The following is a 70,849-nucleotide window of genomic DNA, read 5'->3' on the forward strand; positions in this document are numbered from 1 at the left end:
ATTTCCTTACAATACAAAATACAAATCGTGTTGGACTTTCAGCTTGTCTGAGGAGAATTTTGTAGACAACGATTTGTTTGGTACTTTTTGTACTATGAACTTAAAGTAGAGGTATGCGAAGTAAAGTTCTGAATTTGAAATTCATGGCATTTGAAAAACTAAAGTAGTATTCACATGAGCGCGACTAACGAACGACGAATGAATTACAAAATGTGAGTTTATATACGTTTGAGGACATATTTCCACACAAATTCGTAACAAAACGAAGGCAATATAGTTTCTATTTGATTTACGATACATACTTTTACTTTTCAATATAATATATTAATAAATTTAAGAAAACAAATTTATTCGTCCCGAAAAAAATTATAGTTGATACGAACTGTCAAACTTTATTCGCGTTCCACATCATCCACACCCGCAACGAATAAAATAATCGCGCGAACTTAAAGGTGGCCATAGACGACGAACATGCTCGCCGAACATGCTCGTTTGCATTTCCCCCTACACGGCGAACACTGTTCGCGAACATTCATTTCGTTCCGATTCTTCAAAGAGTAAACATCATTGAATTCGATGAATTCTTCAATAAAATCGTGGCTGGCTGTGGCCATGTGTTTATTTTTTGATGTGCACTCAACGAAGTTTACAGCAAAAATGAGGTTTGCTCGCGAACATGGCCATACACGGCGAACATTGAAACCAACGAACACGAGAAAATCGAAATGTTTCGCCAACAACGAGCCGTTCGCGAACTAGCCCATACACGACGAATATCTGGCGAGCACGAGCATGTTCGGCGAGCATGTTCGTCGTCTATGGCCACCTTAACCTTAAAAATCGTTCTTGTTTTGGTTTCGGTGGTGAATGGTGTTCGGCTGTGGCTTTATTCGCGACGAATTAAAAAAACTCTCATGTGAAAGAAACGTCAAAATCGACGAATATTCGTTCATTCGTTGGTCGTTGGTCGTGCTCATGTGAATAGTGCTTAACTAGTTGGTCAAAATTTATTTTTAGAGAGTGAAGTTGACTGCAAATGAAGTCTCTTATGTTGTTTGTCTGAACCTGCCCATTGCTCCGATTTCGAAAATTTCGACGTTTGGAGTACGTTCGTACGTCCCTATGTCCGTACGTTTGCGACGATTTTTTTTTCGTCCATAGCTCAAGAACCAGAAGAAATATCGACTTCAAATAAATTTTATTTACAGATAATAATGCAGAAAGATAAAGAAAGGACTCTCATGAAAATTCCGTTGGTATTTTTTTTTACCATAGCAGTTTAAAAAAAAGGTTACAATTTTGGCTAACCCTACATATCTCACGAATCAATGACGATAGAAACTTGAATTTAATTTTATATTATATATTGTAACGTGATACCAAACCAATATATTTTTGGAAAAAAATCCAATTAACCGCAAAAACTTTTTTTCAGTTTTTTGTCACCTCGAAAATTCTTCGAATAAAAATGATTTCATCTCCAAACCAATTTGTGCAACGAAAAATAACGTTTTTAACATTTGGTAAATTTTTGAGAAAAATCGAATTGACAGTTTTTTTTATAAAAAATAACCTAAAAAAAAAACATTACTCAAAGTTGGTAAAAATTGAATTTCGACTCAAATATCTTTTCAAAACTTTGAGATTACGGCTTTCAACTAATTTTATCTTTTAAGAAATATTGTTGTCAACATTCAGTAAAATTTTGAGAAAAATCTTATCGACAGTTTTCTTACAAAAAATAAAAACCTAAAAAAAAAACAGTGCTAAAATTTGGTAAAAATTAACTTTCGACTCAAATACATAGTTTTCCAAAAATTAAAAATATTGTCTTCAAACTTTTTTTTCACAGCAAATATTGTTTTCGATCCAACAGTCCGACTTTTTCATAAAAAAAATTAAATCTACAAAAAATAGTATGCAAATTTAGTTAAAATTGATGTTCGGTTCTTGATATCACTCCAATTAATTTCATTCATCCAATTTATAAAAATATAAGAAATGCTTCTAAGATTGGTAAAAATTCATTTTTGACTAAAAATCTATTTAACAAAACTAGATTTTCAAATTAAACTGTTTCTTGATATGAAAATTATTGTTGGTTATTTTAAAATTTGTATGAATAATTGAACAACTTTTTTAACCCAACCACGAAAACTTGCAAACTCTTAAGCAAGCCAAATCCGAAGACGGGATGGGAAGTTATCAGTGTGGGTCGCAACCCAGCCTCTTTTTATAATTTTATACATCCAATTTGAGGAACGACATACAGCGCAAAATAACAAGTTTGAAAATATAACAGTATTTTGTTTGCTTTGGCCCGTCATTTGAAGTATAATTGTAGTAGAATACAACCTTAACCTGTGGTTTTACTTAACACAGCTGGAAAATTGACTATTAAAAAGAGTTGTGTTTATTTAACCAACTCTACAGATCAAGAAATTACGACTTTAGTAATTCTCTATGAATATGCCCCTGTTATTAATATTTTCCTAAATTTTAAGAAAAAAATTGACAGATGGGCACGGATGGGAAGTTACCAGTATTCAAAAGAAGTTTTGGCCGAAATGAAACACCCACAGCATCTGCTGTCTCAATTTCGTGTGCAAAGTTCGTGAGACTGTTATGCTAGAAGTCAACACTCACTGCCAACACATATGAGAATGTTGATTTTTTAGCCAGAAGTGTGAGACTCAATTCACGAAGATCTATGCCTCCTAGCCACCTTTTGATCACACAAATTTTATATCGTGTTAACAGCAGTCTTGGCAATGTTAAACGCCGCCTAGAGAATATTTTCGTATAAAACAGCGAAGAAAATGCTGGAAACCATGAACAAGGGAAATTGACGTTTAAAAATGTACAACTAAAGCCAACCAAAAGCACGAGGATGTGTTCCACAATCAATAGAATAATGTTTGCATTTACTATTAAAGCAATTATAAGTAAACGAATTTTAAATTTGATTAATGAAACAAATATTTTTAAATAGAAAATTGTATGTGACACACCCTATATTTCAGCAATTCAGGATTTAATGAATTTATGACAAATATTTTATTTATTTTTCATCAAAACTGAAATGATAAACTTCATGTGGCAGTTTTTTACAAAAAATATCATGCGTAACTTAAAAGAATTGTTGATTTGAACATAAAAGACATTATTTAAGAAAAACAAATTTCGTTTCTGAGTATTTAATATTCAATAATCGTATTCATTACCATAAAAATGTGCCAAAGTATGATATTTCACAAAACTTTTGTAGATATCAAAAATATCTATCTATGTAGGTATAGTATATACGGGTAGCTAAATAATGAAGTCAATGAACAATAATGAAAAATTCAATTCATTTGTGAAGTTTGATGCAATCAAAATCACTGACCTTCACAATCTATTAAGAAAATGTATATATACGTTTGATTTTCCGTGTTATTTCATAAGATATATATTTACCTATCAAACCTTACCCATATTTGGGATAAATTTAAAACAACTCAAATATCTACGAACTGAACAATCTTCAAAGATTTTATGATTGAATTACTTCTACTTTATTGTGTTTCTAAAAAAACAAAAAAAAAAAACGATGATATCTTGAAACAAAGACATCAGAGAGTAAAGATTTTTAACTTTTATACCTTTTGCGGAGTAAAATATTTGTACCTATCTGTTTAAAATTGATTTGAACTTGAGAATACAAATTTAAGAAAACCATTCAATAGGAAAAACGGTTATTATGTCTGGCAATTTTTAGAAAAATGTCTCATAATGCTCCTTCCCATTTATGCATTTCTAACTTTCTTGTTGAAGAAAGATGACGAACACAAATTTATTTTAGATGTTGAAATACAAAACAAATCGTTTATTTCAAAATAAGAATATAAAATTATTTTCTATCAGATTTTATTATCAAATCTTTGGAATATTCGTTTTATTTACGGTATGTTTCTTTACATTGGATTTTTGTTATTTTTTGTGCTTTGACCAAAGTCCTGTCAATTTCATGCCCAAGAAATTTTAACTTACATATCTTAGGTTCAAAATTCGAAGAAAATCCCAGTTCAACAGAAATTCAGAGAAGGAGAACAGACTAATTATTTCAATCTTATTTAAAAGTTACTTATTTTAAGTTACGTTTTTTAAAAGTTACTTATTTGAAAAGAAAAGCTTATAACCCATTGATTGTCTAGGAATTAAAAAAAAAATGTTTTAAAAATTTAATTTTCCTTGATTTTTAATAATAATAACACACTCAAGAAACTTGTAAGACTGAGAAATACGAACTCTTAAAATTTGTCTTCACTTTTTTAGTGAATTTTAACAATTTCATTGCATTATAGAGGCGTGTTGGAGTAACTGTGTAGTTTTTACTTGACAAATGTCAAAAAATTACAGCTTCAAAAGAGACAACTACCAAATAGTGGGCTATTGAAAATCAAGCTTTCTCTTGGTAAACCCTATTTTTTTTAATGTATGAATTACATAGATATACATACAGTGTTGGACACGATTTTAGCACATTGAAAGGAGTACAAGTATTTTTCTACTTTCAATTCTTTATTACTTGCAAGTAACGGTTCATTTTTATGTTGTTACTATGACTACTTTATATGGTAATAAAAATGTGCAAACGATTGAAAAGTAAAATATCGTTTTGGGAAAAATCAAGATTGTTTGCGATTTGCGTTGTTTTTAGCAAAGAGTGTATTTTCAATTTCCGTGAAAATTTGCTGTATACGCAGGCAGTCTAAACTCTATTCTTTTCGATATAGGTATAGTGGAGTTCCACAGGGATCAGTGCTGGGACCCAAACTTTTCAACGTTTATGTGTCCGACCAGCCATCTTTGGATGCAAACACTAAATTTGATATGTTTGCTGACGACACAGCACTTTTTTCGTCTAGCCTATTGCCTCAATGTGCTCTCAATAGTCTACAATGCTAACTTAATACCCTACAAAACTATTTTCATAAGTGGAAAATCAAGGTCAATGCTCAAAAATCGCAAGCTATATGGTTTTCTCGGCGAAGATAATCAGATTTTTTGCCACAAACTTCGTTACAGCTAAACTCCGTCGATATCACTTGGTCTGAAAATACCTAGGGGTAACACTTGACAAGAAACTGACTTCTGACAAACATATCGCCAACACAATTAACAAAATTAATCTTTTAATACTAATTTTATACCCGTCATAAACCGCAAATCAGGTCTTGCATAATAAAATTTTGATATTCAAAACTATTTTCCAGCCTATACTTACTTATGGTGCTCCAGTGTGGTTTGACTGCGCTAAAAAAGCTTCAAAGTGCAAACCAAAATATTAAAATTAATGCCTAATTTGCCAAGGCATTATTCTACAGTCAGGCTCCATGATAAGGCTAATGTTAAACAACTGAAGCTTGTAATTTATAATTTGCAAGACAATTTTTATAGAAGATGTTCTTATTCTGATAATGAACTACGAGTAATTCTTGATCTCTTAAATTAGATATTTTATTTATATCGCCTTTGGGCTTATGTGTAATTTTTAGTTTTTAAGTATTATATAAGGGTTTTTTCTTGTAGGTTTTCCCTTAAGAATAGTTGTTTCTCACTTAAATTATTTTTATATAAGTATTGAGTATCTATATTGAAACTGTTAAGAATTTAATTTTCTATATCTCTTAAGTATATATGCAAATTTAAAATATTATCCAACTACAATAATAAATAACTAAATAAATAAATATTAAAAAAAATAATTAGTCATGGTGCTCAAAGGAAAAAAGATTTCTCAAGGAAGCTGAGTGATTGAAAACGTTAAACGAAACCCCCTGGCCAAAAAGACAACTACAAATGAAGATAGAATTATTTATAGGTTATCGAACAAGGATTCGTTTAAGACCTCCAGTGCCATTCGGAGCGAACTTTCAACGAACTATATAGTAAATGTTTCCTCAAGGAACATAAGACGCCGATTAAATGAAAACCGTCTACTTGGGTGCGTTGCTCAGAGAAAACCGCTTTAATAAACAAAAAAATTGAAATCTAGGTTACAGGTTGCCAAAGCTCACCTAGACAAACCCATTAGTTTTGAGAAAAACGTGTTTTGGAGCGATGAATCCAAATTCTGCAGGTTCGGATCCGATGGGAAGAAATATATATGGTTTCCAAAAAACAGGGAATATGATTCAAGGTATACAATTAAGACGGTGAAACACGGTGGAGGCAACGTTATGGTCTGGGCTAGTTTTTTATGGCACGGCGGCGTTGGCCACATCGTAAAAATTGACACCAAAATGGATCAGAACGTGTAGAGAGATATCCTGTTGGATCATATGATACCCTACGCAGAAGACAATTTGCTGTTATTTTGGCGCTTCATGCACGACAACGACCCTAAGCACTCTTCAAAGTTAGTAAAGTGTGCCTTAGAGGTGAATAAAATCGACGTTTTGAAGTGGCCAGCACAATCACCCGATCATAACCCGATCGAGAATTTGTGGAATGATGTTGAACATCACATTGAGCAACAAAAAACAACCAATTTAACACAATTGTGGCAGGAGATTCAAAATGCTTGGTATGCATTTCCAAAGTCACGATGTGAGGCTTTAATTGAAAGTTTGCCAAGAAGAATTGCTTCTGTACCTACTGCTAAATAAAGGGTTCCCTACCAAATAATAAGAAAAACTTAGAATTGCTAACGGTAAGTAAAATTTCATCAAGAAACTGTTGAATGTGCTAAATTCGTGTCCAGGCAAAAATTTTGATGTTTCTACATTCCATACTTTTTTGATAAAGTACTATGAAAACATAATGCTATGTACATATATATGTAATGTAAGTGAAATATAACTAATTTTATAATAAGAAAACAAATTGAAAATTAAATGGTTTTTACTTTTTTTAGCAAGCGTGCTAAATTCTTGTGTACCACTGTAAGTACATACATAAATGTGTAATAATACAGTAGGGTCTGCATATCGTTTTTAGTTCAAGCCTTTTAGCGCATACTATCGCGTATCCCAATTTTTGTTTAAAGTTATTCATGTTTCAATCCAGAAGGTTCTAGAGTTTAAAGTCACATAGTCATCATTTCTTCTTTGTGACTGACTTAGGATACCTTCTGCAGCATTTTTTGTTAAACTTTATTTTTTTGGGGTTTTAAAATGAATATTTTGAATATGTAGCGGATCTAGGCACTTTTATACTTGTTTGTAAGTAAGTAAGTAAGTAATTCATTTATTAACAATTTTTTAAAATAAATACATAAATATTTGTTTTTGAATTTAAAAGCTTTGGCTTTGCCGTCAGCTCGACTAGCAACTTAAATTTTTATAACATTGGTAAACTTTGTTTTAAATTTCAGTTTTAATTATATATTGATTTTTACATACATATATGCATCTACTTGTTTAATCATATTCACTCATAATCAATTTTCGAAATCTGCAAATTTCCTTCAGATAGTTGGCAAGATTTTTCCAATCTGGTCCATTCAATATTAAAATTGTCTCTTGTAGAGTGAGAGAGAATTTTTGAAAATAAGAGAATCTCTTGTATCTGAAAATTGGACATACGCTTATAAAATGGAAGCAGTCTTCTTTGGATTTATGATTGCAGAGTGTACAGAACTGTTTGAAACTCCCATTGTATGGTCTACCGTTGAGACATAAGACTTCGCATCTAGCTTTAAAAATCAAAGAAATATCTTTGTAGCTTAAAGATTCATTGAAATAGTTATTGTTATTTAGATTAAATTGTAACTGGCTATATAATATTCGACTTTCTGATTCAATAGCTGTTTTTATAAATTGATTCCGAACCGAGTCTTCATTAAGCTGGATAATTTTATACATTTTTTCCTTAACATCAAGAATGTTACTTGCATTAATTTGCATATCTTCACCAAATGAAGAGGCAATTCGTTGCCATTTGTCATGCCACCAGTCTTTGTTCCTTATTTCGTAAAGCAACATTATTTTGCTCAGTCGCTCATCTGGGAAACCTAAGACTTTAATAATATAATCCGCTTGTAGTTTCAATGTACTTGTAAATAATTTTGGTAAGCCAGTTTCCAAGTAGATCGCATAGTTCGGCGTGTTGATTGGTAGGTTGAAAATTTTTTTGATGAAACTCCTCTGAAATTTCTCAATTTCCTCATACTCTTCCATTCCCCAAACTTGAGCTGCATAACATAAAGTGGACTTCACAACTGAATTAAAAATTTGGTATTTGGTAGACAAATATACAAGGTTGTTTGAGAAGATCTTTCTCCATGTTAAGTTTATTAGACTTTGTGATGTTTTGGCTTTGATGTCAAGGTGCTTACTAAAATTCAGCCGTGGGTTGAGGTTCACTCCAAGATATCTATATTCGTTTGTCACCTCCAAACTTCTTCCTTTGTACTTCCAATTACTTCCAACTTCAGTCCGATTGGATCGCGAAAAGATCATTATTTTTGATTTTTCTGTATTGATTTCTAATCCCCATTTATCGCAGTATGCAGACAGTCGGTTTATCATCAATTGAAGATTTTCTTTCGATTCCGATAGTATGACCATGTCGTCAGCATAAAGTAAAGCATTTATCCGGATTCCGGCTACTTGTTTGTATCTATTAGGTAGACAAATTTTGGTTGTCCACTTTTTTTGTAAAAGCATTTTTGGCTAAAAACTTTCGAGTTAAATCCTTTTTTATCGTGCCATTTTTCAGAGTTGAATCCTTTTTTGTCGGGATATCTTTTACTCAATTGAATTATATGACATTTATGAAACAATTGACATCACATCACATACATATTAATATTTAAACACCACATGCAGTATTTGAAAAATATAGTTTTATTTTCTTTTTTAACAATTTATTAACCTTTCGAAAAATGAGTCTTAAGATCTCCTTATTCTAAGAAATATAAACAAAACGTCTCATACAAAATTCTCACTTTTGCTGTCACAACTTTGAGAACTGTATTACTCGATGTCTCAAGAATTCTCTATCGTAAAATTAAAAAAGGAAAAAAAAAATATATGCAAGGCTAATTTCATTGCTAAATAAGAATGAATATTGAATTGCATCTGAACAACTTCTCAGAAATCTTAGAAAGATTGACTAGCCAAATGAAAAATTACTCGTTCTCGTAATTACAATAGAGCTTTACAGTTAGATGTTTCATTTTAAATAGCTCGCTTTTTGGGAAATTGTAGATTTTAAAGCTGTAACGCTATAAGATTCATGAAATTCACTACAAAAACAATTAACATTTTCCAATTAAATTTCGTTATTTTGCAAGAAAAGTTTCCTGAGCGTTTCATTTATGAAAGAGATGATCAAAATTTTGAGATTAGGCTTTTTTCTTGAAAGATTAAGTCTATAACAATGATCCACAATCGATTCAAGTCAAATTGGAATTCGTGAATTTAACGAGAACATAAAGTCAATTAAATGATACGAAAAGAACAGTTAACAAGCACATTTTTCCATATTTCTTTTGAAAATGCCTACATTCCAAAAAATAGTCACACACACGATATTCCAGAATCCAGACTTATGTTTGCCCTGCGCATCAGCATTTGGTGGATAGATCGTTCGTTCGCACAAAATCACATTTCACATCAGTTCAGTAGACGGAAGATTGGAATTACTGACTGTGGTGTTGTTTTTCGTTGACGATCTTAAATTAGATCAGCTTCTGGAAAAGTAATTAATTTTAGTTTCAAAGTAAACAAAAATACAGAGTGTACAATAATACAATGATTATTCATTTATGAACTGCATTAACATTTATATTGAGATTGAGTTCTAAAAAGGTGTTAAAAAAATACAAAACAAAAATGTAAACTTAAAATAATTCTAAGCAAACCGTGATAAGATTCTAGTGAATAAGTTCCGGTCGTGTTGTTGTTGTTATGAAATGAAATTGTTTATCAAACATAGGTCAACATTTTGATTCTGTGGTCATATTTTTTGTTTGAAATCTTTCAATTTCCTCTTTTTAAGTGTGTTCCCATGTGTCACTGGAAACGATGCATATTCAAGAAGATGTTCATTTTTAAATAAAACAAAAACTGTGTATATTACATCTTATGTAGATACTTTAGTTCGAGAAAGCAAATGTATAATATTTCATAGAATAATCTTTCTTCGCAATGCACAAGAAGCACATGTGTATCATTAAGTTTGTTTATTCATTTTTAAGACTAACATTTCAATTTCTCTATTTTTCTTCAAAGGAATTTGATGTGAAAGAAAAATATTGTCAGCTCTCAAATTCTCAGTATATCTACTTAAAACATGATTCTCTGCAATTTTAGGAATCAGTTCTTCTGCGAGTTCTTCGCAAATTTTAAAAAAAATTGCTTATACCAAATTGTCTAGTTCAAAGATTCATAAATAAATATTCAAAGTAGTAAATAGTGAAGACTGTAAGGAAGGAATACCCAAAATTTTGATTTTGAATTGTTTGAAAAATGTATTGCAAACTACCTCTAAACAATAACCATTCAACGAAAAATTTAAATTTAAAAATTTAATGAAAAAAGAACAAATAATTGTGTAATATTTTTACCAAGTTAATTCTTATAAATTGCATAACAAACAAAATTTGAAACATTAATTTTGATCTTATCAAAAAATTGTAAAATTCAAAATTTCGAAAGCTTGCCCGTTTTCAAATATTTATTTTCGTGGTGTTTTATTATAACCTTCAAATTGCTCTTTCTAACTATTGTTAATTAATAATTACTGTCATCACTCTTTGTTGAAGTGCCAATAGTTACTATTTGTAACAATCCACAACTCATAGCGGAAGCTGACAACAGACAGGTTCAGGCAACATATTGAAATGGGACTTGAATGGCAAGTTTCTGATTGGCCAGCTGCCTTTTAATTAAGGCAATATGTCACTTATGTCAGAATGACAGCATATCATTACTCTGTGATTTATTTTATTTCAAAATAGAAAAGGAATAAGTAATGTTTTTATAAACTACAAAATACAGGTCCAGATGGCATTTTATTTTGCCTGAGGAGAATTTTGTAGACAATATTATGTTTTTAGTAGATTTTGAACGATCAACTGAAAGTAGAGGTTAGTCAAGTTAAGTCCCGAGTTTAAAGTTTATGACACTTGCATAACTAACAAGTTGTGTTGATCAATGGGCAGCTTCAGGCAACATAAGGGACTTCATTTGCAGTCAACTTTATTCTTTGAACGTACATTTTGACCAAGGCAACTAGTTAGTTGTTTAAGTGTTATTAATTGCAAATTCAGAACTTTACTTCCCATACCTCTACTTTAAGTTCATAGTACAAAAAGTACCAATAAAATTAAAGTCTACAAAACACTCTTCAGGCAAGCTACAAGTCCACCACAATTTGTATTTTGTATTGTAAAGAAATATTTCTTATTTCTTTTCCAATGTGACAAGGAATCTTTTACAAAAAGCATTAATTGAAGTTGTGTAGAAAACAAATTAGTCATAGAGTAATAAAGTTCAGCTTTCAGTTAAATGAAAAAACATGATCAACTGTCATTTTGATGGAAGTAGACTTGAATTGATAGTAAGGGAGATTTTTCCTGACTAACTTTCCAGTCAACTTTCCATTAAAGTTGCCTTAATTGGAAGGTTATTTTCTGGAAGCTTGCCAAACAGATACTAGAAACTTGCCTAACTTTCAAGTCCCTTATCGTCTGAACCTGCCCAATGTTTACATTCAAAGAATACTATTGACTGCAAATGAAGTCCCTTATGTTGTTGGAACCTGCCCATTTGAGTTAAAAGTGTTAAACTGTATAATTTGTTTCCAAACAAGAAATATTATTTTTGTTTGGCTTATTATTTTTGTCAAGGCTTTGAAGATAAAAGTTTATAGGTGTTAAATCACTAGATCTTCGTGGACAATTGTTTTCATTACTTCGACTACTTCGAGAAATAACACAGGCAGGAATCTTTTCTTTTGTTGTCACATGTCAAAAGATGACAGTTGCCAAAAAGCTGGCTGTTCGAAATAAAACCACTTATTGGCTGCGTTCAATATCGTGTTGGATAGGGAATCTTGGATAGGTGGATTTTAAGATACCTTGTTGATAGCTGTCAAAAAATATAAACAACTTTCCACACACAAAAAACAGAGACACATTTAAGCTTCGAAGTCAAAATTGTTGTAGGATAAAACATTTAATGGATAATTTAACTGAATCGTCGGATTGGTCACCTACAAAACGAAAAAAAATAAGTCAATTTTGAAGTTTAAAAAAATAGATTATAATTATCTTCTAAAATTCAGAAGGCAAATAGCTTTTTCATCGTCTATTACGTACACAACATCCTCAAATACAACTTCAACTAACATTTTGTACCTTTTTGTTTTCCAACAAATACAAAAGGCTGAAAAAAATTTTCAATTTTCTTGAAATTCAACCATGCGTTGAATCCGCTGTTCTGTCAGATACCTACATACCCCCCAGAAATTCTTGGATACCTTTGGATTCCTTTTTTGACATCTCCGCTGTTTTTGATGAGCTGTTATTTTACACGTAAAACACTAACAAAAAGGTATCCGAATACCCTATCTGTCTAAGATTGAACGCATCCATTGATGTACAACATAAGGGGCTTCGGTTGGAGTCAACTGCATTCTTTGAAAGTAAAGTTTGACCAAAGCAGCTGGTTCGTTTTTCAAGTGTTAAAAATTTCAAGCTTGGAATTTTACTTCACTAACCTTTACCTTCAGATTATCGTACAAAAACTGTCAAAAATATTATTGTCTGCAAAACACTCCTAAGATAAGCTACAAGTCCATATTGCATTTTGTTTGTAATGAAATATTACTTTTTTCTCTTCCAATTGTCAAATCCCTTTTACACAAAATATTAATTGAAATTGTACAGAAAATAAATAAATCATAGAGTAGTAAAGTTCAGCTTTCAATAGAATGAAAAAACATGATCATTTGTTATTTTGACATAAGTTGACTTGACTTGATAGTTAGCGGGATTTTTCTTGGCTAGCTTTCCAGTCAACTTTCCAATAAAGTTGCCCTACTTGGAAGGCATTTTTTTGGCAACTGGCGCCAATCAGACACCATAAATATGCCTTACTTTAAAGTCCCTTATATCGCCTGAACCTGCTCATTAATCTCAGCTCTTAGTTGAATGAAAAAACATGATCAACTGTCATTTAAGGGAAGTAAAGTTAACTTAATTGGAAGGCAACTTTGACGAGCATTAAGTACTCTTTGTAAGAACAAAGTATACGATTGGACTACATTTAAGTAATTTAATGATTTTGCACATGACTTAAAATTTAATTTATATTTCTCCAGAACAGTATACTTTAATAACTAGTAAAACAAGATTTTTGAAGTACTCTTTATTATTTCTCAATGTTAATACATATTTTCGTTATATAAATACAAATTACTTAACACTATAACCTACTAAATATTTCAAAAACTTACTTTTAATCTTTAATTTTTTTTCAGAAATCATGAAGGTTTTCTTAGTTTTTGGAATATATTTCGGCCTTTTAGCTGATTCCATTTATGGTGCTAATATTTTAGGCCTTTTTGCGTTCCCCAGTCAGAGTCATTTTAATTCAATTCAAACGGTGATGACAAGGCTTGCGAAAAATAATCATAATGTGAGTTCCTTGATTAATTTTTGTATAAGAATCAATTTATTATTAATAAATATTGTGTGCTAAAATTTACAGATTACATCAATAAGTAGTTTTAGATTAGCAGAAAAACTTGATAACTATGAAGAAATAATTGTTCCTAACTTTGATTTTTGGTCAAATGGTAAGTTGCTCTTAATTATTTCATAAATATTTGACTAAAACCTAATCACTATTTTTATTTTTAGTACAAAATGATCTAGGAGTTAAAAATATGTTTGAAGCATCGCTTCATTCTTCATCGAGTAATATGCATAAGGCTGTAAGAAATACTGGAGCAGAGTTAGTTGATTTCTTTCTTCAACAGCCAAAAATTAAAGAAATACTAAGTTCTAAGGAAAAATTTCCGTATGATCTCATTGTTGTTGATTTATTTCACACAGAGGCTCTTCTAATGATTGGAGAAGTTTTTGATGTACCAGTCGTTGCATTTGCTTCTTCAAACTTTCAAAATTATATGACTGCTCTTATGGACTCAGCAGTTCCCAGTGCATGTTCTCCAATCGACTTTGAATCCTTCACCCAAGATGCAACATTTACACAAAGGATCTCGAACATATTCGAATGCAGAGAGCGAAGAAATCAAAGGCAAAAGGACTTAATAGCCCAAGACATTGTAGCAAGAAAACACTTTTCAGCTCTTGGACGTAAGTTACTACCATTTTTCAAACTTAACTATAAATTCAATTTTATTTCTTTAGGAAACCTATCCCCGATATCTCAGCTTTTAAGTCGAACTTCCATAACTTTGCTCAACAACTATTCTCCATTGCTTACTTCAAGACCATCTGTACCGAATATCATTCCTGTTGGAGGAACACACATCAAACAAGCTCAGAGTATTCAGTGGAATATCAAGAGATTCCTTGATGATGCTCGTGAAGGAGCTATTTACTTTAGTTTGGGAACTATTTTAAAGTGTTCCGATATTGACAGTGAGAAATTTACTGCAATAATTACAGTTATTGGAAAATTAAAAGAAAAAGTTCTATGGCATTGTGATTTGAAAAAAGTGGAGAATCAACCAAAGAATCTGCTCCTGCAGGATATTGTTTCATCGAGTGATGTTCTAGCACATCCTCATGTTACCTTTTTCGTTACAAGTGGAGGTCTTTTGGGATTGCAAGAAGCTATTTGGAGAAGTGTTCCAATACTAGGAATTCCTGTTTTCGAAGACCATGTATGTATTTATACAAACAACGAATTTCAATAATTTAACCATTATGTTTTCCACAGCATATCAACATTCGAAATGTCGAAAAATTAGGAATCGGAGTTAAATTGGACTTTGCTAACCTTACTGAGTCATCTCTGTCCTGGAGTTTAGAAAAACTAATTACAGATGCATCATATAAAACAAAATCCAGGGAAGTATCTGCCAAATTCAGGGATAGGCTCCAAGGAGCTGTACAGACGTCGGTATTTTGGATTGATCATGCTTTGAAGTTCAAAGATTCCTCACATCTGAGAGCTGTGGGAACTGAAGTTTCATCGTTTGAACTTTATCTCGGAGATATTGTTGTTATATTAATTTTTGTTACTTTTGGGTTGATTGCTTTTGGATATTTAGTTTACAAAATCGGGATTTCAATTAAACGGAAACGAGAAGAAAATAAATTGTATAGTAAATTAAGATAAAATGCAAACTTATGTTTTCTTTATTGAGAATCCCACCAAGGTCATTTTGATTCATATGCATGATTCTATTTTTTTAGCTGCTAGAAATTTCCAGTTTTCAATATTAACAATGAAATAAATATAGTCCAAGAAAAGTTCTTTTTTTATTATTTTACCCTATTCAAATTTTCTTAGAACTCTTTACTTTGCACAACAAAAAAGATATTGTATACCTTGACCAACCGATTATCATTTAAATGGTGTGAAAAAAGCTTAGCAAACAAAATTGCAGATTAATGATAAGTATTCTAGGAATTTTTTTATTGTATGTAGGTAAAAGTACACTACCTGCGCAAAATTATTTTGTTCTTGGAAAATGGTCACTCCCCAAAAGTCACGTGTTTAGATGAGTAAAAAAAGGATGGATTTAGGTATGTTGGAATAATTTAACTTTTAATCCATCATATCCTAAAATAATTATGTAGTGAATAATGATTAAGAAGTTTATAGGTTCATTAATGTCGGATTATCGATAGAAACAATTTCTGGACATATCATAAGCCCGCGAGAAAAGTGTGAGGAATGTTTGATTTTTTTAATTTTTCACTACCAATTTACAAAAAACAATGGTGCAGTTGATTTTTGATTATCTAGGAATAGTTCTTAGGTACTTAACTCTTTTTTATAGGAACGCACATAACGAATTTGTTCGTGGAGCAACAGTCATTTAAAATTAGCAAATCCATAACTGATTCACTTACTCACAGACTGATAAAATTTGGAAGCACTAGAGGGAGTGATATCCACACACCAGGCTTGTTAAGAAATCCAATCTTTTGGGAATGCAATCATTACAAATCATTAAAGCAACTTTAAGATTGCATACATTGATTCCACCTTAAGCTTGGGACTTCAAATCTTGCAATCACCAATCATTTTTCTTTAGAAAGAATGCAATCATTTCTCTTCCAATCATTTGAGACTGCATGCCTTCACTTAAAATCATTGCATTAATTACAAGTCTTTGAATTCACATTTTGCACACCAAAAGAGTGTAGAAAAATTTTACTTAATAATACAAAGACTTTAAGTGAATTCATGGACTTCAAGTCAATCAGAGCCGTATTTAGGGGAGGCCCCGGGGCCTCCACAAACGGGGGCCCCCACAATAGAGGCTTGGAAAATTAAAATCCCAACTAATAAACACTAGTAAACATTTTTTTCTTTGATATCTTTTTTTTGCTCTTTTCTTTATTGCCCCGAGACCTCTGCACCTCTAAATCCGGCCCTGAAGTCAATGCAAGAACTTAAAAAGAAGGCAAATGTCAAATAAGCGCCACCTTAAGTAAGTAAGTAAGCAATTGTCAAAAGATTATTGATTGCAAAATCTAAAGTCCCAATCTTAAGGTGAATTCAATGAATACTATCTTTAAATGGAAGCCATAAAATATTACAATTCCAAAAGATTGTATTCTTTTAAAAGAATGCAACCCAATTCTAAGAATTCGTAACAATTAAAATTAGCACTTTCAAAATATATTTATTTTGAAATGAAGAAAATAATTAGTAGAACAACTTTGATTTTCCAATAACAACCATTAACTCTTACAAAAAAAATGTTTTAATTTATTATGAAGTTTTTAAGTAAAATATTTACGTGATAAAATATCAATATCACACCAAACAACTAAAATTAATATAAATTATTACCTGACTAAAGTGTAGGAAATTAACTTGACATGTTGTTTTAATATATTTGCAAGATTTCTGTTCCTTTATATGAATGTTTAAATGTTGCTAGACTTGTATCAAATTCATTAAATTCAAATTGAGTGGCTTTTAACAAAATTCTGTTTCAGAATAGTACAAGTGACGCGTTTTCCTAAAATAAATAACCCATGCACCTTACAATTTTTTACTGAAAGTAATTGTGCTTTAAATATTACAAACTATTTAAAAAAGATGATAAAACGAAAAACCATTACTTAATTTTTCCAAACTGAAATTTGCGATTCTTACCTAGGTAGTTTTTGTAATGAGTCACATTTTTGTCTATACTTAAGGTAGACCACCTTAAATCCTGATGAAACAGAACGCTGTCCCACGGGACGGGACACAATTTTTCCCGCCGAGGCAGATTTATTAGAAACCTGAAAGTGGAAGAGAATACACCAATGGTAATTTATTTGTACTTCCTATAAAATACTTTAACTTTTTGACACTAAAATGTTGTGGCAAGCCTTCACCAAAGTGTAATGAAATAAATCAAACAACATAAAAAAAGCTAAGAACTTGTAAAAAATCTTAATATATATCTTCATATAACCAACAATATGATATAATATGTAATAGAAAAGGGGTGGCTATAACTTCCATACTCTTTAAATGATAGTTAAAAGGTGCCTATGTTCTTTGTATGCATTCAAATTCCAAAAGGAATCTAATTGATTTAAGAAAAATAATGCAATTAGTTGCTTGAACCTCACAATTAAAAGGAAAATTAACAGCATATATTAACACCCTTTCAAAAAAAGAAGAAATGTGAAACTTTTGTTGAACTTGTAACATGTGGCAATAGTGATGCACCCGAAGGTGCTATAATTCAATTGAACATAATTATCCTCACTATAATCTTGATTTCTGAATTTCTCAAATTTCCTATAATGTCTTTTCTCTCTATGTCACAAATATATAAACAAATTCTATATATTGAATCCTTTCTATATTAAAATTAAACAAGTGCAAAAAAAACAACGGAAAATCTCTCCGTCTGAAAGTCAGCAAACATAACTTATTGTGATTGCAGCCTTTTTTTACTAGCATACCTACTGAACACACTTCCAATATGACTTTTCTAAGCGAGTCTCGTTTCAGCATAGCCAACTTGACGTACAAGAAAAAAAGTCATGGAAGCCATCTTTCTTTCTCTAAAAATTGTGCTTGCACTTAAGACGTGTTTGGATACTTTTTTAGTATTTTAACAGGTAAAATAATTTTCAAAAATGTTTAAATAACTCAAAAAATATACTTTCATCGATACCGTCATAAAAAATCCAATAGTGAATGAAGTTTTGCCAAAATTCCATGAAAATACACACGTGTGCTAAAATGACCTTCTAGGTTATGTTCTTGGTGTATTCCATGAGTGCGGTTTTTGATTTCAATTTGTATTGAATCTTTTTTGACTTCCGATTTTTAATTTAAAACAACAATCATCACTAAATATTATTTTCATTTGCAGATCCTTCAAAATGTCCGGAACAACCGCCACAATCCGTACCAGAAAATTCATGACAAACCGCCTGCTCTGCAGGAAACAAATGGTTTGTGATGTTCTCCACCCTGGACTTGCGTCCGTCAACAAGAAGGACATCCGCGAGAAACTCGCCAGCATGTACAAAGTAACACCAGATGTGTGCTTCGTCTTCGGTTTCAGAACCAACTTCGGAGGTGGCCGATCCACAGGATTCGGTTTGATCTACGATACCTTGGACTTCGCCAAGAAATTCGAACCCAAGCATCGTCTGGCCCGTCACGGTCTCTTCGAACAGAAGAAACAGACACGTAAACAGCGTAAGGAACGCAGAAACAGGATGAAGAAGGTCCGTGGTACCAAGAAGGCTAAGGTTGGACAAGCCGCCAAGAAGTAGACGAGTTAAAACGTATGCATTTTTCTATAATATAAAAATTTAATTTGCGTTTGAAAAAAGTAAATTTTATAAATAAACAACTAACTGAAAGTAAAATTGTTAAATTATTTTTTTTATTCACAAAAAAGAAATTGTAACATGAACATTCATTGGTTTCTGAACCTGTTACACTTAAATTCAACGTTGTTTAATCTTCGCTCTTAGAATCAAAACTTTCAGTTGATTGATAACTATTTAAGGATGAAATGTCTGCATTGCTGTGGCTCTGGAGAGAAGCCGAACCATTAAGACAAAACGTCTACAAATACCTTTTAAATAAAATCCCAGTGAAACAAGATTGTGTTCTGTAAATGTTAAAAATATTTCTTGATTAACCAATTGGTATTCATTGGTTTTGACAAAGGTAATCAAACTCTTTAAAGATCTTCAGATATGGTCGATATTGGGTTTTTTTTCAATCTTGTCTATTTCGATAACGTTGCGGATGAGAAAGATTAAATTAAGCAAAATAAGAAATACGAAAAATGCCGCATAGCTTTAGACAAAAAACCACCGCGCGATAGTAATTTCGATGTTAGCTGTATATAAGGAAGATGGAACTCTCAAGTATTACTAAGATCATTGAAACTTTTGTAAAAAAAATAATAAATATTTTACTGAATCTTTTAAGCTAAGCTAAGAATTAAATACTTAAGATGGTTCTGAATACTTGAGAACCCTATTTAAATGTTTTGATAAGCATCTTCACGGCTGTTGACTTTTCCAATTAAAGCGTATAAAAAAATGTCAAGATTCTTCTCAATTAATATGAATTATTTTATTTCACACAAAAAAAAATAAATTTAAATAGAAGTTCATTTGATGGTTACCAGCATTCGGAATTTTGTTTGTATAAAACTAGAGAAAGTGCTTAGTTGCTAAGAAGTTCATCTGACTCTGTTGGTTTACCTGCAGTACGTACTCGTTATATCTGCAAAAATCAAAGAATATCGCAGGACAGAATGTAAATTCTATTAGAAAAAGGTGAAAGTTATTTCCATACTTAATTTCCCTCTCAAGTCTCAACCATTTTCGATAGGAAAGAAGAACCTTACACTTTTTACTAGACTTCAGTGGCTATATTTGTTAGTACAAGAACCTTTTTTCATTACTTCTATGTAGAATTGGTACATGTCAATTATGAAAAAAAAATTCTAAAAAAACGGTTTTATTTTAATTTTCTGTATAGTCTCTCCCTAAAAGACGATACAGCATACAAATATCATTAAATAAATACCAATTCACGCTTTTAGAGCTCGACTCTTCTGTTTCTTTAAGCGAAAGGCGGTGTATCCAATGGGTTCGAAAATATTTAAATATGATTAATTCTACCTAGCAGTCAAAACTCCAGAGGGATATTCTTCCAACTTGGTCCTTTTAACTCATTTCAATTCAACAACATGTCTTTAAGAAAACTTTAATAAATAGTTTAAAGGTACAAAAACTGCAAACTGGATTAATTCTCACCTACATACATAAATATTATATGTTTTTAAAATACAAAAATATTTCATAAACTCCTTAAAACTGCAAGTTTTACAATTTGAAAGTAATTGGGCAGAACAAAGTACTTAAATTTCACATAAAGTAACGCTGGGCAACAAAAATGAAATCAAACTTAACTATCTCAGAAGTCACCTTACAGATGTTGCAGCTATAACGTGTAGAAGTTAACGGTTTCTTATAAGCTGTTCTAAAAAAAACCAAATCTTATAACTTTATACAATTTTAATGATTGTACTTCAAAACCAAATGTAATGGATCCTTTTTTCAAGTTTTGAGGCTTTATTTTGAATTTTTATTTTTTGAACTATCATGAATTGTAATCAATGGCGGACTCAGGGGGGGAGTCGTAGGGGTCATGACCCCCCCTCTGGAGATAATTTGTTTCCTTAGGAATTCCCTTCAGTTCAAAACTAATCGTATTGCGTTAATTATATTATAAACTAATTATTTTTTTGTAGGTATATCAAAACAACATTTGTATTTTACTTCCTTAAACTTTGTTACTAAAAATACTATTTTTAACTGAGGACTGGACCAAGAACATAATATGAATCGGAAATTCAGCCTTTTCCAAAAACGCAGCACAAATTCATCAACTTTTGACCAACTGACGATCCAGGGGGGGGTCATATGACCTATAAAGCTTATAAAGTTAAGTTGTATAAGTAAAGATTTCATCTATAGATTATTAGTAATTTATCTTAATTCACTAAAAAGTGGTTTGCTGTAAAACAACTAAAATTTGTGTTTTCACTCAATTTAGGACTTGAAAAAACTTTTGTAATGCTTTGTTTTTTAATTGTTTCTAAGAAAAACAGCAAATATTCAGGTTCTTAAGAAGAAACCTTGAATAGGTTAGGTTATAGTGTCTGTCCAAGATGGAAACGGACACACTCAGGCCAGTTTAATGGCCCATTGTGATACAACATGAATCTTGAGGCTTCCTCCTAAGCTCAATGGAACCTTACGAAACGTGAGAGGCTGATTATATCGATATGATTTAGATCCTTAAAGAAGAATTCTCCTAGGTAATTCTTGGGTTTTCGAGCTAGAGCAGGGCATGTACAGAGAAGATGAAGAACCGTTTCCTCCTCCTCATTTGAGAATACGCCTAGTCTCGTGGCGTGCTTCCCTATTAGACAGTGTCCGGTTATGACACCTATTATCGAGCTGATATGCGATCTGCTTAGAGAGAGCAAGCACCTTGAACGTTTTAAATCTAGTGTTGGCCAGATGTTTTTTGTGGCTTGACAAGTGGTGATGTTGTTCCACCTGGTGCCTGCCCTCCTCACAGCGTCTTGCATTAGCAGCAGTTTACAAGTAGCGATTGGTATGCCAGTACTTGCCAAACGTGGTAGGATAGGCTGTACTGTACCGTTCCTGGCGAGTTCATCTGCCTTACAGTTACCTGGAATGTCTCTATGGCCCGGCACCCAGCAAAGGTGAATATTAAGCTGTTGCGCCATCTCCATTAGAGATGATCGACAGTTATGGACTGTTATAGAGTTTGTAGAGACAAAGTCCAGAGATTTCATAGCGGCCCGGCTGTCAGAGAAAATACGGATATCAGATGTTGATATCACGTTTTCTTTGAGCCAAGACAAGACTTCCTTAATCGCCAAAAGTTCTGCCTGGAACACGCAACAATGATTTGGAAGGCGGAATGAGAGACTTAATTTCAGTCGTTCAGAGTACACACCTCCACCAACCCCTTCTTTGGTTTTTGAACCTTGAATAAGAGGTCATCAATTTTATATTAAGTTGCCTTTAAATTCCTTAAACTAGCCTTCAATTTTATTATTAAATTTTTTTAGCACACATAAATAGTGAACATTGAAGTGATTTTTACTTGCGACATATAGGAACTATATGGCAAATTTTGCATTAGTAAACAATTTCGAACTAGAGCTTTTAATCAAATATGACATTACGACAGTAGAAAAGTTGAAAAAAGTGGGTACCCTCATTCCGTCCGTCTATCTGTCTTTCCTGGCTCCTACAGTCTAAACAATTGTGTTGATTGAAATTAAGGTTTTCAGCCGATTAGCGTAAGGCGTTTTTTTTATTTTATTAAAACGAAAATTAACAGCAGTCTCCATACAAATTTTTTGTTTACAACATGTGATTTTTCTTAAACTTTCTCTAAATTTTGTGTTCTTAATTTGTCTTCTTTCTACAAGAAAAACATATTTTGGTATTACTCCAGAAGGGTACCCCTCAAAAACCTTCACTTTATTTTTAAATTTTTTCAAGAACTAATGGACTGATTTCAATAATCTTCACTTTCTGTGCAAGCTCTTTTTGATGATCGAATTGATGATGATTTTTTATGATCAAGAATGTATTTTTTTTTATTTTAAGAAAATAATAATTTAGTTTGACGAAACTTAAGTGTAAAATGTACATGTATATATTTATAAGCTCTTTACTGAAATTTAAAATGATTTTCGAAAAAAAATTAGCTAATCTAAATTTTTTGAAAAATAAAATGGCATTTAAATTGTTGGGAAAAACTTATTTTGCAGGTACATTTTTAAATCTTAAATTATAGGAAATATTTTTAAACAGACTTTTTGGAAGAAACTAGCAAGTTTTAGCGACAAGTGGTTTTCTGTTGAATACAAAAGATTTAAAAAAATTAAGTAAATCTACTTTAGAAGTGAATTTGCTTTGGATGCTCTAGAACTAATATTTAAACACGAATTTCAAGAATATAAATGTCCCAAAAAAAGCAAAAGTGACTCTTTTGTTAAACTAATGGCTAATTGAAAAACATAATAAACGGGTCATATCTATTGATATACAAGCTTTGAATCTCTTGATATTTGAAGTGAAAAGAGATTCTGAAACGTGAAATTTGTAAGTGCCACACAAACGTTTCTTCCCAAATTATTTGTTTACCTTAATTTGTTTAAATTTAATTTTTAAGAGAAATTATGTAGGTTCTCAAACGCACCTATTTACTTTAATTCAAGAACCAAACATTTTTCTCTCTAAAAGTTTTGTTGACTCCTTTAAGATCAAAATACGAGTAAGCAGACTGATAGCGATAGTAATAATAGACTCCCGTAAATAGAGTTCTAAAAACTTCGTCAAAAAAGCCCGGCATTCCTTCATATCATATCCTCTCTCACTTTCTGGATTTTTGAATTTTTTAGCGTTGTTAGCATAAACAGAGACGTATATTATATTTTTTAGAGACGTATATTATATAAGTTTAGGTTAATATACTCGTACACATTATGTTATTTAAATTTTGTTAGCCTCCTTTACAAAACATTAAAGAACATTTTTAAGCGGAGAGTAAAAACTCATCTAAGTGTGTGACCACCCCATCCCCCCCTGATGAAAAGTCTCGATCCGTCCTTGATTGTAATGTCCATTTGTTCTGAATTGTTTGAGTTTTATTTTATCAACATCAGAAATTGTGAAAGCTATGATTTTATTTGTGGTCTTTTCGAGATTTGAATTTGGTTTTTACATAAGTATATTTAGTGTGTTGTGTTAAACATAGGAAACCGCCTTATACTTAGCAGCCAGCTATCGTGGATTTCAAAAATGTTGGCACCCCGAATTACATAGGTAAAATTTGGTTTGGAATTTGGGGAATCCTAGTTAAGAAGTTATTAACAAATAACGTAATGCGTATAGTTAGCAGCAAATAGTAACAGTATTAGACTTTATTATTATCCATCGACAGGATATGGCCACCATTTTAACTCAACATTACACCAGCCGATCGAAATTTAAGCAACTTTAAAAAATCTAAAAAATAAAATTTATTAAGTTGAGGTTTCAAAACTGTTTCTTTTTTGCAATTGGAAGATAGACTTAACTTAAAATAGTTACCATACACAACAATAAATGACTATATACGTTCTTATACAGGGTCCGGCAAAAAAACGTCCCGTATTTTTAGACGTTTATATTTAAAGCTATTTTTAGATAAAATGGTATTCTGGGTATAGATAGAAAGAGGCCTACGTGCCGTTTTTATTAATCATAATGGCGTGGCGCGATGCCTTCGCGCATTTTTCGTAGAGGAATATATCCGTAATGGTGGTTCTGAGATTACTGCTCAGCGAGCATTTCGCATTCGATTTCAACTTGGACGACATGATCCTGTTCCGGATAGAAAAACAATTCAAGTTTGGTCATCAAACTTTAGAGCAACGGGTTCTGTGCTAAAGAGAAAATCGTTTGGCCGACCTTTAACCGCAGCAACGCCGGATAATGTGACCGGCCGGATAGTGCGTCTATCCAGCAATCTCCGAGGAGTTCAGCACTTTAACATGCAGCTGCCCTTGAATTGTAAGACGAATTTTGCACACACATCTTCATATGCATCCCTACAAAATGATGATCGCACAAGTATTAAGTGAGAGAGATTTTGAAACTCGCAGAGCTGTTTGGTGGCTGTTGCTAAATTTGGTGTGTTATAGGTCCCAATTTTTTCGTAGAAAGTTACAGTTAATGCGGATCGCTACTGTTATATGATTGTAACGGCGTTCACTAACCATTTTTAAAGAGATGTTTCCAGGGCATATTCTTTTTTCGGATATTTAAAAGCCCAAGTCTACACTCATCGCCCAACATCTTTGGGAGCACTCAAGGAAGCAATAACTCAGGAAGTGGCAGCCATTACGCCACAAACGACTCGACGAGCAATAGAAAACTTCCGGGAAAGGCTTCGTAAATGTATTGATAATAGAGGACCATATTTAACGGATATAATGTTTAAAACTAAGTTATTATTTTATTTAATTTAAAATAGCATGGTACGTATTTAATTTAAAAAATTCAATACAATTTTCTGTTAAATTGTTTATTTATTTGTCATTGCCTTTTAAAATATGGGAGATCTTTTTGCCGGACCCTGTATGAAGAAAGTGTAAGTAAATCAACTCAACTGTTATTTCAATGAAAGCTAAAAGACTTTTTGCATTTGATTTCCTTAAAATTGAAATTTGGTAGATCAATCAAGAGAACATAAAGGTAAAGTTAGTCCTTGTCATTTAAACAAAACGTAAAGTACCTCAAAGGAATTCGTAAAATCGTTAAATTTAAACATTGATACATGTTACGGTAATGATCCAAAAAAATGTTATAACTTTTCCCAATTTCTGCAGTAATTGAGGTCGTTTGACAGCAATTACTTGCCCAATATTCACTTCCAAAGCGTCAATTGCATCGAACATAATATCTACGTAGACAGGAGTCAATTCTTTTAGCCAGTTTATGTTTCTAAAATGTCTCAGAGTTTTCGCAGTCAATTCAGTATTCATTTCCACCTAGCTATCAATTTAGTTTTGCATTTCCTTTCTTCCTTTAAAATACATCATGTTTCTTCAAAAATCATTAAAATTCTTTTCTCTGATTTCTCACAACAAAAGTGAGAAATCTTGTTTATATTTTTGAGAGTAAAGTTATTTCGAAGCATAAATGAGATCAAATGTATCGTAACACACTATCATTTTATCAATTTTGAGTTTTTAATCCAGAATGGTCTAAAATAAATTTTCCTTCAACGCAGAAGTGATGTTACTTAAATTTGCTCATAAGTCAATGAAAAAAACTATAGAACATCGTTTAGGCACGAAACTTTTCTTAGGCCAAAATAGCAAACATTTCTTTTTCGTAAAATTTTTAAATTGTTACTTTCTTAATAAGTGCAAGTTGGGCTTCTGTTCTCCATGCCACAAATCAAATGACAGCTGTCAAAAATACCAACTCTGAAAATCAATTCTAACTGCTTGAACAGAATGGTGTAGCTGTAGCTGTTGCCTGTAGCACTGTCAAAGTTAAAAGATACGAAAATAGTATACATCGACACAATGAGAAGCTGTAGCTGTAGCTGTAGCAGTAGCTGCAGCGCAAGTTGACTCAACTTTAACTTTTGGCGACGCTGCAAGCTACATTTGAGATGACAGATGGGGGAAACCCATTTCATTCTTTGACTTTTCACTTTTTTTTGGGAGCGTTCAATGCATTTGAGAATTTTTTCTGGTTTTGTAACTTTTTTATAGTACGCTACCATACAAATTCAGTTCAAATATAAATTTCATATGCGTTGAACATGCCCGAACACTACACCATTGTGGGCGACCTTTGCTACATTAGTGAGCGTTTTTATTGACAGCTTATACTACAGCGATTTTCTTAGCTACAGCTGCATCTCATTCTGTTCAAGCAGTAAGACTGTAAACCACTCGTCTTAAAAAAAAAATACTAATGATGTGTACATACAATTTAGAATAAATGGAAGTATGTATTTTTTGTTCGCTCACGGCAACTCTTTCATTCAAACTTTCAAATTCATGCAAACGTCATGTTTTGAGGCGAATTGGGCGAAGCAAACAAGAACCTACTTTTGTTTTGTCATTCGTAAATTTGTTTCCTTATCAATTATCTATCATACCATATCACTTGTTCGTCAGGCTTGTTTCATGCATCCCAGTTTCTGTTTCAGTAGTACTACAAGCACCCTACTTCTATAGTCAATACTTCATAGTTTGTCTTCGATTTATCGGTTTCTGTTTTATTATTATTTAATCGGCAGCATTTTTTAACACAAATATTATAACAACAGCTTCGAAAACAGTGAAAAAAAAATAAAAGAAATAAAATATTCTAAATGTAATGGTACTCAAAAAACTATTCTCAATGTTTAAATCGAAAGGAAGAGGAATAATTAATCAAACATTAAATGGTAAGAACAATTCCTCCTACGAGTAGAGTAGGCCCAGCTAGATGCCTTTAAAGTACCTACTAAGACACCATGTTGCATTTATTTATAAATAATTTGTCCTAAATTAAATCTTTCTTTTTTCAAAAACTTACATATCCTTCAACTATCTAAAATACTTAATAATGTTTATAGCTCATCAAAAAAATAACAAAATAAAGAACTTGCTGAAACATTTGGTATAATAATTTATTCTAGAAGTGCTCTAAATTAATTTAATTATGTACGTTGTCATCTTTTCAAGTTAATGTTTTGGTTATCAATAACGAAACGAAAATTCTTATCATTTCAGAGTACAATATTAAAACAGTACTCAAAGGAAAAAAAAAGAATAAGTTGATAAGAATGATTATAGAAGAATTTAGTTTGGATTCTTAATTTTATACATTCATGTATTTTTTGATGAGAAGCATTTTGATGTTTAAAGATAAGATTTGGTGGGATTGTATCTGTTTGCAAATACAAAACCTAAAATTAGAAATCACGTTTTCGTTATAATTTAACTGTCTAGATAGTTTAAGTTTAAACAAAACTGTTCTAGAACTAGGACATGATTCCATAGTACATTAAATATGAAAAGTCGATGAGTATGACAGGCCAAAGGTCTCAATAAGTAGATAATAAATCAGTCCATGTTTAAAAATAATTAAATTTGAACTAAGGATTCTTTTTACTCGAATAACCATCACCATCACTGAAACTGAGACTTGTCTTATCTCAAATTACTTAACAAGTTTATATATTGTAAATAAAGTAGACAAACCTCCATCTGAACTGGGAAAAAATTACTCGGTTTAGTTCCCGCCCACAAGATCTATCCTCATACGGATGGAAAACGTGCGAAGTACTTATGATGGTCATGGTCAAACAAAACCTTTGCGCCTTATCGGATTAAGTTTGGAAAAGATATGAAATTGAAAGTCGTTGCCTCTTAATTATTATTAAATATTGTTTTTGATACATAACTGGTTTCTTGTAAACAAACAAAACTATAATTAAAATATTTATTTCTGTGCTTTAATCTTATTTAGATGAAAAACACCTTCCTGCCTTGTTCACAAAAATCAACAACAATATTGAAACTTGTTATCTCATTTATTTTATAGATTTCCATATCGCACGAAAATACAGTAATCAACATCGTCGAAATGACGCTTTCAAGCTGCAACGGGCATTAGTGGTTACGAAATTTTCACGCTATGAATTTGAACAGTTGCGTCATTCAAATCTAAGCAAAGATCAGCTGGAAGAGAAACTCAGAAATCGCGGAACTGATTACGACACATTACTGGCCTTGCATAATGTACACAAGGATTTTGAAAAAAAAATTGCCAAAAGTTTTCAAAATGTCGGTTGTGAGGTGAAATTAGCAAACAGGTAGCGTAAAAGAATAGATAGAAAACCAAACCTAACGTGAGGGGTTTTGTAGAAAAATTATTGTGTTTTATCAACATATTGTGTACCTCCTCCACCATTGTCGTCGTCCTTCATTTATTTTTAAATTAACTTTATAAAGTTGAATTTAGGACTTCTCTCACCAAGGAGGCTATGGAATGGGCTGATGTTCTAGTGCCAGTTGGTGGCGATGGAACTTTTCTATTGGCTGCTGGGAGAGCAAGTCCATTGTTTGCAAAAAGTCAACAGAAAACTCCAATTGTTGGTTTTAATTCAGATCCAAAACATTCGGAAGGAAGACTTATGTTGCCCAAACGATTTTCTGAGTTTCCAGAAGATGCAGTTAGCAGAATTAAAAATGTATAATTAATTTTTCCATCCAAAGGAGTTTCTATTTTTTATGTATTCTTATGGCGATATCATTTAAGGGAGATTTTCGGTGGATGCATCGTTCAAGAATCCGTACAACAATTTTAGGAAGCAACGGAAACATGCCTGAGTCGACAGACTTGCATAGTCAACGTGTATCAAAGATGGAACAAATAAATACTGTCCCCGAACGCCTTAGCAAGGAATTTGCCAAAAAATACAATGCAAAAATGAAGCGAGTTTTACCGTACCTAGCCTTAAATGAAGTATGTTCTTTCTCTGTTATTTTGTATTTTAATTAACTAAAAATAGAAGTTTTATTGTTTAAGGTTTTTATCGGTGAAACTTTGTCTGCTCGAGTTTCACATTTAAATATGGTAATTGATCATTCTGATGTGATTAATAGAACTAAATGTTCTGGACTTTGTGTGAGTACAGGTTCTGGGTCGACTTCTTGGCACACAAGGTAAAACAATATATTACATTCATTTTATCAACAGTAATAATTGTATATTATTTTGTTTTTAAGTATTAATCGAATAACAAAAAGACATGTTGAAGATGTTGTCAAAATTCTTCCTGGGAATGGTAATTTGGGGAATATAGATGCTGAACAAATTGCCGATGAATACAATAAAAATCTTCTCTTCTTAGCGGGTAAGTTTTGATCTTTTTTTAGTTTGATACCTATACAAAATAGAAACACCCGAAAAAGTTTAAAGCATGTTTACCATCACTTTATACTCATTGAGGACGGTTGTCTTTAAATTTGATAAATGTTTTCTTCTTTACAGATGACCCCCGCTTATGCTATTCTATACGTGAACAAATTTGCGTTGGTGTTTGGCCAATTCCAAAGAATTTCCCATGTCGAAATTTAGTCAAAAACTTATTTGTCCAATCAAAATGCATTGATGCAAGTAAGTACTGAAAATATTAAAAAAATTTAATTTATATAAAAACGTCGGACATTTTTATAAAGCTTACAATCATTATTAAAATTGAAGATATTCATAAAAATTAACAAGTTGAAGTAGTAATTTTAAATATAGAGCTGAAACAAAGCCCCCAGCTATACCAACACTTATAATTGCTTTCGATGGGATTTGCAAAGATATAATTGTAACGAACATGTGAAAAATATTAAATAGTAATGCTGTAATAGTGTACACATTCCATATGAGTACAGGCATTAGAAATTCTCGATATTTTCTTTCCTAATAATATAAAATTCTATTATTTGGGAAAGAATTAAGTCTGGTATATTCTCACCGGAAAAACTACAGGTATAAATCCAAATACATTACAAATAACCGTAAGGAACCGAAATACCAATCCAAATTTTGGTAATATACTTGGTTTTTCAAATTGGAGCCCGATTTTTTCAGCGATCACATCATCTTGGTGTTAAAATTAATTGAATTAATAAACGTACATCCATCAAAATATACATATTTACCTCTAAAAGGATGAAACGTCCAATCTATATCTTTATTGGCAATAACTAAAACTATAAAGTAGTTGTAAATTATGAGAACCAAAGTATCTAAACGATTTTCATTGCAATTCTGAAATTCAAATATTAAAACTTAACATCTTCAAAATAATAACAGAAAAACATTTTGCTTACCTTTAGTTTATGAGCAAGTTTATGCATTCCTGCAAAACTCCTTTTTGTTGTTTGTTTTTGTAAATGATTTTGCATGACATCAAAATATGTCAGTTTGCCTGTTTTTTTAAGGAAAAATAAATGTTGTTAAAATCAAGTGTGTAATAATAAATTCTTTTTGTTTTGTTCTTCTTAAAGGTCTTGTGATTGATGGCAGCATTTCTTACCCTTTCAATGATGGAGCTAAAGCTTTGCTAGAAGTCCATCCCGAAGATGCATTGTTAACTATAGCATTGGATTAATTCCTTAGCCGGCGGCGGCGCGCGCAACGACGACACACAAAACACGTATAATACAAATTTAAGTCTTTTCAAATTTGTTATCAAAGTGTGACGTGGTGATAGTATACACATAAAATTGATGATGTTGATGTGTCTTTATTTATTTTATAAGAAAAAAAAAAGTCAATGTGTAAATAAATTTTTTATTATTAAATTACAAAAAAGATGTTAAAAAATTTACATAAAACGAATTAAGTTTTTTTTACGTCACTTTATTGCTTTTTTTATTCTTTAAAACTTTTTTATTTAAAGACAGTGGTTTTTTTATATTTTTCGATTTAAGACCAACTTTATTTGTTTTCTTGTCCTTTTCTTGGTTAATGGGTTTTTTGGGTTTTTCAAAACGCTTTGTTTCAACTGACTTAAAACGCTCATCTTGAATTAGAACAGGTTCCTTTGAAGCCATTTCTTGTTGGTATTCTTTTCGTTTTTTACGGATTTCTTTCAATTTGTCCTTTTGCTTCTTACGGTACCTAAAAAAAAATAGGGAAAAGCAAAAATATAGTACTAGAAATGAAAACCTAGGGAAGACTTACTTTTCTTCCATTTCATCTGGATCTTGGCCTTCCATGATCCACTTTTTTCTCCTATAGTTCTGAGCTCTTTCATCAAAATCGTTATTATCCATATTTATTTCTTGTTCACGCCTTGCAACATTGACTTGCATGAAGATTCGCTCCACCATCCGTTCTACAAAAATAAAAAAGCACAGTAAAGTATAAAGAAAAAACACGTGTATGAAAAACACTTTACGATCAACTGGATGTTCAGTAAGTTTGGTATTGATTTCGGTTTCAATAGCAGCAAGTAATTCTAAGTCTCGGGGAAATCTAAATATCGAAATAGCCATTCCTTTACGTCCAGCTCGCGCAGTTCGACCAACTCTGTTTAATATCAACTGAGTATTATATAACTTTTAAATAGAAATGTTTGTCCAGCAAACCTGTGAATATATTCTTTTGGAGTTCTTGGTAGTCGATGGTTCATTACCAATTGTACACTTGGTATATCAAGACCTCTTGCAGCAACATCTGTGGCAATCAAAGTTCGCACATGATTAGATTTGAATTTGTTTAAGGCACCTACACGTTCTTTTTGCCGCATAAAACCATGCAGACACACATTCTCGATTCCCATATTGTTCAAAGTCATGGAAAGCAACTGGCAGTATCTGAAATTGTTGTTCTAAGCTTGAACCCTTCTTAAATCTGATTATATTCAAATCATACTTTTTTGTATTTGTAAATATCATAACGTTTGAGTTTTCGTTTTCTTCTTTGTACTTTCGTAGAGCCTCAATCAAGACCATATCACGGTCATAGTCAGCACATAAAATATACCTCTGATCGAGGGTGTCCACTGTTGCTACATCAAATTCTTCGGACCATTCAAATGCCTAAAAGTAGTGAAAATTTAGAAAATCTCTTTTTCATATTTTTGCTTAACTAATTTACTTTATCAGATATAGGAAATATGCACGATTCTTTCATGAAATCTTTCATAGTCGCTGAAAAGAATAAGTTCTGGCGTTCTTTTGGGATGCATCTTTCAATGACACTTAAACTTTCATCGAAATCCCCGTTTAACATTCGATCGGCTTCATCGACAACCAGAAATTTAAGTGAATCAAAAGAGAAGGTATCACATCCAGTCAAATGATCAGCCAGTCGACCTGGCATGGCTACCACAATATGCGGACGTGCCATTAGCTTCTGACTTTCGAGCATTTGATCAGTTCCTCCGGCAACCACACAGACACGAACACCCAGTGGTTGTCCCGCGACTTGGAATTGTTCTGAAATCTTATAGAATTTTATACATTAATACTTCTATACTTTTACAAGACTAATCATCGTTAGTGTACCTGGTATGCAAGTTCATGGGTAGGCGTTAGAATCAATGCGAAATGATTGACAGGCTCTTCACTGAGTTTTTGTAGAATTGGCAAAGCGAAGGCGAATGTTTTTCCTGAACCAGTTTTTGCTGCTCCAATACAATCAGCGCCAGCAAGGATTTGGGGAATACAATTCTGCTGAATGGGTGTTGCAGTTTTGATGCCTGAACCAAGCCAAAAATACTTTATTTATCTCTCTCTTTTTTGTGTGTAATTTTTATAGGTTTACCCAGTTTTTGTAGTTGTTTTGTTACCCATGGTTTTAGTCCGAGTGCTTTAAAAGGGTTGTCGTCTTTTTTGGACATTTTAAATCCCAAATATTATAAAATTATTAACAAAATCAATTATTTTGCACACTACGTAGTCACTTGTTGAAATTTTGTAAACAGACTTTGAAGTTTCAAGGCGCACATGTTTTTGACAGTTGCATCTTGAGGTCTGTTTAGATTATTGAGATCTGATAAACCGAGAGAAAAGATTTCCCAAAAACGAACCACAAAAAACGTTTGTCTTTATAAATAATCTCTTTTAGGCGTCAGTTATAGCTATCATTGGTTTTCATTATTGAAAACTAATATTGAAATTTGTATGACATGTCGTTTATAGCTATCCTTAAAAATGTCTGTCATTAAAAAAAAATGTCCTGATTCAAATCCACCAAAAAACTTTTACTGACAGAAATCTGTCATTGGAATTGTGTGAAATTGGAACACAAATCAGTGGAACGATTCGTTTCACTTTTGAACATAAAAGTATCAGCTGTTCAGGAAAATGAATTTCCGTCCGGAATATAGAAAAATACATTTTTAAAGAAAATCAAATGCGCAATTACACTTTTTTCCTCAGACAAAATTCTATTTGGGTGATTTCCGATCGACCAGTGTATAATTTTCATTTCTAATCGGAGGGAAACATAGTCAAATATCGATTCAAAAATATTCCCGGATCGATTTCAATGATAACTATAACTGGCCCCTTACTCATATATACCGATTCTGTGCTGTGCAATTAGCTAACTAATGACTGCGCTATTGGGACTGAACGGCCAAATTCGTTATTGTTATAATATAAATAAATTATCAGCTCGGTAACAATACTTTACCTTTAGGAAAATAAGTTTTTATTATTTCTTAAATTATTTAGCCTTATTTCATCCCGTCAAAAACTTCTGTAAGTCGAATTTCTCTATTAACCGAAACTAATTTTGCTGCAAGTACAGTTTGGCTTAATAAATCCAAAAAAAGGTAGATTCGACGTAACAACAAAGTGTACATAGACGGTTTTATGTATGCTTACAATATTTCTTTGTTTAAATTAGAAATGGCATTGTTCAAAAGACTATCTGCAGACTGCGAGCATTGAAACAAACTGTTCTAAAAAAAACTAATCGAAGGTTACAGTGAAGATGACATCTACAATGCCGACGAAACTGGACTTTTTTTTTAAATGCCTTCCAAATAAAACATTGGCTTTTAAGGGTGAGAAATGTCACGGTGGTAAACATAGTAAAGATCGTGTAACATGTATGATTGCAACAAATATGAATGGAAAAGAAAAATTTAAAATTCTTTTGATCGGCAAAAGCATTAAAGCAATAAACCACGATGTTTACAAGGAGTAAAGTCTTTACCTGCAAAGTACCGAGAAAACAAAAAGTCGTGGATGGTTAGGTTAACTGAAGTAACCAGAAGAGTATATTTAGCCTGTTTTTTCCACAAAACATGACAGCCGCCTTAAAGCCAATGGATCAAGGTGTTATATAGAATTTTAAGTGCTTCTACAGGAAAAGAATCATCAGCGAAATACTTTCCTCGTTCGATGAGGGGAATGTTAGTCCAAAAATTACCTTCCTGGACTGCATAAAAAATGTTTCAATGTCATGGAACTGTAATGTAAAGAGCTCCACAATACGAAATTTATTTATAAAAGCTGGATTTGGCAAACTTTCTCATTGGGATGCAGAAGACGATTTAAATTTGGCAGAGCTAAGAGAAATTCATGCAGACTTTGGTGTGCCCATAAATGAGTTCAAAGAAATGCAAGAGGATTTTTCGCATATACAAAATACACAAGATATAATATGCAGCCTTCCAGGGTTACATTAACTTGGATAGTGAAATTATTGTTTGTCATTGGCATACTTTCGGTTGCATCTGATGAAGTGGAAGCCAGCAGTGACGATGAAGTTGATGCTGATGCAGATCCAGGTGAAGGCTTAACTGTGAAGCCGAAACAAGCAAGGGCCCATTAAGTCTTGGGAACAATACGAGATGCTCTTTTTACTGAAAACAACACATCAGATCGTTTTTTCAACGTTATCAACGAGATTGAAATTTGTTATAAATTAAAACATATTTTTAAAAAAATGCCAACGAATGATTACTGATTTTTTTAAGCTTCTTTTAATCACAATCATTTTGTTTTCTTAAATCATATTCCATTTAATAAAATAAAAAAAAATTAAACTAACTTTTGTCTCATTTCTTTAAATCGAAGTTTCTATGACTCGAATTTCGTTTTCTTACATTTTATTAGAGTTCGACTTATGGAAGTTCCACTGCATCGCGCTATTTCCTTACTATTTGTCATAATGAATTTGCAAGATCGGTCCTACACTGAACCAAGAAAACAAGCCCACATTGCCACACCTTTGATGCGAGTACCTGCAAGTATACCGTTTTTATATAATATATAATGAAATTCCTTTCCTTGGGAATGGTTAACATTTCTTCGCAGTCAGACAAAAAAGCTTTATTTTTGTTTTTGCGAAACATCATCGCATGCCTTTGATGACAGCCCTATTCTGCTATTCACATGTATCTTTTATTCGACTCCCTTTTCACTGCCTTTGTGGTCTGTTAGTAAACTAGATTATTTGAAACTACTTTAGAATTCAAGTAAACAGCTATTCAAATGATAAGATGTGATAAAAGTTGAAAAAAAAAAATTAACTTCAATTACTTCGTAATGTTTTAGTTTGTAAACTAACTTTGGAAATGGACTGTATTTATTTTAATTTTTAAATAGACAGCCCTATCATGAATTCCATCGTCATCGGAAATTTTTAGGAATCCCGAAAAACTGTATCATGAAATCCGTTCGTAATACAAAATTGTATGAGATTTTCCACTACGGACGAATTTCATGATACAGTTTTTCGGTATTCTTAAAAATGTCCGATAACGATGAAATGTATGATAGGGCTGAGATAGTATAAGTTTACTATTATTTTAAAATCATAGGTTTACCAAAAACTTTTGGTCAGTTAAAAAAGCATTTAATTATGAGTCGCATGTTGTTGAATCGAATCTTCAAACTGCCAGTAAAAAGAAATTATTTGCTTGAAATGGCACTGTCCAAAAGACTATCTGCAGACGAGCATTGAAACAAACTGTTCTAACAAAACTAATCGAAGGTTACAGTGAAGATGACATCTACAATACCGACGAAACTGGACTTTTTTTATAAATGTTTTCCAAATAAAATATTGGCTTTTAAGGGTGAGAAATGTCACGATGGTAAACATAGTAAAGATCGTGTAACATGTATGATTGCAACAAATATGAATGGAAAAGAAAAACTTAAAATTCTTTTGATCGGCAAAAGCATTAAAGCAATAAACCACGATGTTTACAAGGAGTAAAGTCTTTACCCGTAAAGTACCGAGGAAACAAAAAGTCGTGGATGGTAACTGAAGTTACCAGAAAAGGCGGCTGTCATCAAACATGACAGCCGCCTTACAGCCCATGGATCAAAGTGTTATATAGAACTTTAAGTGCTTCTACAGAAAAAGAATCATCAGCGAAATACTTTCCTCGTTCGATGAGGGGAATGTTAGTCCAAAAATTACCTTCCTGGACTGCATAAAAAATGTTCCAATGTCATGGAACTGTGATGTAAAGAGCTCCACAATACGAAATTTATTTATAAAAGCTGGATTTGGCAAACGATGAAGTTGATGCTGATCCAGGTGAAGGCTTAACTGTGTAGCCGAAACAAGCTAGGGTCCATGAAGTCTTGGAAACAATACGAGATGCTCTTCTTACTGAAATTGAAATTTGTTATAAATTAAAACGTATTTAAAAAAAAATGCCAACGAATGATTACTGGTTTTTTTTAAGCTTCTGTTAACCACAATCATTTTGTTTTCTTAAATCATATTCCATTTAATAAAATAAAAAAAATAAGCTAACTTTTGTCTCGTTTCTTTAGATCGAAGTTTCTATGACTCGAATTTTCTTTCTTACATTTTATGAGAATTCGACTTATGGAAGTTCCACTGCATCGCGCTATTTCCTTACTATTTGTCATAATGAATTTGGAAGATCGGTCCTACACTGAACCAAGAAAAACAAGCCCACATTGCCACACCTATGATGCGAGTACCTGCAAGTATACCCTTTTTTATATAACAGAAATGAAATTCCTTTCCTTGGGGATGGTGAACATTTCTTCGCAGTCAGACAAAAAAGCTTTATTTTTGTTTTTGCGAAACATCGCATGCCTTGTCTAAGTAAATGCCTTTGATGACAGCCCTATTCTGCTATTCACATGTATCTTTTATTGGACTCCCTTTTCACTGCCTTTGTGGTCTGCTAGTAAACTAGATTATTTGAAACTAATTTAGAATTCAAGTAAACAGCTATTCAAATGATAAGATGTGATAAAAGTTGAAAAAAAAATTAACTTCAATTACTTCGTAATGTTTTAGTTTGTAAACTAACTTTGAAAATGGACTGTATTTATTTTAATTTTTAAATAGACAGCCCTATCATGAATTCCATCGTAATCGGAAATTTTTAGGAATCCCGAAAAACTGTATCATGAAATCCGTTCGTAATACAAAATTGTATGAGATTTTCCACTACGGACGAATTTCATGATACAGTTTTTCGGTATTCTTAAAAATTTCCGATAACGATGAAATGTATGATAGGGCTGAGATAGTATAAGTTTACTATTATTTTAAAATCATAGGTTTACCAAAAACTTTTGGTCACTTAAAAAAGCATTTAATTATGAGTCGCATGTTGTTGAATCGAATCTTCAAACTGCCAGTAAAAAGAAATTATTTGCTAGAAAAATTCCCCTCGATGAAAAGTTGAATAAGACTGGAGCCCTATTACCTTAAACAAATTTAAATTCTAGATTCAAATACATATATACAACTTAAAAGTTTCTTTCTCCCCGCACAAAAAAACACTCGACAGATAAAGAACTATACAATGCATCATATCGATCTTCAACAATATATAAATTGGTATATGATCGATACTTATTTTAAAATTTGTCTGTTAAAACTAATATCATTCTGAACTTAACTATTTATAGAGTTCCCATTTTATGACTCAGAGATTACTGAAGAAAACTCCAATAAAATCTAACATTTAAGTAGAAAATCATCATGTATCAGAAATAATTAAAATTCCTTTTTTCCTTACATAGCGTTGTGCAAATACCTTCCTTTAAATAAAGTTTATGTACGATGGTACCTATTCGTTATTACTTCAATAATAACAAAAAAAAGAAAAACAAACTTTTAAGTATAACAAAAATTGTACTTTTATTTTAAAGTATACATAGATCTTAAGAAATTTTTAATTTTTAAGAAAAAAGTCCGAAACTTAAAATATACTGAGAGAATGAAAAAAATAATCGATTTCATTTGAATTTAAACGTGATAATCTTTATGATGAATCGTATGATTAAGCAAATCTATTGTTAAGTGAGATACCTGATACCTTCGGTTGAATTTTACAGTCGGGAACTCCTGCACCATCGGAACTGACTACTTCACCTCCAGGGCATTTATATAGAAGAGGTTTTTTCTGAAGTAATATTCCAATGAAAGTTAATCTCATGCGCTATATTGTACCATAATTTAAGTTCTTATCTTACCTGGATTTCATGAATCTCTTTCTGAATTTTCATGTCATAGATCGGTTTATGAATTGTTGGGTTAGTTCCGTTTAAGAAGTCTAGCAATCTTCCAGCTAATGCTGGCATCATATCATTTCGAATACCAATTTCACTTACCCCCAATAGGCTTTTAATAGCTTCTGAACCTTTCGATTGCGAATTATCTGCGGATTCCAACATTGCGTGTGATTGCGTGCTTGTCTCTGCTTTCATAATCTTTGGAATGGAGAAATTTGTGAACCCACTGGAGTTTTGACGGTTATTAATTGTGGATTCAATGGTTAAGTCTGGAGTACCAGCAGACGAGTAAAGAATCATCGGATTGCGTTGTTTGAGTTGCTCCAAAACGATTTTGATGTTTTTGCTGAGAAGACAAAAACAAAACAAAAAATGTTGGATAAAAGTTTGATTAAGGAAAAGCTTCTTTCCCATAACTTGCCTATTCAAATTGGTTTTGTTAGAAGAATTGAAACGTTGAATTCTGCCGTTTGCTTGGTTATTACGTTGGTTGTTATTATTATTCCAATTGTTATTATTGTTCGAGTTATTGCGGCGATACCTATGGTTGTAATTTCGCCAATTACTTCGATTTCCGTTTCCATTCAAGCTGTTTTGTGGAGCATCTGATGGAACCAGAGGAGGCATACCCGCTGGACGAACATTCATTATATTAGGTTGCATTAGACGCCATTGCTGGGACGATTTTGGGAATCGACCAACAAGCTTATTTCGCAAGTCGTTTGGCTCCACACTTTCGGTTTCGTCTAACAGTAAATCAGTTTTCTTAAGAGCCAGGGAAACATAATCATCTTCTTGGCAATCCAAAGTCAATTCGTCGTCAACTTCATCGTCGTCTTGTTCACGTCTGCCTTCTTTGAATTTAGATTCTTCAGAACGATTGCTGTTGTTTAAACTAGACTTTTGGTCGGCCTTCGACTGTTTGAAACTGTTTATGTAGTCGTCTGTGTATGCAGTGCGCGTCCGTCCAATTTCAACATAAAATTAGATACATGTGTGTTAATGAAAATGATTTGTTTATAACAATTGAACATACCCAGCGACATATCCATTGCATCGTCCATTGCGCTTTGTATTTATTTATTATTTTGCAACAAATTTTATATGATAAAATGTTTTTAAGAGTGAGTTATTGGTGTTGCTGCTGGTGGCTGGTGGCGTTTTTTATTTAACAGAACTGAAAGTCTGAAATGAATGAGTTAGAAAAAGCAAAGGAAAAGGAGACCAACAATGAACCGTTATGTTTTGTATTCCGCTTTACTCATCAATTTCCCTGTATTTTCCATGCTAGAAGAAAGAAACAAAGTGCAGCACTGCCAGATCTTAATTGTGTTACACCCATCATATTGAGTTTCTTCAAAACTTGCTTAACGTCAGAATTTGTTTTAAAGGTGTTTTAGGTTTTTACACATTTGATCTAGATATCAATCAAATTATTATTTTTGATTTGATTAAAATTGTAATAATATTTTTTAAAACTAAATAACAAACTACCAATATCAAAAACAGAACACCCAGTTGCTAAAGCACAAAAATTTCACGTATTTTTAAGATTTTATGCCATTAAAAATTAAAAAAAGGTTCTTAATCAGAAAGAGTGTAGTTGTGGTTGGAACTAGAACAAATCAAAAAATTAAAAATTGTCAAAAATTCGGAAAATCAGGTCGTTTTACTAGTTTTTTTTTAGTGTAAGCCATAAAAAGTATTTAAACAGAATTAGGATCCTAGTTTTGATGATAGCCATACAATATGTGAACAACATATCCAAATTTCAAGTGATTGAATATTTTTTTCAAATTTGAGGTTTGAAGTACAGATACTTTCATAAGACGGTTATATTTTTGGAGAAGGGTTGGAACTATTGTCGGCCTTCAAACGCTAGAACCATTAGGAGCACTTTAGTTAGGAGCATTGCTATTTCCACAGGAAAAATTTAAAAAGACCAATTTGGTTTAATAAAAGTTTGTCTAGGTTAAAAAATGCCGTAGCTAAGCTCCGCAAAAAGATTAAGATTTCGGATTCTTTTCGTGAACAATTTAGTCGATCTAGGAAAGAGTACGAATTCTTAAGAAGATTTACATATAAACAATATATTTGGTCTCTTGAGTCGAAAATAAAAACTAACTCGAAGTGTTTTTGGTCATTTCTAAATATTGAAAGAAAATCAATTGGAATTTCTTCCAGTATTTTTAACAATGGTATTTTTTCTAAAAATTTAAAAGATATTTGTAATAAATTTGCTTTATATATGAAATTTTCTGATTTGGGTTTAGATTATAATGAAACACTTAGTTTTAATTCTAAAATTAATGTTGGTGACCTTTCTTTATCGACAGTTGATGTATTAAATGCTTTATCGTCGCTTGATAACGGTTTCTCTGCCACATCGGACAATATTCCACCTTTAGTTTTGAAAATTTGTAAATATAACCTTAAAAACCCACTTTGCTTTATTTTTAATTTGTCCTTGAAACAAGGAGTATTTTTAGATACATAGAAACATTCTCTGATAACTCCTTTACATAAATCTGGATCTAAAGCACCTGTGGAAAGTTTTAGACCTATTCCTTAGCTTCAGCTAATCCCCAAATTATTTCAAGCAATTGTTAAGAATAAACTTTATAGTTTAATTAAAAACCATATTTCCCTGCATTAGCATGGTTTTATGAGCGGTAGGTCTACTGCCACTAATTAGGCAATTTGTACAAATTAGTCACTTGATTGTTTAGAAAATCGCATTCAAGTGGATGTAATCTACACCGATTTTTTAAAGGTGTATGATCGGGAACAACTTAATGTTCTCTTGAAAAAAATTAAATTGCTTGGCTTCCGCTCGAATCATCTAAAATGGAGCAGAAGCTATTTGGTTGGACGAAGACAATATGTTAAAATTGGTGATGTTCTTTCCAATGAAATACAACATTTTTCCAGTGTACCACAAGGTGGTCATCTTGGTCCACTCCCTTTCATTTTGTTTATAAATGATTAACCGAATTGTATTTAAAGTTCTAGTCTTTTTTATGCTGATGATCTCAAGATTTTTAGTTCTGTAAATTCTTCATCAGATGCTAGTAAAATTCAATCGGATATTGATAATATTACCAAATGGCGTTTTATAAATGGTTTAAATTTGAATCTAAAAAGTGTAGTATTGTTACGTTTTATAAAATAAAGGATCCGATATGTTTTGATTACAAAATTGAGAATAGATTTTTAATGAGGTTAACAAATCAAAAGGATCTTGGTGTGATTTTTGACTCGAATATGAATTTTTATCTCCAAATTTATTATGTTATTTCAAAAGCTAACGCCATGTTGTGATTTATTTCAAGAACTTCTAAGTCATTCGAAGATCCTTATACTTTAAAACCTCTTTTTGTATCCCTTGTAAGACCTTTACATGAATATTGTTGCATAATATGGAATCCCGCTACACAATCAAGTAAAGATGTATTGAATTTGTTGTAACCTCTCAAAAAACAAAAGGAATATGAAATAAAAATTGAAGCTGGTTTTATTGATATTTAAAAATTTAACAAAAATTGATGCTGTAAGAATAGTATTGTTTTTATACGGTTATTTTTATACATAGAACTTCAAACATTAACAAGAGATGTTTTAACAACACATTCAAATATTTTGTATTTAGCTGACAGCAATACATTTTGGTTTGAGAAAATATTCCTCCATGTCATATTCAGAAAGCTTTGCGAAGACTTTGCCTTTTCAATGAGATGATTTTTGAAATCCATCGTTTTGTTCAATTTCACACCCAAATAATTGTAATCTTTAGTGATTTCAAGACGATGACCATTGAAGCACCAACCTTCTCAAACCAAACTGTGAGAAGATCTTATAAATACCATGATTTTGGATTTTTCAATATTTATTGCAAGTCCCCATGTATTGCAGTATGCTGACAACCGATTCATCATATGCTGCAAGTTTTCTGGTGACTCTGAAAGGATCACTAGATCATCTGCATAGAGTAGAACATTGATTGTAGTGTCAGCTATCCGAATCCCACCATTAAGATATTTGCCAATATCGTTAATGAACAACGCAAACCGCAAATTATCAATTATCACGTCAGGTTTTAGAGAAAAAAACCTTTTATGATTCGTAAAGAAAAATTATATTTTAAGGCTATTCAAATACATGATTTTCTTTTTCAATACAATTCCTGATAATTTTCCAAGTTTACAATTCCTTACATCAATATTCAGTCTTATTTAATAGAATTCGCTTAACAGATGAATAGTTATACAGTGAATAAGGATTTATGTAGGCTCTATGTAACGTTGCGAAAATTCCTATTTATAAAAAATTCTGTTATAAATTTTAGTTATACAATGCTTATATCAAAGTAAGTACCAAAATGTCTATAAAATCAGCTTGTTGTCATAACAACTAAAATATAACAAAATAATTCCAATTATTTTTATGATATTCTCTTTCGAAAATCTATATTTGTTTTAAATTCTTCGTTTCTTCGGCTCACGAGCTACACTGGAGAGGCATTATTGTTTTTATTTTAATTTCAAAAATAGAGGAGAGAAATCAAAATGACGTTTACGAAATAATTCCTTATGTAGGCTCTATTCAACCTCAAAACGCGTTTAGCTTATTATGGGACTATGCAACCTTGTATAAGTTTTATAAATAGCACTTTTGCGTTTAGACGCATTATAGAGATTACATAACTTTATGTAGGCTCTATACAGCGTTTTTAAATAAGACTGATTCTGTTTAAAATGTTCACTAACTAGTTAAAATGGCATACCTGTTGTATTAGATAAGTTTAAAGGTGAAATTCGAATTCTGTTTTTATACTTACAAAAAACCTACTGTTGTCGACCAGTGTAAAACATATCTTGAATTTGATAATTAGTAATTATATAAATGTATTCTTCTGATGAAATTCAGCTGACAGTTAGCACAGTTACGGCTGTTTACAATTAACAAACACAATTTCCCAATATTTTACCATCTGTTGCATTCAAAAAACCAAAATGTCTCTTTTTCGAAACTAACGCCATCTATAACAATTACTTCGACTTTGACGTTTTATTATTGTTTTCATTAAATAAATTCATGAACACCACAAAATTTTGTTTGACTAAAATCGATTTTAAATTAATTAATTACTTAAATTAAATTAAAATAAAAAAAAATCATGAGTATCGGCGTGTGTTCTTACTCAAACAGTGATCCACTGGACATAAATAATTAACTGCCATTAGAAATTTTCCAGAGAACGACGGTTCCCCTACATACAATGGATCTGGAGTTAAGCTCGGAAGCTCTTATTGGGTCGTTGTTCGCCTTAGCTGCTTTATTTGCATTCTGCAGAAGTCTCCTGATCGAAGACGTAATATGTATTCCAAGAAAATCTCGTCATAGTTGGAAATCGATTCGAATATTAGACCGGGTAAGTATCAAAAGCAGACCATTTTGACTTTCTATTAAGTTGTGATAAAGTGAAATAGAAATAAAACATTTCTGGCTTTAGTCATGTTTTTGTAGTATATGCGAGATTCTTTTACAATCATCAACTGGACACTTCTGCGATTGTTGTGGAATATTTGCAGACGCCACATGCACAAAGAAGGCTGACAATGAATTCAAATGCAAAGAGAAATGGCTGAAGAATGAAAAATCGATGAAACATTTGTGGGTCAGAGGTTCGGTTGGTTCCACATGACTGGGTTTTCTAGTTGTTTTTGAGTGCTTATTGATGGTTTGTTTTATGTTCAGGCAATCTCCCGCTTAATTGTGAATGTGATGCATGCAAAGATGGCATCGACTACCAGGCTGAGGCGGGGTTGTTTGGTTATCGTTGCTGTTGGTGTCAGAGAGCTTATCACAATAACTGCTTTAAACGTGTTGACCTGAAGGCAGAATGCGATTTGGGTGAATTCAAAGACCTGATATTCCCCTCCTATTGTATTGAAGCTGCCCGTACTAGAGAATCAGTGCGATTGCACCTGACGGGCATAAAACCGCCCGAAATTGAAAATTGGGCACCTCTGATTGTGATCGCAAATACAAAATCTGGCAGTAGCACCGGTTCGGATGTGGTGTCGCTGTTGAAAGGATACTTGCATCCATTGCAAGTTATGGAGTTAGGCAGTCGCGGACCACAGGATGCCTTGCAATGGGCTGCCAAATCCAGCCCTAGACCGTGTCGAATTTTAGTAGCTGGTGGAGATGGAACTGTTGGTTGGGTTCTGAACACTATTTACATGTTAAACATTAAGGTGACATATAGAGTTTATTTTTTTCTTCTGCAACTTATTGCTACCTTATTGTTTTAGCCAATTCCCTCGATTGCAATATTGCCCCTTGGAACCGGCAATGATCTATCGCGAGTTTTAGGTTGGGGAGCGCAGCCACCTTCTGAACTTGAACCCAGAAAAATACTGCGTGATGTAAGTAAATATTTATATAAATAAACACATTTTTATTGGACCCAATCTTTTCTTAATAGATTCAAAGTGCCAAATCTATTAACATGGATCGTTTTGATCTAAAAATTGAAACTTTTGGATATCGTCTGCCAATTAAACGATCTCCAATAAAAACTGTCTATGTCTACAATTACTTCAGCATCGGAGTAGATGCACTTGTTACATTAGGCTTTCACGAAACTCGTGAATCTCGGTTTTACGTCCTAAGTAGTCGAATATTTAATAAAGTAAGTTTATTAATTTTATTATTTTCAATTCACATTTCGTTAATAAATAAATTATTTCTTTTACTTAGTTTATTTATTTTGGTTATGGAACACAACAAATAATTCAGCGTGATTGTGAAAGAATTGAGCAAAAACTTGATCTCTACTTGGATAATAAACTTATCGATTTGCCTGAGCTGCAATCAATTGTGTTCCTAAATATTGACTCGTGGGGAGCTGGTTGTAAACTTTGTGGTAACTTTCTTTTAAAATTACTAAGTTTGATTTTTCGTTTTTTTTTGGCTAGTTGAGCAAATGAATGTTTTTAAAGAACTTATTTTAAAATGCACCCGGAATTATTCCCATTTTCAAAATTTTGAAACGTGGGTAGTATCGAAAATATGTAAATGTCAAGAATATGTAATATGTAAATATCAAGAATTAGATTTTATACCTTTACCTGTAACCCGAGTGATCAGGGAAGAGCGTTAAAGTGATTCTCGAAACATACTTTATCATGGTGACATGGCAAGAATCTTTTATGATTATTTTTTTAATATAAGTACTGGTACCATCGTTAATGCAGGTATTGTTAACTCCACCTTTAAATGGACTGAAGCTCGTTTCAAAGAAAATGTTCGGTCTAGAAGTTTATTTTTCTCACCTTTTTTCTCTTTTAAAATCTACATAGCTATTCAAAATCAAAATAGTTCCTTTTCTGAGGCTTTATGCTAAATTGGTTTCATTCTTGCCTTAAAAATAGAAAACAGATTGTCAAAATAGGTGGCAACTTCAGTGAAATAAAAAATATTAACATAGGAGTCCCGCAAGGTTCTGTCTTAGGTCCAATATTATTTCCTATTTATATTAATAGTATATTTGCTCTAAATTTAAAGTAGTTGGCTTTGCTGATTCCACTTTGCTTGATTTGTTTTCAGACATAAATTATGACTAAGAGTTATTAAGACATTGAGAAAACAAGAATTAAGTTTTTCAAATCACTTGCTGTATATTTGAGGAAGATCCCACTATATAGTATCTCTTGTTGTACCTCCGCAGATATACAAGCTAATGCGTTGCTAAATAATATGCACTCCAAACTGTTTTGTTATTGAACTCGTTACTGAGATTAAATATCTTGAAATAAATAGGGCCTCACCCAACAAACTTCTCCATCTAGCTCGGTCCCTAGCTAGATGTTACCAGTTTCGTACTCAGAGTTGGTGAGGTCACCTTCCACTAGTCCGCGCCACCTGATCCGAGGTGTTCCTCTACTGCGCTCTCTCATGGTCGTGCATTCGTAGACTTTCCGGGCCGGAGCATTTGTTTCCATGCACTCTACGTGACCCAGCCATCTCAATCGTTGGACTTTTAACCTTTTGGCTAAGTCTGCGTCGCTGTATAGCCCGTACAGCTCGTCCATCCATCGTTCCATCTTCTCCTCCACTCCCCTTCGATGGATACGGGAGCGTAGATCACACAAAGAACTTTTCTCTCGAACCGACCCAAAGTGCTTTCATCCGCTTTTGTCATAGTCCATGCTTCTGCACCGTATAGCAGAACGGGGATGATAAGGGTCTTATAAAGCGACACTTTGGCCCCTCAATTGCTTTCTTAGCCCAAAGAAATAGCAGAAGAAGATTTTATAGGCAATGTTAAGTAGACTGATTCTTCTATAGTTGGTGTAGTTTAGAGGGTCTCCATTTTTTGGGATGATCTCAATGAAATCAATAACATTATCAGGATTCTTATCTAATGTGTTATGTTTTAAAGTCAGTAAACAAATAAGTTTTAAGATAATAGTTTTATTAATCAAGTAAAATAGAATAAGAATCAAAATTAGTAAATTTAGTTTATATTTAAGATGGCTGACAATTCAGAAGTCACGTCCTTCCTGGTAGAGATCACAAAGCTGACTGACTTCCTTCTTCCATTCTCTTCGTATTCGCGATTCAAAAAGTAGTTGGTTTGGCGTTGCCAACATCCCTCTGTGTTGAATTAAAGATCAAGGCGAATCGGAGGACGCCTTATCCTTGTAGACCTGCGTAGTACAGGACTGGTTAACTCTTCTAATCTTGATGCAGTGGAGTCTTGAAGTTCATCTTCATTGCGTTCAATCGGGTTTCTAGTTGCTTCAGAATTGGGACTAGTAGAAACGTCTTCAGTAGTGGGTTGAATATCATCAGGCTCAAAATTTGTTGGATATGAGTCGACCGTAGGCATATCTTCAGTAAAACGTTGCTTCAGCTGATTTGAGTGAGATCTTATCAATTGGTTTCGTCGATTTGTTTGAATTAGAACGTTATACAACACTTGGCCTATTCTTTCGATAATCACACCAGAACTCCAAAACATTTTGTTACGCTGGAATGTCTTTGCAAATACTTTATCACCTGCTTTGAAGTATCTTGGTATCGCCCCGTGTTTTTTGTTGAATGCTTCTTCCATAGATGAATTCTTCATTAGATCTGTTGTTGTTTTCGGTTTCAATAAATCCAAAGGAGTTGAAAGTTTTCTACCGATGAAACATTCAGACGGTGATTTACCCTCAGATGCGCTTGGATTAGGTGTAGCACGATACTGGGAAAGGAATACAAGCAAGTTTGCTTTGTCATCCGTGGAGTACTCGGTATATGATTTAGCTAGAGCTCTTTTTATGATGTCAACAAAGCGCTCAGCTTGCCCATTGGACTGCGGGTGGTAAGGTGGTGTTCTGATATGCTGAATTCCCCTTTCATCGCAAAATCTTTTGAAATTGGAGCTGGTAAACTGTGTACCGTTGTCAGACACAATTGTTTTTGGTTGACCATATCTGCTCACAAATTCGTGTAGTTGATTTATTATTTCAGTTGTTGTTATTGTCGTTATTTGCGCTACTTCTGGCCATTTGGAATAAGAATCTACCATTACTAAGTAATATTTACCTCGAACTGGTCCACCGATGTCTATGTGAATCCTCTCCAAGGGTTCATGTGGTACTGGCCAAGAACTGAGTTCTGTTTTTGTCGGAGATTTTGCAACGGATGCACAATTTTGACACTGTTTGACATGGTTCTCGATGTCAGTATCGATTTTGGGCCAGTAAACGTATGATCGTGCTATGGATTTCATGCGCTGTATTCCTTGATGGCCTCTGTGTAGCTGTTTCAGGATCCTTCGTTGAAAAATGGCAGGAATAATAACTCTATCTAATGTCATAAGGCAGTTATCTACTATGGTGATGGTTTCATGTCGGTTGAAAAATGGAATGACATCTAAAGGAAGGTTCTTCGAAGACTTTGGCCAACCATTTTCAATGCAATTGAAAATTTTGAGAAGCGTAGTGTCTTTGCTTGTTTCTTTTCGTACCATGTTGAGTGTGACTGGCAGGTGAACAATGTTGTCTTCAAGAATGGTTTTTATTTCACTTTCGATTTGTGCCACTATGAAATCTTCTTCGATCTGTTGCTTTTGTCCATCGATGAGTCTTGACAAAACATCAACATTTCCAAATTCCTTTGTAGAAACATGTTGTATTTGGAAATCATAGCTCATAAGAATGAGAGCCCATCTCTGCAACCGGTTGGCGGTGTGTGTAGGAATACCCTTTTTTGAACCAAATATTTTGAGAAGCGGTTTATGATCCGTAAGAAGAGTAAATTGACGACCATAAATCATTTTGTGGAACTTTTTACATGCGAAAACGAGAGCAAGACCCTCCTTCTCAATTTGACTATAACGCTTCTCTGAAAGTGTGAGTGCGCGTGAGACATGGTATATTACTTTTTCTGTTCCATCAGGCATTTTGTGGAAGATTTGAGCACCGATGCCTACCATTGAAGCGTCTGCTGCTACGAAGATTGGAATTGTTGGATCGTAGTGTGTAAGCAGTAGGTCGGAAAGTAAAATTTCTTTAAATTTCTTGAAGGCACTTTCACATTTGTCGGTCCATTCCCAGCTAGTGTCTGCTTTCAGCATTTCATCAAGCGGATGTCGAAGCTGTCTCATGCTAGAAATGAATTTTCCATAATAATTCACTGCACCCAGGAAAGAACGTAGTTCAGAAATGTTGGTTGGTCTTGGCATACGTTGAATGGAATCGATTTTTGCTGGATCTGGACGAATTCCATTGGCATCGATTATGTGTCCAAGATATTTGATGGATGTCTTAAATAATTCACATTTTGACCAGTTGATGGTAAGGCCATGATCATTAAGACGTTTTATGACTTCCATAACAACGTTGTAGTTCCCGTGCAATGTTTTTGTTGCGATGTAGATGTCGTCAAGGTATGCAGCGACTCCATCAATGCCTTGCAAAATTATTTCAATTGCTCTTTGAAACAGTCCGGATGCTGGCTTCGATCCAGGAGCTAAACGATTCATCAAGAAGAGTCCCTTGTGTGTGTTCATGGTGAGAAGTTTCTTCGAATCATCATCTACCTCAAATTGCATGTATGCATCGGAAAGGTCAATGTTGCTAAATATTGTGCAATTTGATGTCTTAGCAAACATTTCATCCGGAGTAGGAATTGGATGAGCATTTGGTTCCAAGCAGTTGTTTAAACCTGTGGAGTAGTCTGGACAGATACGAATTTTATTGTTAGGTTTACGTACCACGACAATAGGTGCTGCCCAATCTGAGTGTGTGATTGGTGTTATGATACCAGAGTTTTCTAGTCTCTTCAATTCAGCTTCCACTAGATCTGCAACTCCATATGGAACATCACTTTTTGGAATGTAAACGGGCTTGGAATCAGGTTTTAGCTCTAACCGCAATTGAAATTTGGTACAGTGGCCTGTTTTTGAAGAAACCACATCCGGAAACTTTTGCTGGACCTCTTTGAGAACTAAATCCTTACTCATATCTGCTGTGATTGCGTTGCAAATAGAGTTTATGGGTAAGTTCCAGTAGCCAAATTTTTCAATTAGGTCAATTCCGAAAATATTTAAACTGGGAAGACTTGTTACATAAACTGTAGCTATTTTTACTTCGTTCTTGTGCCGGATTTGTGTAGTGAACATGCCGATGAGTGGAAGTATATTTCGTGATGCATCTGATGCGCTGCGCTTACATGGCTGTAGATTAGGACGACCCAATTTAATCCAGTTTGTTTTCGAAATAATCGTGATGTCTGCTGCTGTATCGAATTGAAGTTTAATTTGCTTCGCAGATATTTCGACTGTGACAAACTTTCGGTCCGAAGTGTAGTTGCCAACACAATGTATGGTGCTATGCGGACTTGATTTTATAACATTTTGCCTGAAGGCTTGCTTTTTGTTGCTGTTGAATTTGTTGTTAGCGTTTTTGGGCTTTGCTGTGTTGGGCCTTGAGGTGTTAGGTGAATCCCCTTGTGTTTGTTTCTGGAAACATGCACAATAGCCATCCTTATGCCCTTGCTTGTTACAAATGTTGCACTTGTGTTGTGTATATGTGCAATCTTTTACAAAATGCATGGCACCACATTGCCAACATGGTCTTCTTGGTGCGTCGATACGTTTATGCTGAACTTTTTGATGATCACTAATGCTGTTGCTTGAAAATTGATTGTGAGTGTTTTTTTTAGAAGAAACAGCATTGATGGCTGTATCTTTTGCTTCTAAAAGGTGCGAATCACTTTTCACTATCAATATTCGTTGAGTCTCTGTGATCAATTTTTCTAGTGTTATTTCAGCATCTGTATCAAGCATTGTAAGTAATTTGCTACGAATGTCATTATAAGTGGATGAATTTAATCCAATTATAAAGATCAAACATTTAAATTGATTTGTCGACATGGCTGCATGCTTAAAATGCTCGCATTGCTTGTTTACTTTGCCTGCATAGGCAATAAAATCTTCAGCATCATTTTTGGTAATTTGTAAGCATTTGTAGCGAATGCTGAACAGCGATTCTTTCGTGTCAAACAGCTTCTTGAGTTCTGTGACTGTGTCCTCGAATCTAAGTTCTTGTGGTTTTCTTGGCAAGATACAATCTGCATACCGTTCATAAACTTGTTGACTAAGTCTACGTAACAACAACCGTACTTTCGAATCATCTGGAAGCGTTTTTGCATCCTCTTTGAAATGCATTTCGTAGCGACCGTACCAATGTGAAAAAGTGCTGTTATTTTCAGGCTCATACCTAAACTCGTGTATGCTTTTTCCAATTACATCCATCAATGCTTCTTGTTGTCCAGCTTGAAGTTGTTGCTGTGGTGCCTGTGAAGCTTTGTTGGAGGAATTTTCCATTAGTTTGGTGAGCTTTTCAATTAGATGTTGTTGGCGCTCAGCAGCCTCCTGTTGCTGTACTAAAAGCTTTCCAACCACTGAATCAAGTGATGTAGACATGATTTTTTTTTTTTTTTTTTTTTTTTTTTGTGTACCGCGTGTAATTACTTTAAATCCTCGTCGCCACTTTGTTATGTTTTAAAGTCAGTAAACAAATAAGTTTTAAGATAATAGTTTTATTAATCAAGTAAAATAGAATAAGAATCAAAATTAGTAAATTTAGTTTATATTTAAGATGGCTGACAATTCAGAAGTCACGTCCTTCCTGGTAGAGATCACAAAGCTGACTGACTTCCTTCTTCCATTCTCTTCGTATTCGCAATTCAAAAAGTAGTTGGTTTGGCGTTGCCAACATAATGTTTAGTTTACTCTTTTTTCCCTTCAATAAATAAAATAAACACTTCTTAATGTAATTTTTTTTATTTTAATTTATTGAACCATACAAAAGTTATATTCATTTGGCTTAATTCTGACATAAATAATATTTAACAATAACTTAAATTAAAACATTTGTTAGCACAAAGGGGGCCTAACTTTATACATTGCTGAATTACAAAAATTAACATGTGTTTAACATGAAGTCGATAAAAGTGTCGTTGGCGAGGTTCAACTCGGGTTGTTCAGTCCCGTTGTCCTGATGGAGTTTGGTTGGGTGTGGCGGCGTTCAGCGGCGGTAGTATGCTGACTCCAGGCCAGCGTAGAAGGTGGCGTCGTCGTCAGTGGGGAGTTTGTCCAAGATATCCATACCACAAAAGTATCTCGGGTGTCGTTCCTGATTGGTCATCCTTCTCATTAATTGGTTAGGGTGGCTGGCGACTTTGGTGATTATCTTCCTTGCTGCCTGTGCAAGCAACTGGTCAAGTGGCTTTATTTCAGCTTTTTCGTAGACTACGATTGCTATAGTGCTTCTGTCGTTGACGGTCGAATTGTAGATTGTGCATATCCTTAGTATCTTCCTCTCGAAGACTTTAAGTTTTTAAATTGCAGTTTTCGATATGGTAAACCATATCGGAAAATTGTAGGTGATAACCAGTCTTAGCAGTTGTTTGTATATCAACAGTTTCGTTGGTTTACTCAATCCAGTTTTCTTCTTTAAGAGAGGATGAACTCGATGGAGTGTGATGTTAGCTTTCGTTATCACAGCCTTAGAGTGTGGGTTGAAGCGCAGCAGCTCATTGAAGTGTAATCCTTGATCCATCCGGGAACGTCAGAACAAGGTTTCGGGCCACTGCCGCCGAACTACAGCGGCTGTTGTTGGTGACGGGTCTCCAGAAGCATACCAGTTTCGATATGGAGTATTTATCCTTATTCCCCAGTTCTGGTAGTACTCGTAAAGTCTGCTTATGTGTGCTTCACTCTTCGGGCTGCGATCGTAGGAAACATAGAGGACGAATAGGTGAGTGAGTCATCCGCAAACAGCAATTTCTTACAATCCGATGGCACTGGCTGGTCAGATGTCATCATTCTGTAAAGGAACGGTCCAAGTTTCGATCTTTGGGCGACTCCAGTCTTCACGTCTCTTATCGTTGACTTGCAACTATCTATTTCTATAAAGAAGTTTCCGAAAGAAAGAAAGGAAAACAAATTTTTTATTATTGGCTGTGGGATATTAAAAATTTGGAGCTTATGAGAAAGCATCCAACTTTTGCTCGGTGGCCATTGAGAGCAGCCGTGAAGTCGGACTGAAACTTTAGAAGTGGATGGATCGTTGAGTGAGCTTGTTGGAATCTAAACTGCATGTCGGGGATGATGCTATGCTCGTTGCAGAATTTCTTCAGTCTCCTTAAAATGATTTATTCCAGAATTTTGCTGATGTTGTCGAGGAGTGAGACTGGCCTGTAGTTGGAGATCATAGTGGTACTGCCTTGTTGTAGCCGTTGTTGATGCAGTTATTTATGATAATAGTCAAGAATATCATAAAAACTTGCGGAAGTCTTTTCAGGATATAGTTGGAAATCCCGGCCATTCCAGTTGACTTCTTCGGCTTTAAGTTGTTAATGATCTCAGCTATCTCCTCAGGATTGCAGAATTTATGGGTATTAACTGGTTCATCGGCTTCTTCTTAATGTAAAATTATGTCAAATCCTTTTTTATCTAGAATTTCTTTCGGTACTTTCGATTCTTGTCTTTGGTAACAGATTTTACCTTCTTCTTATCTACCAAGTGGAAAACACTTAAATATGATTATTTAATATAAGTTAAATAATTATATTATAAATTATGCTAAGTTAATTTTGTTAAGTTTAAATTTTAAATGTATTATATATTTAATATTCTATTTTTATAAGAAGAAAATAAAATTTAAAAAATAATTCGACGATGGGAAAAATTCCGAAAGACATTTTGTTCATTATAGCTCTTTTAAAGAAGCATAAGAAAAATATACATACATCGTATTTGTTTAAAACTTCTTTCTATTTAGAAATAAGCAACGCAGATTCCAACGTCAAAATAATCAATTCCATCTCGGATGGTGTTATGGAAGTTTTTGGTATAGTCTCCTCGTTTCATATGGCTCAACTACAGTGTGGTATTAGCAAACCAGTTCGTATAGGTCAAGCAAAACAAATCAAAGTGAGTAATTAAAAAACAAAGGTTTCGATCAAGTGATCAAAGTTATTCTTATTCTCTTTTAGATTCACTTGAAAGAAACATGTCCAATGCAAGCAGATGGTGAACCATGGAAACAGGGACCTTGTGATATTTTACTTCAATCAAGAAGCCAAGTCCGAATGTTAAAATACAATACAAGCCAAACTAAGAAATTAACTTCCACCGTTTGAAATTAAATTATTTGTTTTTGTTTTCTTTTTGTGTTTAAGAATTATTGTTATATTTTCTTTGTCAATGTCTTCTGTGTAAGGTACTTAAATGTTTGTTTTGTTTTTATTTATTGTTGTAAGGGTTAACTCAATAACTTATTTCACTCCTAGATTTTGTATTAATAACGCAACGTAGGGCATTATTTCTTATATATATATAAATGTGTATTGTAAATCTTTTCATGTTTTTTTTTAAACTTATGAGTCTCGATTAATTTATATGAAAATATATAAAATCTTACGTGAAATTAGCTATCAATGAATTTATTATTTTAATTAGATGAAGATTTGTATTAAAATAAAGATCTGGGTAATACCTAAACAATTCAAATTTCGGCCGTTAATTTTCTGTGTCACTTTACTCAAATAACAAAAATTAATAATTGAACCTTTTTTGTTTGTTTAAAAGAAAAGAAGAAGCTATCGTCTATTTAATTCCATTGAATTTTTTGAGTACCACTAAAACTTTTGAAAAGTATGTGTTTAACTTTGAAGTTGGTATATTGAATTTAAAGACAATGGACAGGTGTCAGGCAACATGAGGGACTTCGTTCGCAGTCTTCATTCTTTGAACGTAAACTTTGACCAAGGAAACTAGTTAGTTTTTCAAGTGTCATGAATTACAAATTCAGAACTTTACTTCGCAAACTTCTACATCAAGTAGTACAAAAAGTACCAACGAAATTATTGTCTACAAAACTAACCTCAGGAAAGCTACAAGTCCATCACGATTTGTATTTTTTATTGTAGAGAAATATTACTTATTTCTTTTCCAAATTTACAAAAAGCAATAAATGAAGTTGTGGAGAAAATAAATAAATCATAGAGTAATAAAGTTCACCTTTCAGTTGATTGAAAAAACATGATCAATTGTCAATTTGACAGAATTTAACTTGACTTGATAGTAAGGGAGATTTTTCTTGACTAATTTTCCAGTAAAATATCCAATAAAGTTGCCTTTTTGTCAGCTGGCCAATCAGATACTAGAAACCCTGCTTTCAAGTCCTTTATGTAGTCTGAACCTACCCAATTTCTATATTTATACTCAAGTTAGTTTGGATCGAAGTGGCTCTTCTGTAATGGCAAGGACACACTCAGGTTTCGTTGTGATGCCATACTATTCTTAAGGCATTTTTCTGGCTCAATGAAACCAATTGGAGTTGCTTATGAAACGTGAAATACTAATTGTTTTGTTATTGTGATCGTTTGCATCGTATAGAAGCATTCTAATAGGTAGGTCTTACTTTTTTTAGCTAGAGCAGGGCATGTACAGGGAAATTGAGAAACTGTTTTTTTCCTCCTCTATACAGCTTCTGTAAAAGAGAATAAGCATCAGCCGTGTTTAGTGCCTGGTTATGACACATTTTATCGAGCTTACATGCAATCTGCTCAAAGTTCTGGTGTTGTGCCGTTTTGTTTATGGTTCACCATCCTCCAGGGACCTTCCTCGCTTTGGCGGTGAGTTTAAACCATTCGATACGCACGACTTACTGCAGATTTGGAAGGTCTGTCGTTCATTTTGCTCTTGTTGACAGGTGTACATAACTTTACCACTAATGGAAATAGGTATCGCAGCCTTCCTTATCCTGCTGCTACTAACAACAAAAGAATTACCCATATTCAACTTCTTTGTTGTGCTACCATTTGATCCTAATGTTTATAGTATATTTAGCGTGACTTCGTCAAAAAGATGCTAATGTATTCAACTTCACGTTCTTTTGGACAGGTCGTTTGTATATATGTGATTTTAGTTAAGCCTTTGACAATTTCAAAGCTAAACGGTTTAAAAAAAATTGGATCTTCGGATTAATTTGTTGTTAATATTGGCGGCCCTCAGGGAACCCATTTGGGTGCAATTTTATTTAAAAATGACTAAATACACTTCTGACTGTTTACTTTTGCAAGAAGACTTGTTAATATTTACCGAATGGTGCAATAAAAATCGTTTCGTTTTAAATGTTAATAAGTTAAGACTCTGTGTTTTCTGACTTAGGTGTTTCAATATTTTTGTTCATAAACCGATTTTTTATAGTTTTTTATGTTGTTTTGATTTGGGTATCTAAGGTCGGGATTCTGTTGAGATTCCCGGCTGCGATAACGGCGGGGAAGCAAGCTTTGATCCATTTGACTGAGGTTCCGTATCATCTTCTGGCTGGGACTCCATATTTCATTTTTTTAAATAATAGTGAGTCGTAGTAAGAGCCCAACAAGACTTTGTTTTCGGCCGTAGCACCAGATCTTCCAGCTCCATTGCACTTCGTACACTCTTTTCTTTATATCCGGAACAGTCAGTTCCATGTCTGAAGAAAATTCGGCACATAGCTGTTTGCCAATGTCTCCCAGAGAGGTGGCCTGTTGTGAATACAATTAAATAATTTTCCGTGAACTTTATGGTATAATTGACCCGACAACGGACGAAAAATCCAAACATGTTTGGATTATGTCGGTTACTATCCGGCGTCATAGGACGTTGCCGCTTTTAGTGGTGTATGCGCTCCCTTTTCTTTCTATATGTTTGGTTCGATCGGCCGACAACGCCCGAGCGAAATTCGGCTGATGACGGATTAGGTGTACGCGAGCCATTACGTTCATAAGCTTCTCTTTGTTTTATATGGAAAACGATACAAATAAATCATAGAAGGTATTTGAAATATTTTCACATTTGGCTTAATGGGTCAATCTTATCTCTATCAGTTCGAAGTCTGTTAACATTTAGTTTTAATCGTACAAGCTTAAGACTAGAACAATTGTATAAAGTAGATCAATCTACAGTGCAAATAGGAACCTCAATCATTTTGATTTCAATATTTAATAAATTTTACTTTTGTAGGTATAATCTATGTATAAATAATAATCTAAAACGCATTCAATTTAAAACTATATGTTCTTTAACAACTTAGAATAATTATTTTAGATTATAAGTATCGTTATGGTAGTATTTAACGAATTGAAATAAATAACTAAGTCACAAAGAAAAGTAGGTCCGCCTGTACGCATTATACAGATGACGCTAGATAAGACAACTGCACTGCTAATAACAATAATCAGTGACTTATTTTTCTAGCATAGAAACCAAAACTTGGAGGAATGTACTCAGGAGTAGCTGTTTTATTTTTCGACGAGTAAACGACAAAGGCTTCCTTAGTGAACTGTTTACGCCTTAATCTGTCGATTAGTCTTCCCAGTGTTACACAAGTTGTCGAGATACTCTGACCAACGAACATTTGCATGTTGCCACATCGATGAAAGCTAAAATGTTGAAATTATACCAAAAATAAAACATAAATTGCGCCAGGCATCAACAAAAGCATTCAATGTTTTAGTTAATTTTATTCATTGAATTCTTACAGCATATGAATCGTGTTACTTAGTACAGACTAACTACATCCGAAACAGAACGAATAAAACCGCGATTCTCGAAAAAAGAGCTATTTATATCACCAAGGGATAAAGGATTTGTTTTTTGTTTTTTTGCGTTAAGTTGTGTTGACTTGAAATACAATTTATATTCATTGTTGTTTTGGGTGTTAATTAATTTGTTGATCAAAAGGCGGGTAAAATGCAAATTATAGTGAAACAAAGTGAATTGCACACCGTTCCGCTTATAACATTGTCAGCTCCATAATTGCATTGACAATATCGTTATTATTATTCTTGAGGGCTCGAATTGCTTTGGCTCTTGTGGTATTCGCCTGTGTGATAACAAGTTCAATATCCTTTTCATCAACTCCAGTCTCATCGACCTCCTCTTCATCTTCTTCGGCAATTGGTGCCACGGAAGTTGTGGTTACGGTGTCTGATGCACCAGTAGCCGATTCTGGGGCCTTGAATTTCTCGGCAGCTGCTACTTGAGCTTGCTGTGAAAGATCTTCAATCTTTGCCTCTCCGAAGATGATGTATGTGTCACTGTGGGGGTTCTTGTATACATCTGGGTTGTTGATGACAAACAAGATGTTCTTCGACTTGCGAATGGTGACACGGTTCACTCCTTGAATCTGCTTCAGACCCAACTTCAGCATGATTTTACGAGCTTTTTTCTCACCACGGGATTGCTTGGCCTTTGATACCAAATCAATTGGCAATCCTGTTGCTCCACCACCGAGTTGAGTTGCTCCAGCTGTGGCGTCCTCCAACTCTGGGATGGTGTCTTCGGAATCGCTGTCGCTGGCGTCATCTTCAATACGAACAGCATTCTCAGAAGTTGCTGCTGGCTTGACTTCAGCTTGGGTGTCTGATTTAACTTCAGTGAGTTCTGGCATTTTCAAGGTTTAGATTTGATCGGCTGCTAATTAAAAATAAGAAAAAGATAATTACACCAAGTGTATTGATTACAAAGTAAGATGGAGAAGGGTAGGTATGCAACCCGGTCTTTTCATGATGATTTACATAAGAACCGATCGGGTTTTGAGGAATATTTTGTGCAAAAATGTACCAATATTGTTTAAAAAATAGATTTTGAATATCTTACAGGATTTTAAATGAAGGATGTTTAAAATATTTTTGGATAAATTACCTGAAAAAATTCACACCCTTCAGTGGATTACTGACGTTTTTGACAAAAGGATTTTTTCAGTTTTCATGTTGGTATCTCTTGAAAAAAAAATAGATTACTAGCTCTATCTGTTGTTCAGGTATGAAGTATTCGCTTATTAGGCGAAGCTTGCACGCGTTACAAATTTAAAAATAAATTCAATATTCTTGTGGACTACTTGCGTATGCAGCAATATTATTTGATTTATAATATTTTGTTTTTAAAGTAAAGAATTTAAGTGGACATATTTAGTGCTTAAAGAAAAATTTGTTTTTAGAGAAGTCAGAGTGAGGAACATTGTTTCCTCATATAACTTGTTCTCCTCCGGTGAGTGAGTGAGGTCGAAGATTTTAAGTGTTCGTGTTTATTTAAATTTTTAATCTTTACCTCAAAGTGAATTTTTTTTGTTAACATTGATTCTAATAACCAGTCTAAAATCTAATAAACAGTCTAAGATCTAAAGTCAAATCTCTTAAAGTATTTTGAAAGGTAGGATTTATAAATTCATTTAAGTTTCGCACGGTCAGAACAGGCAGCTATCTTCTCCTTTGCATGTGTGAGTAAATTGTATATGCTATCGAAACGAAAATGGGAGGAAATATCTCCATCTTAACTCCCCACAAGCAAAAAATCTACCCAACGAAAAAAAAATCCCAATAAAAACACAAATATGAGCACTTAATCGCAAATTAACGAAATCAAATCTATTGTTGATGGCTGCCTCACAGAACATTTGAAAAATATTTCAACTTAAGATGACATACGTGCTATCTCCGTCGATAGCACATATACATCTTACGGGACGTTTAGCTGCTGTTGAAAGCTATTGTGAAGCGCTTGAAACAATTGGAATTTTGACTAGAAACATCGCATGAAGAAATGGTTGTATTGCATTTGCCCCCAGATGAGAAAACTGACAAGGATAGTCAAGCAAAACAAACTTGTCTTAACCTTTTTGATCTAGATATAAATACACAATTGAATTATGAGAAATCACAAAAATTCATCAACCGGCACAACAATAAAACTACAATGATATTAAAGTTCAGTGACAAAAAATGTTAAATGCTACACCTAAGTTAAAAGGTACCGGAGTTGTGGTTCACCGAGAACAATCTTTTATTTACCGGAAGAAAAGGAAAACACTTTTTGAACTGAAATCGAAATTTGTTGAGAGGAATCCGAATACAAATAAAATAAGGGGATCGAAATTAAAAATATCCGTTTTCGTATTTTCCTACGATTCTTTACGAGGTCTACGAATAACAACAAACGATAAAATAACCTCCGGTGAGGATGCAATGTGCTTTTTTTGATGTTAACGTCAAAAACAATTTCAATACGCTTAGGGAGCCATATATAAGTCACAAAATCATAGATCAACATGGTTCGGATCCAGGATTAGCTCAAATATCAAATTTGTTTTCCTTTAAAAAAATTGTAGGTTTGAAATATATATTAGTTTTAATTAGATCTGTTTCTAATAAAGCCTTAAACTCTATAATGATATTTTGTTAAATTATGTTTATGTTAACTGGCAAAATTATATTTAATGTAGTACGCTTTTTCATTTTCTATTTTCTTGCTGTGTTTAAAATTTATAAATGTAATTTAATGTAATAACTTTAGATATAATCGACAGACGGCTTTAAAGCCATGCTCGTAAATCTTTTATGTTTAAACATTTGTACTTTATATGTTGAAAAAATAAAGATAATAATAATAACTTGTTGCTTGAAAATTAGATAAAATGTATTTATTTGCACTGTCACCATTCTATACAGAATCTATAGCATCATCACCGTTGGTTTTTACAGTCGGCAATATGAGCTTCGGCGGCATTAGCTATTAATTTTTTTATTTAACTTTGTATATAAGACTTCCAACAACACCTTGAGGCTACAGCGTACCTAAGAAAAAATTTGCTCCATGAGAACACTATAGATTTCACGTACAAAGCTGTCACCACATAATTGGAGTGGTCCATTTATAGATTCTGTTGGATTAATTAAGGTCTAGGGCTTGGTGCCTTTGAGCAACTTATTTGACGACTGTTTAAAGTTGCGTGGAATCGCTTCGAGTTGCCGACAATAGGGAACAACTAATAGTTGATTTACATGTATCTACACTAGATTTCTGCAAAAAAAGTATGCTACATATATAATAAATGTTCTTGAGATAGAGTGAAAAGACTAAAATGCAGAAAATACTCACTTCTGCAAATTCATATAATGCAGAAGTTAAGATTATAGTGAAGATAAACTTGTTTATCGTATTTATAGAATCTTCGTCTGCACAATGTTGCAAGAGTAACAAAAGCCTTTTCCGAATTCAGTGCGTTCTTATTACATAACAAATTATAGGAGCTTTCTAACTATTATTTTGAGATTATGGAATAACACTGTGTGCCAAATTGTAGACATCTTTTTTCATTTTTGGTTGTACAAAAATATTTTCCGATTTTTTACTTTTTTAATTTATGTCATTACACATTCGTAAAGGCTTGTTGCAACACCGTACTATCAAAAAGTTATAGTATTTTATAGAAAGTAAAAATAGTTGCTATTGGTGTATTTTCTTTCACTTTAAGGTTTTGTGATATATCTGCTTTCCGAGGCGAACAAAAATTGACAATGTATGGGGAAACTTTAGTGGGTCGGTTTGGGTCTGTCGATCCATTTGGATTATCAGCAAGCTCGGTCGTGCATGGCGGGCAAAATTGGAACGGGTCCAAATGGCTCTTAGCACATAAGCTCGGTTGTTTATGTCCAGCTTTAAAGTTCAGTGAGAAACTTTGACGATAGTTTCCTTTTTTTCAAGGTAAAGTAGCTGTTAACAAAAAGTTTTTTAAGCAACATAGAAGCCATGGGTGTTTCTCATATAAGTCTGTAGTATTGACCTTTCAGAAACTTGAAGTTGCAGAGGTGAATAATAACTTTAAGTTTTCCAGTAGGTAGTGAGTTCCATAATTGAGTGGCATGGACAAAAAATGTACGTTCAGATTGCAGGCAAGCAAATCATGGTTATATCAATACAACAGTTCTTAGCGAATAAGAAACAATTAATCGGTTGCGCAAATGATCAGGTTGATGAGACTGTATACTGTGCAGCTAAATGAGAGTTCTAAATTTTATAAGGTTATCAAGGTTATCAAAAGTCAGACCCGTTATTTGTTTAGAATAACATGAAATATGGTCGTAATATCTCATATTGAAGATGGAACTGTAAAAGTTGTTATATATAACAAATTCAATAACTGAACCACCCAACAGAACCGATGGAAAGCTTGACTTATCAAGGGCGCGTTTGTAAATACACAAAGTTTAAGATTTTCTTGGATTGAGGTTGCTTGAAAGCCCACTGTTGAATAACTACTAGATCCTCATTAATATAGTAAATAGCATTTCTTATGCAAGATTTAACCAGTCGAGGAAGCTCATTAACACCTGCTGGGACTATCAGAAATGAAGATGTCTGATTTCCTACAGTAACGCATTGTTGTCGATTAGATAGGTATGATTGCAGAAGTTTCAGCACAAAACAGCACAAAGTGATCGACAGTGTCGAACCCTTTCCAATAAACTAGCAAAGTAAAAAATGTAGCACGCTTCATGTCCATCGCTCTGCGTATATCATCAACAACAAGTAAAAGCGCCGTTTTACAGCTTTTTTTTGCACGAAACCCAGATTGATTTGTATTTAGCAGGCTATTGTGTGTTAGGTGTTCTTTCATTTGTTTTAAGAGTAGTTTTTCTAAGACTTTAGATAGGAATGACAGGAAAGCAATAGGCCTTTATTCTGGGTTAGTTTAAAGTCTTAAGTAGTATTCACATGAGCGCGACCAACGAACGACAAATGAATTACAAAATGTAAGTTTATATACGTTTGAAGACATATTTCCACACAAATTCTTAACAAAACGATGGCAGTATAGTTTCTATTTGATTTATGATGCATATTTTTACTTTTCAATACCATTTATTAATAAATTTAAGAAAACAAATTTATTCGTCGCGAAAAAAATGTATGTTTATACGAACTGTCAAACTTTATTCACGTTCCACATTATCCACACTCGCAACGAATAAAATAATCGCGCGTACTTAATAGGGCCCATACACTACACATGCCTGCATGCGCATACAGTGCTTGCGCATGCAAACTGCCAGTGTATGGTGTGAACTGTGTGTTTGTGCAAGCGGCATGAGCAATATCAAAAAAATTTGATATATTCTTGCTTGTGCATGCAAGCATGAGTGGTGTGTGTGCTAAATTTGCTCAGTCAAGGGCTAAAGCAATCAAAATTGCCTCAGCAGCGGAGTCGGAGCTTGACATTTTTTAAAGTTTTCTGTTCAGCGGTGAACACAAAACTGAATTTTGTACAGTTTGCATGCGTAGTGTATGGGGAAAGAGTGTTTGCGCATTTTTGTGCTTGCGCATGCAGGCATGTGTAGTGTATGGGGCCTATAACCTAAAAAAATCATTCTTGTTTTGGTTTCGGTGGTGAATGGTGTTTGGCTGTGGGTCCTTGTTAAACTTCATTCGCGACGAATTAAAAACTCTCATGTGAAAGAAATGTCAAAATCGATGAATATTCGTTCATTCGTTGGTCGTGCTCATGTGAATAGTGCTTTAGGGATAGGAAGTATCTTGGCATATTTTTCTAAATTTTCGAATACTCAGAACTGGTTAATATAGATATTAAATAAATGAGTTATGTATTTTAAAATATGAGGAAGTACAAAATTCAAGAACTTCGGATTGATCCCATCTATGCCTTCCGCGCCTGATTTAATGGACAGCATTGCCTCGACGATATCTTTATCTCTGATACGAGTAAAGTTAAAACTTTGTTCAGGGTCGTCAATTTCATTATTCGAAACATCATATGCAGAGCAATGAGGGTCAATTGAATTACGTGTTTTGGGAACAGATAAAGAAACACACTGAACATTGATTTGGTTGCAGTCTATGTTAGCATTAGGTTCTGAAATACATTTTTAGATTTTTTACGACAAGTGAATTCTATCAACTTATGAACATTTTTCGAAAAGTGTATGTAAAAATATAAATATTTGAATAAAGGTATTGTAGGTTTGGAATCTTGTCGACCAGGGTTATCGAGGACAATGCTAGTGCGGTGGTAAATATTCGTTAATTTTTTTAAAAACATTATGATAGCTTGGCACACAGTACACATATTCATAACTTTTATTAACTTTAATTTTTAATTATTTTCAAGTTTAGAATGATACATTTTGTCTGTAATGAAATGTTGATCACATTATATAATAAGTGAATTTTTAATGATTCTAATTTGATTACTTACAACCCCAATATTAAATATATTGTGTGATAAAATAGTTAATTTTCACACCAACTTTATGATTTATGATTTTTTAAATTATTTCTGCAGATTGTTTATGATTTAATTTTATTCTAATGCTTTTAGTAAAAGAAGTTTAAGGTTATAATCTTTTAATGTTTGGGCTTCATGATAAAAAATATGGTCTACACTACAATATACAAAAATACGCAATAGGTGTTGCCTTTTCCATTTATTGAAACATTCTTACGGTTCTGCAGATTGCACCAACGAAGGCGTTAATTCTCAAGCAAATATCAAGACTTATAATCACAAATCCTATAGTTCATTGTTTTGTCTAGCGTACCGCAAAAGCTGTACAAATTATTATTTACATTTGCTCCGCAAATATTGCATATCTCTTGATCATCTTCTATTCAACTCAAAAAGTCATAAATAAATCCCCAATCAATAAACTATAACAAATTTATGAATTTATTTTCTAATTGAAAAAGGCAGACTGTTGCATTTGTCCCTATGTACATCAGTTTACACTAAAATGCTTTCATTTATCTTATCTATGTACATAGGTTTGTTATGTTTAATTATTGACATACATTTTCCGACACATTATTTGCTCTTCGTCATCTTCTTAATATTAACCCACCCCATGAATTACTTCTAATACGAAACATTAAAAAGTAATTATTCACCCACGGAAAAGGGTAAAATGAATGTTTTTAGCAAATATAAAAATTATTTTGTTGCCAACTATAGTGTCAGTTTATGAGATTTAATTAGAAAACTTTGTTCTAGGGTAATCATAATCAAATTATTGAACAATTAGAAAGTAATATAAACTTAACTTAACTTTCAGCACATGTGTATGATTCAGGAAAAATGAGGAAGAGGATAATGGGTACCTGTAGCTGTACGTAGGTAATGTCTTTTTAGAATTTTTGTATGAGAAATGTAACTATTAGATAAAACAAAAACAATACTTTAACCACTCAATTTTGACATGAAAATCCAAAGCGTGGCGTAGGGGCTTGATTTCATAATTTATTTGAGAAATAAGAAAAACCCATAAATGATTTTGAATTTTGTATTTATTTTATATGAAAGTAGTTATTGACGATTAAATAGATTTTGTTTTGAATTTTTAAGCGAATTGGAATTGGTTATAGCTGTTTTTGATATTGATGTTGAAGTTCTTACAAACATATCCTTTAGTAAATATTCCTCTACCAGATCAATAGGATTTCTATACAACAAAAAGAAGATTTTCCAATATTGGTCAAACTGTCAAAAGCCTTCCTATAGCATTTTCCAAAGCATTCGATTGCGTTAACTCTAGCCTTCTCTGTGATAAACAGACGACTTATTTAAATTTTTCTGGCACACCCAAAAATCTTATTTATTCGTATTTGACTAATCGCATGCAAGCCGTATCGTGTAAAGATAAAATGTCTTCGTTTTTTCCTGTCAATATAGGTGTTCCTCAAGGATCTATCCTTGGTCCTTTACTGTTCTCTACGTTTATTAATGATTTGCCAACTGTTTTATTTTACTGCCAGTTTCACATCTTCGCTGATGATGTACAATTATATATAAGCTTTCCTAATGGTATGATTGAAGATGCGATAAAAAAATGAACATTGATTTATGCTCAATATTCGATTGGTCAACTCGCAATGAACTTGTACTTAATCCAAAAAAAAACAAAAGCTATTTCAATATGTAAAAATAAACCCCACCTTGTAAATTTTCCACCACTTTACTTGAACGCCTGCCAAATCGATTATGTCACAAACTCACAAATGCAAAAAACCTAGGTATAACTTTCAACAGTAGGCTAACGTGGGACACCCATATCGATACTGTTATCTCCAAAATGTATGCTTCACTCCGAGAACTATCTGTTACTATAGATCAATTCTGCCTTCTCAAGTTAAATAAAAGCTGGTTTAATCACTTATCATACCAATAGTATGGGTGTGAGATATTTGCAGATCCTGACTCCAACTCGCTTCGTAAGCTAAAAGTAGCATTCAATGCCATTGCTCGGTTTGTATTCAACCTCCGAAGATACGATCACGTTTCATTTCAGGCTCGTCAACTTTTAAATTGCAACTTGGAAGCTTTTTTTTAAATATCGGTGTTGTTTGCTTCTCTTCAAACTAATTTTTAACAAGACTCCAAATTATTTGTTTAATAAGCTTTGATAAGCTCCCCCAGGTTTACCTGTTTGACATCACGGAGGCAATTTTTCGTTTATGCTGTCAGACTGTTGCTCTAATTTTGTATCAAGTGAAAATTGTCCGTTTATATTGTTGGTGTTGGTTGATTTTATCCAAATATTACACAACTTTTTGGTGGAAAATCGCATGGCTTTATAAAACAAACAAATTGGATTACAGAGAATATGAACATTTGTTTAAGAAGTGAAAACAACAGATCGTAAAACAGTAATAAAGCTGACAGTAAGGATTTTTTGCACATTAGAAATTACATAATATTATTGCCAAGAATATCATCCAATATCCAATTGGTGTTTAATATAACACAAAAAATACAAACATTTTGTGTTCCGACGATTTCACACGATTGCTGTACAATGCGCCAATTGGAACCTTCTGTCACTTTTGACAGATAAAATTGGTTGCTAACATAGTTGATGGAAAATTGGTTGAAATTTGTTTAAGTATGAATACAAATTAAAACAATTTTGACATGTGCGCACTAGTAGTAGTAGTAAAATGTTTTTTATTTCCAACTTAATATCTAAAAGTTGACATTTTCAAATAAGATAAAAATGCAAAACTTACGACATTAACAAACGCCGTCTGTCGGGTAGTTGAATGTGTACATATTATTACAATTATTCGTTTCAAATCAAAATTTGGTGATAATTTAAAGAAAATGTTTTACTTTCTCTCACTAGTTCATTTCGGTATGGTAAGACACCAGTTTTGAAGGACTTGGTAATAAAATTACCAAGTCCTTCAAAACTGGTGCTGTTCTTTCCATTTATTATTTCCGCTTCTGTTAACCAAACACCCTAAATTCCTTTAAACCCGGACATCTACCCAAGTGCTGGATGTTTTCTTGCTCCCTTAAGTTGTACGCAGTACATAATGATGATTTGTTCTGGCCAAATCCGTATCCATTAAGCTTGATTAAATCACATCTTGCCTTAAAAATTCAGGTGATCTTGTTAAGTTTGAAACCATCGTTAATATAAATATGTCTTCTTAAATGATCCAGATGATTGTAGATGCGCGTACTGCTCTCAGTTGTTCTTCGTAGGTTTTCTTGTTGACCCTATGATTTCAACTGCCGCAATAGATCATTGCCTTTTTGGATCCAATCAATTTGAGAAATAGATCTCCCATCCCAACGCAGTCTAAAACAATATCCAAGATTGTTCAATTTCTTAACCCAGAAGAATTTTTCCCTCAAAAGCATTTTTGTTAGATAATGTGGTAATCTTGTTGCACTGTATTCGAATATTGTTTTTGATATACATATGTAAAGGGTGATTTTTTTGAGGTTAGGATTTTCATGCATTAGTATTTGACAGATCACGCGGGATTTCAGACATGGTGTCAAAGAGAAAGATGCTCAGTATGCTTTGACATTTCATCATGAATAGACTTACTAACGAGCAACGCTTGCAAATCATTGAATTTCATTACCAAAATCAGTGTTCGGTTCGAAATGTGTTTCGCGCTTTACGTCCGATTTATGGTCTACATAATCGACCAAGTGAGCAAACAATTAATGCGATTGTGACCAAGTTTCGCACTTAGTTTACTTTATTGGACATTAAACCAACCACACGAATGCGTACAGTGCGTACAGAAGAGAATATTTCGTCTGTTTCTGAGAGTTTTGCTGAAGACCGTGAAATGTCGATTCGTCGCCGTTCGCAGCAATTGGGTTTGTGTTATTCGACCACATGGAAGATTTTACGCAAAGATCTTGGTGTAAAACCGTATAAAATACAGCTCGTGCAAGAACTGATCTGCACAGAACGATCTGCCACAATGTCGAATTTTCAGTGAATGGGCCCTAGAAAAGTTGGCAGAAAATCCGCTTTTTTATCGACAAATTTTGTTCAGCGATGAGGCTCATTTCTGGTTGAATGGCTACGTAAATAAGCAAAATTGCCGCATTTGGAGTGAAGAGCAACCAGAAGCCGTTCAAGAACTGCCCATGCATCCCGAAAAATGCACTGTTTGGTGTGGTTTGTACGCTCGCTGGTGGAATCATTGGACCGTATTTTTTCAAAGATGCTGTTGGACGCAACGTTACGGTGAATGGCGATCGCTATCGTTCAATGCTAACAAACTTTTTGTTGCCAAAAATGGAAGAACTGAACTTGGTTGACATGTGGTTTCAACAAGATGGCGCTACATGCCACACAGCTCGCGATTCTATGGCCATTTTGAGGGAAAACTTCGGAGAACAATTCATCTCAAGGAATGGACCGGTAAGTTGGCCACCAAGATCATGCGATTTGACGCCTTTAGACTATTTTTTGTGGGGCTACGTCAAGTCTAAAGTCTACACAAATAAGCCAGCAACTATTCCAGCTTTGGAAAACAACATTTCCGAAGAAATTCGGGCTATTCCGGCCGAAATGTTCGAAAAAGTTACCCAAAATTGGACTTTCCGAATGGACCACCTAAGACGCAGCCGCGGTCAACATTTAAATGAAATTATCTTCAAAAAGTAAATGTCATGGACCAATCTAACGTTTCAAATAAAGAATCGATGAGATTTTGCAAATTTTATGCGTTTTTTTTTTTTAATTCTCAAGCTCTTAAAAAATCACCGTTTATGTATATCTGAGGTGAAGATCAACGCTATAGTAATGTCTGTCCTCCGCCCAGTTTCCATTGCGAAACAGTAGTTTGGAGTAAAAGTAGGCAATTTTAAAATTTGTTTTAAAAAATAGCGTTAAAGTTTATCCACTTCTTCGAACATTCCAAAGCCCCAGAACTGAGCACCGTAGGTTTGGATCGCTCTACAAACCGTATGAAATAGTCTCCATTTGGTTTTAAAGTTGATATTTCTTTTTGCTAGAAAACATTGCCACGTCGAGTTTATGCTTTTCTTGGCTGCAGTGTTTCTCTTTTCTACGTGCTTTGAAAACGACATCTTTGGGAAAGTAAGACTCCTAATTAAGTATAGTTGGAGACAATTCGAATTCTTTCTCCTGAAAACCATTATCTCGGATTTGGATAGATTTACTTCTAGACTCCATTTAATGCAGTAACATTCAAGTTGCGTTATCATCTGCTGCAAGACCGTGATCATCCGCCAGTATTACCATATCGTCTGCATAAAGCAGCATTCATCGTTTATATAAATTGCGAAAAGCAATGGTGATAGAAAGCATCCCTCCAAAAAGTGTCTCAAAATATTCGGACAGCTCTTCTCCAGTACAAACAGCTGATTGTATGTTGAAGTATATGGCTTCTATCAAGTTTACAAATTTTGTCGAAACTTCTATGTGCGTAGTTTGTAGACAAGCAATTTTCTTGAGATTTTATCAAATGCAGCTTTCAGATCGACACAAATTCATACAACTTCTTTCTTTGTGCCAACTTCGGATAAACGATTGATACCAGATTACCATCGTCGAATATTTTTTCCTTAATCCCGCATAAAATTCTGTTAGTATATCATTTGTCTTCACCCATAAGTACAGCCTCTCGTTGAGAATTCCTATCATAAACTTGGCCACACAATTCATAAAGGAGATTCCCCTGTAATTACTCGGCTGATCTGTATCCCCTTTTTTAAATATGGGTAAGATAATTGTTTTCAAAAAGGCTTCTTCTAGTTTCAACATCCTATTAAATTCTGCTGAAATTCTTTGAAAAGTTCATAGGTAACCACTAACCATGTCCTCTCCTTTTGCCTTGTTTAGTTTAACTTTTTTAGAATACTTATACTTTAACTTTAACTTTAACTTTAACTTTAACTTTAACTTTAACTTTAACTTTAACTTTAACTTTAACTTTAACTTTAACTTTAACTTTAACTTTAACTTTAACTTTAACTTTAACTTTAACTTTAACTTTAACTTTAACTTTAACTTTAACTTTAACTTTAACTTTAACTTTAACTTTAACTTTAACTTTAACTTTAACTTTAACTTTAACTTTAACTTTAACTTTAACTTTAACTTTAACTTTAACTTTAACTTTAACTTTAACTTTAACTTTAACTTTAACTTTGACTTTAACTTTGAATTTTGAGTTCCAGATATGATCGCTTAGTAATTTTCTATTTTTAACGAGACGTGTGTTACAATTTTAAGTATGTTAACTAAACAATGCGGAGTACATTTCCGCAAAATAACTCGAGCACTTTGTATGTTTTTTGAAAAAAAGTTGTGAGTACTAATCTTAACTAGCTATAAAAAATGTTATGGGCATTATCCAAAAGAAAATATATCATTTTATGACCTGCAGGTTAAT

General features: G+C 33.2%; 7 protein-coding genes across 10 annotated transcripts; 4 read left to right on the forward strand and 3 right to left on the reverse strand.

Moving 5' to 3' along the window:
* The first annotated feature begins 9,520 nt into the window (after positions 1–9,520).
* Positions 9,521–15,316, forward strand: LOC129950894 (UDP-glycosyltransferase UGT5). 3 transcript variants are annotated; one of them, XM_056062831.1, is made up of 6 exons: positions 9,521–9,826; positions 13,477–13,634; positions 13,707–13,794; positions 13,859–14,317; positions 14,372–14,850; positions 14,907–15,316. In XM_056062831.1, the coding sequence occupies exons 2-6, from the start codon at positions 13,482–13,484 to the stop codon at positions 15,306–15,308; spliced, it is 1,581 nt and encodes a 526-aa protein (XP_055918806.1). In that variant the 5' UTR covers positions 9,521–9,826; positions 13,477–13,481; the 3' UTR covers positions 15,309–15,316. The 3 variants fall into 3 exon arrangements, with proteins under 3 accessions (XP_055918806.1, XP_055918805.1, XP_055918804.1); XM_056062830.1 differs by having other exon boundaries at positions 9,533–9,690; XM_056062829.1 differs by having other exon boundaries at positions 9,534–9,800.
* Positions 15,317–18,165: 2,849 nt separating this feature from the next.
* On the forward strand, positions 18,166–19,041 carry LOC129949810 (40S ribosomal protein S24). The gene is made up of 2 exons (XM_056061463.1): positions 18,166–18,271; positions 18,529–19,041. Exon 2 carries the CDS (start codon positions 18,539–18,541, stop codon positions 18,935–18,937), a length of 399 nt encoding a protein of 132 aa, XP_055917438.1. The 5' UTR covers positions 18,166–18,271; positions 18,529–18,538; the 3' UTR covers positions 18,938–19,041.
* A 7,861-nt stretch (positions 19,042–26,902) lies between these two features.
* Positions 26,903–31,132, forward strand: LOC129951478 (NAD kinase 2, mitochondrial). Its single transcript, XM_056063631.1, has 8 exons — positions 26,903–27,191; positions 28,334–28,604; positions 28,754–28,982; positions 29,051–29,257; positions 29,321–29,457; positions 29,521–29,648; positions 29,786–29,911; positions 30,799–31,132. Exons 1-8 carry the CDS (start codon positions 27,122–27,124, stop codon positions 30,900–30,902), a joined length of 1,272 nt encoding a protein of 423 aa, XP_055919606.1. The 5' UTR covers positions 26,903–27,121; the 3' UTR covers positions 30,903–31,132.
* On the reverse strand, positions 31,065–33,211 carry LOC129951477 (probable ATP-dependent RNA helicase Dbp45A). The gene is made up of 8 exons (XM_056063630.1): positions 33,065–33,211; positions 32,806–32,999; positions 32,396–32,743; positions 32,171–32,337; positions 31,885–32,112; positions 31,695–31,825; positions 31,478–31,631; positions 31,065–31,414 (listed from the first exon to the last, which is right to left on the reverse strand). Exons 1-8 carry the CDS (start codon positions 33,138–33,140, stop codon positions 31,144–31,146), a joined length of 1,569 nt encoding a protein of 522 aa, XP_055919605.1. The 5' UTR covers positions 33,141–33,211; the 3' UTR covers positions 31,065–31,143.
* Positions 33,212–38,391: 5,180 nt separating this feature from the next.
* On the reverse strand, positions 38,392–39,874 carry LOC129951545 (putative uncharacterized protein DDB_G0289263). The gene is made up of 4 exons (XM_056063754.1): positions 39,809–39,874; positions 39,194–39,716; positions 38,734–39,118; positions 38,392–38,663 (listed from the first exon to the last, which is right to left on the reverse strand). Exons 1-4 carry the CDS (start codon positions 39,834–39,836, stop codon positions 38,541–38,543), a joined length of 1,059 nt encoding a protein of 352 aa, XP_055919729.1. The 5' UTR covers positions 39,837–39,874; the 3' UTR covers positions 38,392–38,540.
* Positions 39,875–43,833: 3,959 nt separating this feature from the next.
* On the forward strand, positions 43,834–54,782 carry LOC129950301 (diacylglycerol kinase epsilon). Its single transcript, XM_056062197.1, has 9 exons — positions 43,834–43,960; positions 44,027–44,203; positions 44,285–44,456; positions 44,530–45,032; positions 45,090–45,203; positions 45,263–45,469; positions 45,538–45,703; positions 54,120–54,271; positions 54,334–54,782. The coding sequence occupies exons 1-9, from the start codon at positions 43,949–43,951 to the stop codon at positions 54,478–54,480; spliced, it is 1,650 nt and encodes a 549-aa protein (XP_055918172.1). The 5' UTR covers positions 43,834–43,948; the 3' UTR covers positions 54,481–54,782.
* A 3,047-nt stretch (positions 54,783–57,829) lies between these two features.
* LOC129951590 (nascent polypeptide-associated complex subunit alpha) lies at positions 57,830–59,125 on the reverse strand. 2 transcript variants are annotated; one of them, XM_056063831.1, is made up of 2 exons: positions 59,033–59,125; positions 57,830–58,804 (listed from the first exon to the last, which is right to left on the reverse strand). In XM_056063831.1, the coding sequence occupies exon 2, from the start codon at positions 58,776–58,778 to the stop codon at positions 58,122–58,124; it is 657 nt and encodes a 218-aa protein (XP_055919806.1). In that variant the 5' UTR covers positions 58,779–58,804; positions 59,033–59,125; the 3' UTR covers positions 57,830–58,121. The 2 variants fall into 2 exon arrangements, with proteins under 2 accessions (XP_055919806.1, XP_055919807.1); XM_056063832.1 differs by having other exon boundaries at positions 57,830–58,801; positions 59,033–59,121.
* Between the last annotated feature and the right edge of the window lie 11,724 nt (positions 59,126–70,849).

This window comes from Eupeodes corollae, chromosome 3, assembly GCF_945859685.1.
Source record: "Eupeodes corollae chromosome 3, idEupCoro1.1, whole genome shotgun sequence".
Lineage (NCBI taxonomy): Eukaryota > Metazoa > Arthropoda > Insecta > Diptera > Syrphidae > Eupeodes > Eupeodes corollae.

What these genes read in the sequence shown, in the direction of transcription:
- LOC129950894 (XM_056062831.1), top strand. Translation starts at nt 13,482, where the DNA reads ATGAAGGTTTTCTTAGTTTTTGGAATATATTTCGGCCTTTTAGCTGAT. An exon ending in CTTTGATTTTTGGTCAAATG is followed by an intron (nt 13,795 to 13,858) that starts GTAAGTTGCTCT and finishes TTTTATTTTTAG; the next exon opens with TACAAAATGATCTAGGAGTT. An exon ending in ACACTTTTCAGCTCTTGGAC is followed by an intron (nt 14,318 to 14,371) that starts GTAAGTTACTAC and finishes TTATTTCTTTAG; the next exon opens with GAAACCTATCCCCGATATCT.
- LOC129949810 (XM_056061463.1), top strand. Translation starts at nt 18,539, where the DNA reads ATGTCCGGAACAACCGCCACAATCCGTACCAGAAAATTCATGACAAAC.
- LOC129951478 (XM_056063631.1), top strand. Translation starts at nt 27,122, where the DNA reads ATGGTACTCAAAAAACTATTCTCAATGTTTAAATCGAAAGGAAGAGGA. An exon ending in AAATCTTCTCTTCTTAGCGG is followed by an intron (nt 29,649 to 29,785) that starts GTAAGTTTTGAT and finishes TCTTCTTTACAG; the next exon opens with ATGACCCCCGCTTATGCTAT. An exon ending in ATCAAAATGCATTGATGCAA is followed by an intron (nt 29,912 to 30,798) that starts GTAAGTACTGAA and finishes TTCTTCTTAAAG; the next exon opens with GTCTTGTGATTGATGGCAGC.
- LOC129951477 (XM_056063630.1), bottom strand. Translation starts at nt 33,140, where the DNA reads ATGTCCAAAAAAGACGACAACCCTTTTAAAGCACTCGGACTAAAACCA. An exon ending in TATTTCCTATATCTGATAAA is followed by an intron (nt 32,338 to 32,395) that starts GTAAATTAGTTA and finishes CACTACTTTTAG; the next exon opens with GCATTTGAATGGTCCGAAGA. An exon ending in CCAGATGAAATGGAAGAAAA is followed by an intron (nt 31,415 to 31,477) that starts GTAAGTCTTCCC and finishes ATTTTTTTTTAG; the next exon opens with GTACCGTAAGAAGCAAAAGG.
- LOC129951545 (XM_056063754.1), bottom strand. Translation starts at nt 39,836, where the DNA reads ATGGACGATGCAATGGATATGTCGCTGG. An exon ending in AACAAAACCAATTTGAATAG is followed by an intron (nt 39,119 to 39,193) that starts GCAAGTTATGGG and finishes TTGTCTTCTCAG; the next exon opens with CAAAAACATCAAAATCGTTT. An exon ending in AAGAGATTCATGAAATCCAG is followed by an intron (nt 38,664 to 38,733) that starts GTAAGATAAGAA and finishes ATATTACTTCAG; the next exon opens with AAAAAACCTCTTCTATATAA.
- LOC129950301 (XM_056062197.1), top strand. An exon ending in CCAGAAAAATACTGCGTGAT is followed by an intron (nt 45,204 to 45,262) that starts GTAAGTAAATAT and finishes TTTTCTTAATAG; the next exon opens with ATTCAAAGTGCCAAATCTAT. An exon ending in GTAGTCGAATATTTAATAAA is followed by an intron (nt 45,470 to 45,537) that starts GTAAGTTTATTA and finishes TCTTTTACTTAG; the next exon opens with TTTATTTATTTTGGTTATGG.
- LOC129951590 (XM_056063831.1), bottom strand. Translation starts at nt 58,778, where the DNA reads ATGCCAGAACTCACTGAAGTTAAATCAGACACCCAAGCTGAAGTCAAG.